This window comes from Lygodium microphyllum, chromosome 20, assembly GCF_053477565.2.
Source record: "Lygodium microphyllum isolate KBCC chromosome 20, Lygodium_microphyllum_v1.1.10, whole genome shotgun sequence".
NCBI classification, from domain to species: domain Eukaryota; kingdom Viridiplantae; phylum Streptophyta; class Polypodiopsida; order Schizaeales; family Lygodiaceae; genus Lygodium; species Lygodium microphyllum.
This window is the reverse complement of record NC_141154.1, coordinates 77,516,261-77,588,349: the sequence shown is the minus strand read 5'-3', so window position 1 is coordinate 77,588,349 and position 72,089 is coordinate 77,516,261. Positions and strand designations below refer to the sequence as shown.

The window sequence follows — 72,089 nt, the reverse complement described above, 5'->3', positions numbered from 1 at the left end:
AATTTAAGGAACCTAAGGTGTTGGTTAATTTGGGTTAATAGGGTATAAACACTAACCCAAGGATAAAAGGGTAAACAAATAACAAAACCTTTGGGGATCTTGTCAAGTCACAATCAATCCCAGATCGAATGCTGGATGCATTCGGAGAGAAGGATCCACACCTTAGCAGTTGGCCAATTAAACGACCATTGGATTGATCGTGTTTGTACAGTTAGGAGCACTCTTTGTACTTCTTTGCTCAAGGAACTAAAGCTGGAAGAATAATTAATGCTTCAGGTTGAAGGCCTGGAGGGAGAGGCAGCGTTAGTTACCCCCGACTGTCTGCCTGACCCTATCTAAGGGGGTTGTTAGCTGCGCCGTGTACGTAAACCGAACCCACCACGAGAGGTCTCTCCATGGGTGGTACTTGGAGCAGGAGGATGCTTGGGCGCTAGGAGGGGCTCTGGTTGTAAATCCCTTGCCTTTGGGTCCTGCACAAGAGGCCGACGTGACTCGGGATTGGATCTCGAGGTCCGCACACTAGGAACTTTTCTCAAAGGAAATTGATAGCAAGGAACGATGACCTAGAATCTAGAGTGCTAGAGTCCCAGATTTATGCTGTTTTAGGGGAATAGAATGGGACTATGCCTTACAGACAGAGAGGTCGAGCTTTGCATCCCTCTAGTTTCCCATTCTCCTTGAACCAAGTGCAGCATGAATCCGCTTCGACCCTGACGCTTCTACATAAAGTAGCTCTTGATGCTAGTTACTATCTAGGAACTTGACCATTAGGGAAACCTTGATTCACGTCAATCCTAAGTGGGAACGGTCGGAATGCTTCTGCTTCTTCGTGGTAGACTCGGGAAGACCTAGATTGCAAACCTCGTGTCATTCTGTGGGACTGCCGGGTAGCGCTTTCTGGACTCTCTTCCCGATGGGCTACTAAGACGTGTCCTACGAGTGAATAGGTGGACACGTTACAGTTGGTATCAGAGCCAACTAATGAGGATCTAATAATTTCATGGAAAATTAATGAGGTGAAGTAGAGAAAATGTTGCTATTAAGAACATTTTCTTATTTACTTATCGACGCTGGTCTGCAGAACGCGAAGCATGGAACAGATTCTTGGTGTTCCAGGTTACGTTTATGACTGCGATGCGTGCCTCGGATTATTGATGGAGGCTAGATATGATGAATATCCTAGACCGCATCTACAATCCTTCACCTATGTACGTGGAACGGAGATGGACAGGTGATTCAGGAATTTATTACATAGCTGTCCATTGACTTGCGTACCTTCGGACCAACTTGAAGAGAATCAAGTGGATGGAAGACCTAAAGATCTTGAAGCTGTTCATCTTTGTTGAGGCTCACGCAAACGCAACCCTACATGTCGGTGGTCAAAAGGTCAAGAAGAACACATATGTGTACAAGGAAGTGACTCGAATAATCCCTGCCGACAGAATCAAGGTGTTGGGACGTTATGAAAAGAACGGGTACCAAAGGAAAGGATACCCTAGTCTTCCTATGACCTATCAATTCCTGAAAATCCATGACCCCAATCCATACTATTACTCAGTTCCTGTAGCTGAATGTAACACAATCTTATTCTCCCCGAATTAATGTATCAACTTGCTCTACCATCCCAAGAATAATTGTACTCGAAAGGGCTATGCCTATATGAATGAAATAGATTTTTTATCAATGATTGTCTTGACTGTGAGTATTGATAAAGAAGTTAAGTGATTAGCTCACTTGGATGAAATCTGAATTGGGCATGTAAAGTAGTGTGAGAAACGTTAGCAAGTTTTTTTAACGTAAAGAATTTCAATGCCCAGGCACAACCTCAAGTGCAGATCCCTAGTCCGACCCCTACACCAAGTACAGCCGTGATTCAGGAGAAGAAGTTTCTTCTCAAGCAAATCAAGCCACCACAATTTGATGGCAAGGGTAGGACCGTCCAAACTGATGCCGAGATCTGGATCGAATCCATGGAGGATTATTTTGAAGCAGCCAGTACTGCACCTGCTAACCAAGCGATGCTCGCCAAATTGAAGCTTACATGTGAAGCAAGACTTTGGTGGAAGCAATGGTGCAGAGACTAAGGGATCTCGGGAAGGGTTAGTTACTTGGGAGAATCTTAAAAGAGCTGTGCGAGGAAGATATCTACCACCTGCCTACCACACGCAGAAGATGAATGAGTTCTATGAACTGAAGCAGCTTGGTCTATCTCTTGATGCGTATTATTCAAAGTTCGTCTCTCTTTTGAAGTATGCACCACAAATGGATATGACACAACAGGTGTCAAAGTTTTGTGCCGGATTAAACCCGCCTATAAACACCCACCTCGAATCAATGCGCCCGATAGATCTTCAGGACGCACTCATTCGAGCTGCACCCATAATACAGGAAGTGCAGACCAGGCCAAGAAATAACAAGACTTGGTCATATAAGGATCAAAACAAAGGAGTGTATAAATCTCAAACTAAGAGAGCGCAAGGCCAAAATCAAGGACAAAGAAAGAAAGCTAGGGCAAACACTGCCAACAACTTCGTTTCTACCCAAGGTAATGGCCGCAATCTCCGTTGCTTCCATTGCAATGAGTCTGGTCATTTTAAAAGGCAGTGTTCCAAGCTTAATGGAGGACAACATCAAGGACCATTCCAAGGAACCGTCCATGGCCAAGGAGTCGCCATCAGGGCCAGAGGAAGAACCACCAGTGTTGTCGACAAGGAGTTCGGTGGTGAAGAAGACCCGACCATGGAAGCGGACTTTGAGAGGAAAATAGTGCATGCCGCTCTTCACAAGAAAGGCCCAAATCGCCAATTTTCGGTGATTTAGACTCCATCCGATTATCAAGGTAAAAGCTTCAAAACCTTGATTGATTGTGGCAGTATGCATTTCTTCATTTCACTAGTCTGTGCAAGAAGATTAGGAATAGCCACAATAGATGCACCTACCTTACTTGTAAAATTAGCAAATGGTCGTGAGGTCACTTGTACCAGGCAAATTGCTAAGGTGGAATTCCTACTGGGTGGAAAGTCGACTTCGATCAGATTTAGGGTTATGAACCTAGGTATCCATGAGTGTTTGCTCGGAATGGATTGACTTAAACCTAATGATGCCCACATTCACTGTGGAAAGGGCCAAGTTTCCTTTCGAAATTCTGAAGGGGAATTGGACACAACTCAAGGAGAGACTGGGAAGCCAAAAATTCAACTGGCCAAAGCATCTCGGATAATAAAAGGAGTTAGAAAGGGGCTACTTGTCTATTTGATTAAGCTAAATAAGCTAGATCAGAATCAGGAGTCTAGGGAAGAACCTTCATGGCTAAAGGAGTACGCAGACGTATTTCCTGAAGAGCTGACAGAACTTCCTCTTCAAAGGAAAGTCAATCACGAAATCAAACTAGCGCCAGGAGCTGCACCAATTGCAAAGAGACCATATAGAATGTCCATCCCGGAAGCGATTGAGCTGAAGGAGCAACTCAAGCAACTGTTAGACCAAGGCTACATCCGCCCTAGCAGTTCACCATGGGGAGCTCTAGTGTTGTTCCAGAAGAAGAAAGATGGAACGCTTCGGCTATGCATTGATTATAGAGGGTTGAATCAATCAACCATTAAGAACAAATACCCCATTCCAAGAATAGATGAACTTCTTGACCGTCTACAAGGTGCGAAGATCTTCTCCAAAATTGATCTTAGGTCCGGATATTATCAGATAAGGATCAAGGAGGAAGATATCCCAAATACGGCATTCAGCACAAGATATGGACACTTTGAGTTCCTAGTCATGTCATTCGGACTGACAAATGCTCCTGCTACCTTCAACATGTTAATATAGGATATCTTTAGGCCATATCTTGATGAATTCATACTCGTCTTCTTCGACGATACCCCAGTCTACTCCAAACAGAAATAAGATCATGAACCCCAGCTTCACATCCTCCTTGAAACAATGAGGAAACACAAGCTTTATGCCAAAAAGAAGAAGTGTGCATTTTTCAAGCGACAGATTGAATATTTGGGATTCATTGTATTAGCAGAAGGAATCTCAGTGGATTCGGCTAAGGTCAGAGACGTTCTAGAGTGGCCAACACCTACAACTGTCAAAGAAATACGTAGTTTTCTTGGGTTGACAGGATGGTACAGGGTCTTTATCAAAACTATGCTTTGATTACAACACCTCTGACCGATCTACTGAAGAAGCAGACATCAATCGTATGGTCAAATGTTGAACAATCCAGCTTTGACAAACTAAAGCAAAGCTTGGTATTAGCACCCATCCTGAAACTTTCGGACCTTAGTAAGGAGTTTGAAGTAATAACTGATGCTAGCACACTTGCCCTAGGATGTGTGCTTATGCAAGAAGGTCATCCTGTAGCATACTCTTCAAGGAAACTGAAAAGCCATGAAAGGAACTATGCTACCCATGATCTAGAGTTGTTAGTTATCATCCATGCTCTCAAGCTTTGGAGACACTACTTGCTCGGTAACAAGTTTACTCTAGTAACGAATCATAAAAGTCTTAAGTGGATCTCTACCTAGAATGAGCTCAACATGAGGCAACGTTGATGGATTGAAGTGTTGGAGGAATATGATTTCGAAATCAAATACCGGCCTGGAAAGGAGAATGTAGTTACCGATGCACTCAGTCGCAAGGCATTTCTAAATTCTCTGATTTTACAAGATCCATCAATAGTTAGATCTTTAGCCACAAAGGTATCCATGCCAAACAACCCAATTCTTGAGCTAGCTAGAGAAGAGGCATGCCATGATCCAACCTATCAGAAATTGCTCATGGAGATTCCCATCAAGGATCAAGACTCGAAGCTACATGCAAAGTATCAGGAATTCTCTATCAATAGTGGATTTGTCTACTATAGAACGAGATTATGTATACCGGCAAGCCAGTCACTCAAGCAGAAGATACTTTGGGAAGCTCATGACTCCCCTTTTTCAGGGCATCCTGGCTATGCCAAGACCCTCAATGCAGTTAGAAAGAGCTATTATTGGGAGAGGCTTAAAGGTGACGTTCTCAAATATGTCACTGAATGTTTGTCTTGTCAACGCATTAAGGCCGAACATGTCAAAATGCTAGAGAAATTGCAACCACTTGACATTCCCCAAATGAAATGGGAATTCATTAGTATGGATTTTGTTGTTGGCCTGCCCCAAGTTCAGGGAGGTTACAACTCCATTATGGTTGTGGTAGATATACTTACCAAGGTTGCATATCTTATCCCTGTTAAGACAAACTATAAAGCCTCGAACATTGCAAGGTTGTTCATCAAGGAGATATTCAAATTGCATGGGTTACCCAGAAGAATCATTAGTGATTGTGACTCTCTCTTCACGTCTCACTTCTAGAGAGCCATCTTCGAGGACATTGGGACTCAACTCTGTTTTAGTAGAGCTTACCATCCCCAAACCGATGGTCAAACGGAGCGAGTCAACCAAGTCATTGAGGATATGCTAAGGGCACATTGTTGCCGCGAGCCCAAAAAGTGGATTCAATATTTGCCACTAGTGGAGTTTGCCTACAATGCTTCTTACCAACAAAGTATTCAGATGACCCCTTTCCAAGCATTGTATGGGCACGATTGTCAAAGTCCTTTAAAATTCTCGAATCCAACCTTGAGGGTCGAAGCCTCAAAGCAGATACTGGAAGATATGGATGACCAAATCAAGTCAATAAGATAGGACATCCAAGCTGCCAAGGACAGAAGAAGGCTTACGCAGACCTGAATCGTCAAGACAGATCCTTCACTGAAGGAGATATGGTCTTCATTTGCGTACGTCCAAAGAAGAGTTCCCTATCCATGCAAAAAGCTAAGTCCAAGGTATTGTGGACCCTACAAGATCCTCAAGTGCCTAGGGCCTAATGCTTATAGACTTCAACTCCCTGAGAACCTAAAGGTTCATAATGTATTTCATATCAGTCTACTGAAAAAGTATGTACCTAACCCTAGTCACGTGCCTGACGATCAACAAGTTGTAATGCCTAGCCAAGGAGTCCTTGAGCTACGGCCCGATAGGATCTTAGATGTTAGGGAGAGGCATTTGAGATCCAGAACCTTGAGAGAATACCTCGTCCAGTGGAAAGATTATCCTGAGGAGGGTATCCACCCATTCGAATTAGACCGGGAAGCTCAGCTAGAGTACAACCCCAACTTCTATGCGTGGCTCCTGCACAAATAGACCGACGCCCTTTATGCTGAACACCCTTGTCCTCTCAACCTCCAATCCTAGGATGGATTCTTGTCATTCCAAACGGGGAGGGGGTAAGGTGGAATCATAAGGTGGAATTTAAAAAGTAAACCAAGTATGAAATGTCAATAAAATTTGAAATGCAATGGTAAGATGTAATGGTAAAAGTCTGAAAAGAAAAGTTAAGGCTATACTCAATAAAATCTGCTACGCTTTTCTTCTTTCAGCAAGTTATTTGTCAAAAAGCACTAATAGTGGAAATGGATGAACTTGCAGGCATCGATCATGGCAAGCTAGGACAAAGCAGGCAAGCTCCCCTTCTCGGAGGAGGAGCAAGCAAAGTACAGCCTCACGGTGGAGACGAGAGCCTTCAACCAATTGAAGTTCCGTCACATATTCAACCTTGAAGACATGGCCATCGAAGAGCCGACAGTGCGTCAGATCATAGACCAGTGCCATCTGAAGAAATACCTAGATGCAGTGGGTCAGAGGGTGGACTATACCCAGTGCACCGACTTTTTGCGCACCTTCAACATAAACAAAGGCACCATCACGGTGCACGAGAATGAAGCCACCAGGCAACTGCAGATCGAGCTGACCCCGGAGTTGGTGGAAAGGGCATTGGGGCTGTCGAATAAGGTGGAAAGGAAGCCGAAGAGGGACGTCTATACCATGTTGGGAATGGACAAGGTGAAGGTCCATAACAACGATGGGATTAGCTTGGCAGACATCCCAAACCCAGAAATCCAGCTGCAAGCAAAAAAGGTGCACGCCTTGTTCTCGAGCCAGAGGTACAATAACATAATGAGCCGGATCAACGTGCCTCTGCTCGACAGCATTGCGGCACAATCGCTGGACGATGTAAACCTGAATGGATTTCTGAGGAGAACCATAGAGGCTTTGGCTAAGGCCCTAGCAATTGGAGGAAGAGCCGCTGGAGGAGAATTCCCATCGTCCGATCAACCCACAAGGCATCATCCTCCAAAGCTGCAACCATAGGATTTGGAGGCGTCCTTATGGCCATAATCCAAGAAGCACTAGGGCAAGGACGGGAAGAAGAAGATAAGAAGGGAGGCAAAGAAGGAAGTGACGAGTCACTGTCACAATCCCCACCTCACACAGAAGAGCAGCGTAGGTCTTCAGATGAAACAGAGACTGATGAAGACGAAGAGGGAGAGTCCCAGGGCAGCCCACAGAGGCACGCAGAGTAAAGGATGAAAGCCCTACATGGAAAGAGGAAAGAGGAGCACAAGAAGAAAGAAAAGGAAGATCTGGAGATCGAAGGGAGTCGGTCAGGGATGAGGAGGAGAGAAAAAAGAAGACTGAAGAGGAGCTGAGAAGGAAGGAAGAGGAAGAAATAGCGCTGGCCACCCATCGCTCCATTGAGGAGCAGCACAAAAGAGATGAGGAAGGCGCAGAGAGCCCACACCGAACAGAGGCACCTAGTTCCAGTACCAGTGTGCCGGAAATCACACCCCCGCCCCCAACAGAAGGAAAAGGCAAAGAACCGATGATGCCAACTCCCCCCTCTTCGTACCTTCCATGCCAGCCACTCTCATCATGACAACGCCCACTGCCACCGCCACCCAAGGCTCCACTCCAAAAGTTGATGAGACCAATATGGTCACTTGGCTGCAATTCCTGGTGGAAAGGGAGTTGGCAAGAGAAGCGGGCATGGCCACCCCAGCGTTAGGAGTCAAGAGGGCAGCCACGGCTGATATGGAGCCAAGGCCGGAGCTAAATAAGCAGAAAACAGAAGCCGCTGTCACCACTGCCACCATGTCCCATCCCCCACCTCCAGCAGGCCAATACGATGATTATGTTAAGGAGCTGCTCTCGTAGCTAGAAAGGGCCAAGGAAGAAAGGAGAACAGCCATGGAGGAGCTGGCAAAAGAACGAGAATCACGAGCCGCTCTCCAGTTGGAGAAAACAAAGCAAATAGTAGAATGCCAAAGGGAGATTGCTGTGCTAAAGGAAGGAGCCAGCAATAAGGATGCAGAAGAATCAAAATCCCTGAAGGAACGTGACACTACTTGGAAAGAAAGAAGAAAAATCTTAATGGAATGCCTCAATGGAGAGAGGGAGACCAATGCTCACCTGCGGCGCAAGAATGACCAGCTCTCGGCAGTCAACCTAGAAGCACAAAACCAGCTGGAGAAAATCAGAGAGGAGGTTGCAAAGCTAGACCAGTTAAGAGGAGAGCAGGTGCGAAGAATGCAGGTGAAGCTGGACCAGCTCAATGCACAGATTGCCGATGAATGCCAGGAGCAATCCCGCCTACGCCATGAGCTTGAGGACCAGCAGCAACAACTCATGGCTATGACCCTCCATTAGGGGGAGAGCCTGGAAGATACGGAAAAAAGAGCAAAAGAATGGGCTGACCACAATGAGGGGTCTGTTGAGAGGAAAGCAGCCCAGGCTAACCGCAGGAGAGAAATGGTAGAGAAGGCAAGGAAAAATTTGAACGTTAGACCTGTTCCAAGACAACCTGCCCCTCTCCTACCGCGCCCTGAGAATCTCCCCGTTGAATTAAATGCAAAGCTGATTATCTGGGAACAGCAGGAATGTGCCCGCAATCCCTTCGACTTGAGCTTTGAGTTCCCCACTACATTAAATAGAGTAATGCCCATTCAACTTGTAAATGACGTAATCGCTATGGGTGCAAGGCTCAAGGCCAAGTGGCTAGCAGAGCGAGAGGCCAACCCAACTGCTTGGGGAGCGGAGGACCGCGAATTTTGGCAAGATAAAGTCCTCCAGGTGCCTAGATCAGTGGAAGGCTATAATTGCCAACCCACCTGGAGAAGATGCATTTTTGACGTCAACCTTGACGCTTGGAAGGCGTTTTGTAACACCCTCCCTTCTGAGAGAAACGACCCCACTTTCATGCCATATCCTCAAAGGGTAGGTGTCGACTATAATCCGTCTATCCACGGCAGGTTCGACTTTCACATTATCTATAACGCCAATAGCACCTCCCATAAGGACGCCCTTCTCTTTACCCTCCCTGATTTATACAGCTCTATAGATAGATTTCTTAGCGAATTCACCTCCTGTCCTGACCGTGCCTTCATAACAACTTGTAATTATCTTAGACTAATTAGGGTCCTAGTCCACCAAGAGCCTGCACCTCAAGAACGCCACCTCCCACTCCTCTATTTTGACCCCAACGCCATAGATAGCAGCACCATGACTCGCCTCATGATGCGCGCTACTCTTTTGCCATCCTTCTGTGTTGCACTGCTCAAAGATATGAGTGATAGCAAATTCACCCAGTGCAACCACCCCTTCCTTTCCACCACCACTCTCAAAAACCGCCTCAATCTCAAGGGCTACTTGTTGAGTCGCAGATTCCTTAACAAGGCCCCCCGCCCTCCACCATCCCCTACCCACCAGTCGGATGACGAGGAGTAAACTCCCATCATGCCCTTGTATCACATGTATCCATGTATAAGCCTCTTTATTTAAAAAAAAAAGAAAAGAAAAAAAAAGAAAAAGAAGAAAAAGAAGAAGAAGAAGAAGCAAGCCACAAGGCAACAAAAGAACATGGTGAACTGGAAAGAAGAGACAATAGCAAAGCATAGCAAAGCCAAGGGATGCATCTACTATTAAGCCAAGATAAGTGAGAGAGGCCTTTGCAAGATCCGCTTGCAACTCCCCTTCGCCGCATCGTGCACCATCGTCATTGCACCTAGGGTTCTCCCTAGCCCCTTCCCCACTTCATGCTTAGGGCACATCAAGGGCAGGACTTTCAGACCTGTCACCCTAAGACTTGCACCGCACCTCCAACGACACACGAACTGGGTCCTCAAGTGTGGCACATTACCAAGGGCTTGCCCAAGGTTAGCCCCATCTCCCAGTTCCACTGCCACGGGCACCACTCACTACACGGAGAGGTAGACACACCTCTTAGGGAGTGCACAACTTTTCTTGCAGGTTATGTTCAAGTTTCAAGAAATGGCTACTCCACTGAAGAGGATCCCCACGGCATCCTTTAATGACCAAAACTTTTTCCATGTGCCAGTGTCCAACCATCTGCCTGTTGATGGCTATCATGATTGAACCAAGTCAAGATAGATCTGCCATTGGCATAGATCTTGGAACCTCATCTTCCAAAGATGCATGCCCAACGCCTCAAGATCTACGGATCGCTTATTGATTTCACAAGCCTGAAGAATTTCAAGGCAGAGTTGAAGATCTTCAAGGCAGTACTGATGAAGACCTTCAACTCAAAGACAAAGATCTTCAAATCAAAGACATAGATTTTCAATGCAACGACAAACCATATCCTTGTCAAGACAGAGCTTGGGGGGACTTCTCTAGAATAAATCCCTCCAATACCATCCTCCTAAGGGATTGCTTATTGCTTCAAGCATTTCTGGTGCTCAAGAGACGACCGGCTACATCATGGACGCGACAACTGTGTGAAAGATGCCGAGCATCTTCATGAAGCCTAAAGCACGCCGGAATCTCTCCTGGTCATCGTGATTGAACCCCATCACCTCTCATTCACACAACCACATTGGAAGCATTGTCATCCACCTACCAGTTCCGACTAGCAGCCGACTTAACTAGCCACTCCTTCCCATCGCAGTGCCATGGGACTGGCACTTGGCTAGGAGGGGTGTAATGTTACCATGTTTCCCGCAGCACAGAGGAGCGGAAAATAGAAAAAAGGAAACAACAAAAAAGGCACCTTAACCGGTAACCAGACCCTGAATAATTTAAATGTTCGGGCACAACCCTCAGAAAGTCTCAGTGTCGCCCCAAGACAACAAAAGAGTAAAAGGCGCACCATTAAAATGTGTAAGTGCTCTCGAATCCTTGTAAAAGAACGCCAGGCTCGCTCCTGTGCAAAGTGTATGCATTAGTTGGGAATAGGATAAATTAGAATTGTGGAAAATGGGAAAAAGGGCCTAGGCTACGGCCGGCCATGTAAAAAAGGGAAAAGGGGATGACCGCCCAAAAAGGATTTAGAGCTTTGTATATAAAGTTGAAAAGAGAATGAGAAGCTCATTCTTTTGGTGTGTGGCAAAAAGAGTCTTCTTCTTCCTCTCTTCTTCTCTCCTTCTTGCTTGTGTGTGCTCTTGAGAGAGGGAGTGTGAGAGTGTGAGGGAGTGTGTATGTGTGGGAGTGAGGGATCAAGAGGGTGAAGCTCTTCACCATCTCCTCTTCTCTTCTTCTCTTCTCTTCTCTTCTCTTCTCTTGCGCGCACGGCTATGGAGGATGGAGCTTGGAGATGGAGGAGGCTTGAGGATGCTTGAGCTAGCATCAAGAATCGTGGAGCTACCGGAGTGCAAGAGAGAGGAGGGTACTCGGTCAAGCATCAAGGTAAGCTCACTACACTCGTAGGATCGAGGGCGCGTCGACTAGGTGAGAGATAGCCATTAGAGCTCGCTTGAAACGCTTGAAACAATAAGTGTATGTTTTCCCTCCTTGAGCAAGCTCTAGCAAGGAGCTTGCTCATACATGCTATTCCCCTCTTCCTCCAGCACTATAGTCAGCTGGAGGAGAGGGGGATAATAAAAAAATTTACCCTTATCTAATTTTTTTTTAAAAATTTATCATATGACTTATAAAGATAGTTCACGCGTGAAAGATCAGAACGTTATACTTAGAGTCTAGGATACTAGGGGAAACAATTGTGTTTAATGATAGTTTAAATGCCTAGGAGCCCAAATCATGGATCAAAGGTTATGAATGTATAGATCATGAGATGGCCTACAAGTAAACAAAGACATATTAGAGGGTGCCATAAGTTTGATAAAACTTCTTCATGATCTAGCAAACATGGACATGGGAGAGAAGATAAAAGCAAAGCCAATCAAATAGGAAGTTATTAGAGATAAGCATCATGTTATAGTAGCAAGAATGGTGTCAAAAGAGCAAATTTCCATCCAAAAAGGCTTAGAGGAAATATATAGCAAGAAAAAAGATGAGAAAAACTTGCTAGCTCATCACAAATGCTCACATAGCTAGCATGTCAATAAGCATAATCACCATATGAAGATAATTCGTGAACAATCAATCCATCATAGATGTTGGTTCTAGATTATCTTAAAATTATCTTTGTAAGAAGCTAGGAATAAGGATTTAGTATAAAATAATATTGATGTTATGCCATGTCACACTGACATTGGTATAAAAGGAGAGGACGTATAAATTTTCATTATCTTTTGACACATTAATACAATTACTATTCTTCTCTCCCATCTTGCTCACAGCTTCTATGGCTTCTTTCTCTTTTCTGTCTTTCTCTCTCCAATTCTAGTCTCTCTCTCTCTCTCTCTTCGTTACTCTCTTTCTCTCTCTTCCTGCAATCTTTCTCTCTCTTCTACAGTATTCTCTCTCCTCTTTCTCTCTCTCTAGTTCTGTCTCTTACAAGTGGTATCAAAGCATTGGTCTTTGATCAATTTTTCCTTCTATTTTCAGTCCTATTTTCATCCATCAAAATCAATTTCAGACAAGTATTGTATAAGACATTGACTAATGGAGTGTTGCAAACCATCTAGTACAGTTAGTAAGAGACTATAACTAGAGATCTCCAAGGTCAGATATGGCGGAGGATGGCTAAAGTGGTAGCTTGTTATCAAATTTCATGCAAAACTAGAGGTAACTAGGGTAAAGGAGAGTTAACCATGCTTAGTTTGGAAACAAACTGTGGTTACTTTGAAAATGAGTCCTCTTTCCCCTTTCTTGGAGTTTCCTATGTTGAGATGACAAGCTCAACACATGCGGACATTGATGATGGACCGCCTGGTTAGATGGGTCCACATGTCTACACTTAGCACGTTGGTAATCATTATGACTCTCACATGGCCACTGACTCATTACTTATTATATTCAGGTTGTTACACCTATTTATAGCTGGCATAGTTATAGCGCCAGTCGACTAGTGTATTCGGTTATGTATTGTTTGACTTAGTAGGCCACTTTCCTTTTATGTTGTATCTTATCTATACTTTGTGTACATTGTAAAGTGTGTGGAAGAAGAAGAAGAAATCAGCAAGAAAACGTTTTGGCCTCCATCTCTCTTCTTGTCTCTTGAGTGAGCTTCTCCTTGTGCATTCTGTGTGTGTTCGGCGCATCATCTCGAGCAAGTCCCCCCACCACGTGATTCTTGACATGGTATCAGAGCCGCGCCACTGAGAGAGGCTGATTTTGAAGGCTGAAGCGAAGGAGAAGAAGCAAGGTTCGAGCAAGCAAGCCACGGGTAAGAAGCTCTCCCATTCTTCCACTCTCTCTCTTGGATAGTGCCTGTGGAGGCACCGGAAGCAGGGCAGAGCAAAAATCTCAGATTGCAGTGAGATTTGGTGTGCGTGAAGAGCATTGTGTATTCTACAAATAAGCCCTTTAGATCTTACCCGCAATTATTTTGGGCATCTGAGGCCGTTTCAAGGCCCGTTTTAGAGCCGCAAGGTTGTGGAGAGCAGTTTCAGGGTACCTGTGACTTCGACTGTATTGACCGAACGTGGGTGCGCAGGTTACAGATTTCAGATCTGTAAGTTCAAAGGTGTTTACCAGTGAGTAAACACAAGGTTTATCCGCAAACAGGTTGCAGATTGCATGTATTGTTGAGCAGACAGTGAAAAAGGTTGTCTGGTGTATTATTGTGCACTACAGGTCGAGGGTTGCAGAAGATTTGCTTGCTGTTAGTATTAATTTTGTGATAATGGCAGAGAACAGTGGAAGCCCCATCATTGAGAAGCTCGACAAGAACAACTACCCATCATGGAAGTTTCGTGTCACGAACTTTCTTATTGGAAAAGGCCTGTACGAGTTTGTTTCAGGTGAAGAAAAGGAGCCAGAGGTGAGTGATCCTCCAACTGCAGAAGAGACAAAGGCACGAAAGGAATGTAATGCAAAAGACAAGAAGGTCATGTATTGGTTGTCTGCAATAATTGACAATAATATATTGGGACACATTAGAAATGCAGAGAATGCATATACAGCTTGGACCATACTTGAAAGTATGTTTTCTGTAAATACAAAGGCACGAAAGATTCAACTCAAGCAAGAGTTGAATACATTGAAGAAAGGGAAGATGTCTATCAATGAGTATGCATTGAAGGTAAGGAGCATTGCAGATGCATTGGCAGCGATTGATGCAATGCCCGATGATGATGATTTGGTGTCGTCAACCTTGGGTGGACTTTACAATGAAAAGGCTTGGAAGTCTTTTGTAACTTCCATATATGTTAGAAAGCCACTCCCAGATTTCGATGAGTTGGTCTCTCTAATGATCACTGAAGAAATCAACATGCAGAGTGAGACATCTGAAAGAAGTGGTGAACAGGTCCAAGCTTTCTACTCCAGTTCAGGAAGGGGATGTGGCAAGTTCTCTTCAAGAGGCCGTGGTACAGGACCTGGTAATGACAACCAGAAAAACAGATTGAATCAGCAATTTAGCGATATGCAGGTTTCAGGAGGTCGTAGTAACTTTAGAGGCAAGGGGAGCTTTAGAGGAAGAGGTGGATGGCAAAATAGAGGCTCTAACAATTCTGGTATTGTGTGTCACTACTGTGGCAAAACAGGTCATATTGCAGCCCAATGTTATGCTAAGAAAGATGATATTCACAGTGGTAAGTTGCAGCAAGGAAACTATGCATCGTCTTCACGGCAGAATGAAGACAAAAATGAACGTTTGTTCATTATGCAGCATATGCTGAATGCTGTTATAGGAAAGGGAACACATGAAGATGTTTGGTATGTTGATTTGCGTGCATCCAATCATATGACCAGCCATGTAGAATGGTTTGGAGAGATGCAGGATTTGCAGAATGCAGGTTATGTGCAGACGCGTGATGACTCATGCCACCCAATTTCACACATTGGAAAAGTTCCCTTGTCCTTGCATGATGGTAAGACAAAGAGTCTTTCAGATGTATTACATGTGCCATCTATTACAAAGAACTTGGTGTCAGTCGGTCAAATGGTAGAGCAAGGGCTGCAAGTCAGATTTAATGCAAAGGGCTGCTTTGTAGAAGACTTCAATGACAAGTGCAGGTTGGTAGCAAAGGGAAGTAGAGTTGGACGTATGTTTACTCTGGATGCTGGAATTCCTACTATGAATGCTGCTATGTATGCTAAAGGAAAAGGTGTTGTAGCAGATATTGAAATTTGACACAAACGCATTGGACATGCAAATGTACAAAGGCTAAAATTAATGCAGTCCAAAGGGTTGGTTACAGGTTTGCCTACATTTAGAGTTGCAAAATTTCATAAGGTATGTGAAGCATGTCAGTTTGGTAAGCAGGCAAGACAACCCTTTTCACATGACAGAGATGTAAGTAGAAATATCCTTGATGTTGTGCATACAGACATTTGGGGGCCTACACAAAATGTATCTCTTGGAGGCAGTTCATACTTTGTCACATTTATTGATGATTGTTCTAGGAAGCTGTGGGTATATTTTATGAAGGAAAAGAGTGAAGCGTTTGAGCACTTTAGAACTTTCAAGGCTGCAGTTGAAAGAGAAACATGCTTGAAAGTAAAGTGCTTGAGGTTAGATGGAGGGGGAGCATACCTCTCCAATGAGTTCAGTGATTTTCTGAGGTCTCATGGGATAAAGAGACAGTTCACATGCAGATATACCCCATAGCAAAATGGGGTTGCAGAAAGGAAAAACATGCATATTGCAGAAGTTGCACGCGCCTTGATGGCTGAAAAGAATATGCCTAAGTATTTTTGGTTTGAGACTGTTCATACTGCTGTTTATATTATGAACAGAACTCCCACAGCTGCAGTTCATGGTATGACCCCTGAAGAATGTTTTATAGGTAAGAAGCCTGATGTTTCACACTTGAAAGTGTTTGGCTGCATTGCGTATGTTCATGTGCCAGATGAGTTGCGAAAGAAACTGGATCCAAAGGCTGAAAAGTGTGTCTTTATTGGATACTCTTTAGAGCAGAAAGGGTATCGCTATTATAACCCTGTCACATGTAAGTTAAGAGTGAGCAGGGATGTCATCTTTGATGAAATGAGCAGTTGGTATGCATCTAGTGGTGATGCATTGGATGATGATGATGATCATGACACTCATGTGCAGGCTGAAAAGCAAGAATCAAGAACTCTTAGTGGACCAGAGACATTATCTGGTAGTCCTTGGTCTGGGAGACTAAGGAGTACCTCTACATCTTCGGGTGCATCTAGTAGCACTACAGGTAAAGATAAAGGAAAGAATAAAGTGTCAGAAGGCATTGATGCAGTTCTTGATGGAGACTCTAGTGGCTCAGAGAGCTTGGATGATGAGCTTGGCATTCCTTCAGTGAGGACTCCAGGTGTGCAGAGAGCATGCGTTAATGCAAAGACTCCATTGAGTGATCCAGTGGTACGCAGGTCTAGCAGGGTGAGATACCCTGTTAAAAGATTTGGTTTTGAAGGTTATGCAGCTCACCATTATGCTTATATGGTGAAACTAGTTGAGGATGTTGAGCCCACATGTTTTGAGGAGGCTGTTGGTCATACTAATTGGGATGCAGCAATGGATGAGGAGATGGCTGCATTAAAGGCCAATAAGACTTGGGATCTAATATCATTGCCAAAGGGAAATAAAGCTATTGGATGTAAGTGGGCTTATAAGATTAAGCACAATGCAGATGGTTCTATTAGTAGGTACAAAGCTAGGCTGGTTGCAAAAGGCTATGCCCAGACATATGGCATAGATTATGATGAAACCTTTAGTCCAGTTGCTAGGATGGCAACTGTCAGATGTGTGATTGCTTTGGCAATAGCCAAAGGTTGGAGGTTGCAGCAAATGGATGTGAAGAATGCCTTCTTGCAGGAAGAAGTGTATATGGATCAGCCAGCAGGTTATGAAGATTTAGAGCATCTCACGTATATGTGCAGGTTGAAGAAGGCGCTCTATGGGCTCAAGCAAGCACCTAGAGCATGGTCTGACAAGATCAGAGAGTATCTTGTCAATATTGGCTTTTATGTTTCTAATGCTGATCACTCACTTTATGTGAAAAAGGGAGATGCAGGTTTGGTCATCATAGTCATCTATGTGGATGACTTGATTATTACAGGTGATAGTGATAGTGGGATTGCTGAAGTCAAGGATTCTTTGAATAAGAAGTTTGAGATGAAGGATTTGGATGAGCTAAGATACTTCCTTGGCATTGAGGTGATCAAATGTGATGATGGTATATGGCTGTCCCAAAGACAGTATGGCTTGGATATGTTGTCCAAGTATGGTATGACAGCATGCAAACCACTTTCAGTTCCGTTGGAGCAAAATGTAAAGTTGAGTGCTGATGTTGGGGATGAGATAGAAGACCCTACTATGTTCAGGAGGATAGTGGGGAGTTTGATCTACATGACCATTACAAGGCCAGACTTGAGCTACACTGTTGGTCTTGCGAGTCAGTTTATGCAAGTACCTAGAAAGCCACACTTGGATGCAGTCAGACGCATATTAAGATATGTGAAGTCCACATTACATTATGGACTTTTCTATGAGGCAAGTACAGATGTACAGGTGTTTGGATACACAGATGCAGATTGGGCTGGTAGTATGTCTGATAGAAGATCTACCAGTGGATACATGTTCTCTCTTGGTAGTGCAGCAGTTGCTTGGAGTAGCAAAAAGCAATCTACAGTTGCTTTGTCGAGTACAGAGGCTGAGTATAGAGGTGCTGCTGTTGCAGCATGTGAGGTAGTATGGCTAGAAAAGTTATTGGCTGATTTGGATGTGCAGGTGGAAGGTCCAGTTGTCATTTATTGTGACAACATGAGCAGTATACAGTTGGCTAGGAACCTTGTGTTCCATGCCAGGACAAAACATATTGAGGTACACTACCACTTTGTGAGAGAGAAGGTACTAGCAGGTGAGATTGACTTGGTGTATATCAACACACAGAATCAGATAGCTGACATCTTCATGAAGGCATTGGGTACAGAAAAACTTCAAAAGTTTCGAAGCTTACTTGGAGTTGCAGAGATGCAGTTGAGCTTGAGGGGGAGTGTTGAGATGACAAGCTCAACACATGTGGATATTGATGATGGACCGCCTGGTTAGATGGGTCCACATGTCTACACTTAGCACGTCGGTGGTCATTATGACTCTCACATGGCCACTGACTCATTACTTATTATATTCAAGTTGTTACACCTATTTACAGCTGGCATAGTTATAGCGCCAGTTGACTAGTGTAGTCGGTTATGCATTGTTTGACTTAGTAGGCTACTTTCCTTTTATGTTGTATCTTATCTATACTTTGTGTACATTGTAAAGTGTGTGGAAGAAGAAGAAGAAATCAGCAAGAAAACGTTTTGGCCTTCATCTCTCTTCTTGTCTCTTGAGTGAGCTTCTCCTTGTGCATTCTGGTGTGTTCGGCGCATCATCTCGAGCAAGTCCCCCCACTACGTGATTCTTGACATCCTACAGGTTTCATGGAAGTTCATCAGCAAGATGTGCTCATATCTCTCAAGTCCCTCATCTTCTTGGCCAAGCACCATCTAGAATAGCTTCCTTGCTTCAATATCTACAGGATGATTACTTATTTGCTCAAGATTGGCTCAATAATGGAGCCAAGAACAACCCCAAAAATTGCGGTGCAATTTTTGAGCTGATTCTAGCCTATTTCCTACATCAGATGCTTCATCTCTAGCCCTTGGCACTCTCTCTAATCATTGGCAAGTGTAAATCATCAGTGATCCTTGAAGATTGAACTCTATTCATGAACTTTTAGCCCTCCTGTAAACCCTAGATGAACAGTCTATGGCAGACATGAAAGCTTCAGTCCAAGCTTCCATTTCTCATGAATTTCTTGAAGATTCTTCATCGATCCAGCCCATGGGATCAAGGCAGTAATGATCCTTCAAAAAATTGCAAAGATTTCAGCCTGTGGAGGACATTGGAGCTCATATTGAAGGTTTATTTTGGGGCTTTTCTTCAAGAGGCTTGAATCTTTGATATTCAAGTGTTCAAGTAAGCTTGGAGCATTGATTCTTCATGGATTTGAGCATATTCGAGCTCATATGGACTGATTTAGTGGATATTTCAAACTTCATGATGGATTTATGGTGGATTTATGATGGATTTTGAAGAATTCTTCCATCAATGGGATTGGAGTTGACATCTGTCATCATCTTCAAGCTTAATCAAGGTATTTCTCTTGCTTAATCTCTGAAATCTCTCAATAATCCACTTGCTAATGCTTTTTCGCTTGTTGATGAGAGATTATTGATAAATTAATTCTCTGAATTGATCAATAGATCAGACATTAGTGTTATTTCCCATTAATCTCAGCCTATTCCATTGAATTTCAGTACTGATTCAATTATTACCTCATCATAGATATCATTTGCCAAGTTTGATGCATAACCTTGACTTGTTTTGGTTGAATTCTTTTGCCCAAGTTGAAATATTGTAAAAGGGTAAGTAGTACTAAAGCAATCAGTGAGTCACTGAATTGCATTGGTAAGTCCCTTTCCTTATCCAAATTTTCAAGATTTCATTCAATTGCATCTCATGAAAAGGGCTGAATGATATTTCAGCAATGCATTTCATACTGGTTGATTAGAATAGAATGCCATTTCCATGATGATATACTCACCTAGGAAAAATCTAGATGATGGAGGAGATAGTGGGACAAAAGAGAGGTAACCCTCCCTCACTATCAAAGATCCCGAAGGGGTGCAACCAACCAACCCAGGGGGAACTTTGCCCACCTCCCAGTGATTCGGAGCCCGTGTAGGGAGCCTGTCATGCCCTTTTATCCCTCACACAGGTACAACGAGTGGAGAATTGAGAATTGAAGAGTTTCCAAAGGCTCAAGTATCTTTAGGATCAAAACAGGGTAAAACAGGGATTTTATAGGGCACTACAGGGCATTTACATGTTGTTACAGGTACACCCTTCATTATTTAAGTACAAGTGTAGGTACTACAGGGTACCCATAGGTCCTAATCAGCCTTCTACAGGGTTTGATAACCATTTGGGGTTAATATTGTCCCTTACAGGGTCAAAACATGACATTTATAGGTCAAAACAAGGTGCAGGCCTAGACAATTCATACTCAGAGATTGAGTTGCAAAATTTTTTGTCCTAAATTTCTTATAGCGTGCTATAGCTCATCTTGAAGAGGGCATTCTTGGCTTTGATTTAAACTAAAAGCTTTTGAAATCAGAGTTCCCTAGCAAAAGTTATAGCGATTTTTCTGACAGGGGGTACTGCAGGACTGCACTATTATGGCAGGGCATAAGGATAAAAATAAGGTCCAGGATTATTATTCTCAGCAAATCGGAGATTCCATGTTGGATAATGTACCTCAAGAGAGCCTTGAAGAGCCTCAACAACAAGGGGACATCAATATACTCAATGATATCTTGTGTGTACATGAACAAAGGCATAGAGAATGTCATGAAGCCCTACTATCAAGAATGGAGCAAATGGTTTTGTCTATTGATCAAACAAAGTCTTCAATTGAGAAGTTAGTAGATTCAACAACTCAAACAAAGGCTTTTATTGACAAGTTGGTGGAGTCTAATTCTCAAATTATGGCTCAATTCTCCCAATGGATGCAGATGCAAATGGGATCTAAAGAACCGAAGGAGAAAGCCTATTCAAACAGTGAGCCTTCAGTCCCACTTCAGCCATCTAACCAAAATGGTCATGGTCATGGAATTATTGGACAAAGAGGCATTCCAAATAGCCAATATGAAGTAGGTGAGACTTCACAAAGGCATGATGACTACTTGGACAGTTTGAATGGAGCCAACTCTCAAGCTTTTGGGCCGAATACTCAACTTCCTAAGGGTCCTCTACCAATAGGAAGATTGCATAGTAGTTCTCAGCCACCTATTGGGAGATTTTCATCTCAATTTGGGGGTTCAATGCATGGTACTCATGATCAGTCTATTTTGGGACAACAACCATTCCATGAAAGAGTGTTGAAGGAGAAGATCGTTTTAGCCAAGTTTAATGGTCAGTCATCTTCACCATCTGATTTAGAGGAGTGGACCTCTAAGATGGAATCTTACTTTGACATATTTCCCAAAACTGATGACATGAAGATTCATTTTTCTTCTTTGCATTTAGAGGGATTTTCCCATACTTGGTGGAGGTATATAAAAATGAAAAACATACTTGTAGAGAATTGGGAAGCTTTCAAGGCACTTATGGTTGAAGTATTTGTCTCCCCTCTTGAAAAAGAGAAATTGGCAGGGAGATGGTATGGTTTGGAACAAAGAGGCCTAAGTGTAAGAGAGTATACTAACCAATTGATGTAGAAAGCATCAGTGATGAGGCTAAGCTCCACAAGTACTTGTATGGTTTTGAGCCATATTTATCAGCTGATATCATGGCACAAAACCCTACTTCTCTCTTTAAGGCTATTGAGCTTGCAGAGCGCTATGAAAGAAAATATAGAAGAGAATCTTCATTTCAACCTAGTTTTGGACAGCCAAGGACTATTTTTAAACATGGGTAAGTTGGTAACGCTTATGACAGCAATCATGTGCCAAATGGAAGCTTAAGGGTGCCAACTTATCCACCATTCAATGCTTCTAGACCTCAAAGTAAACAAGGGGACAACAAGCCTAAATCCATTTTAGCCAACATGAATCCTAAGTCTATTCCTGTGGATCTTTATAAAGAAAGAAAGGAGAAAGACTTATGTTTCAAGTGTGGGAAAAAGTATACACCTGATCATGCCTCAAAGTGTGTATATAAAAATATCAAACCCAAGCTTCAAAGTATGTTAGTCTTTAAGGATCTTGAAGATGAGATGGATGAAGCTAATGCAATTGCACTTAATGTTGAAAATGAAGATCTTGAGGAAGAAGTTGGGCAAGAGTATTTCTATGATCCATCCGACTCTTTTCCTTTTGATCCAGGTGGAAGTGTTTCTTTTGATCCAGGTGGGACTTGTAATGAGCCACTTGCTGCCACTAGTTGTTCTATTTCCATGGATGCTTGGACAGGATCTTTATAAAGAAAGAAAGGAGAAATACTTATGTTTCAAAGTGTGGGGAAAAGTATACACCTGATCATGCCTCAAAGTGTGTATATAAAAATATCAAAACCAAGCTTCAAAGTATGTTAGTCTTTAAGGATCTTGAAGATGAGATGGATGAAGCTAATGCAATTGCACTTAATGTTGAAAATGAAGATCTTGAGGAAGAAGTTGGGCAAGAGTATTTCTATGATCCAGCCGACTCTTTTTCTTTTGATCCAGGTGGAAGTGTTTCTTTTGATCCAGATGGGACTTGTAACGAGCCACTTGCTGCCACTAGTTGTTCTATTTCCATGGATGCTTGGACAGGATCTAAGAGCCCTAATACACTCCGTATGAAGGGTAATATTCATGGAAAGGTAGTGTTCATTTTGATAGATAGTGGTAGTACCCATAGTTTTGTGAATAAATCCATCATGGACAAGCTGAATAGTATTCCCACAGATTTACATCAGCCCATTAGAGTTCAAGTGGCCAATGGTGAAGAAGAAATCAGCACATAGATATGCCCATAGATTTCTTTAGAGTTGGCTGAAAATTTTGAAGCAAAAGTAAACTTGATTACTTTGGAAATGGGACCTATAGACATCGTACTCGGTTGTGATTGGTTGATGACATTAGGCAGGATCACTATGGATTTCTCACAATTGTATATGGAGTTTATCTTCAATGGACAGCTCATTCGTTTACAAGGAATTTCTAGTAGATCAGATTTTTAGCTTATTACCATTCAACAACTCAAAAGGGAGTACAAGAGGCACTCACATATATTTGTTTTGCATTTGAATAAAGAGATGCAAGATCAACCCAATAATTTAGCAAACCATCTAGTCTTGATAGCTCTTCTTGAGGAGTATAGGGATTTGTTTGAGGTGCCTACTTCATTGCCTCCCAAGAGAGCAGTAGATCACCCTATTAATTTGGAGCCCAACTCAAAGACAATCAATAAGCTACCTTACAGATGATCTAAGTGTGAACAAGAGAAAGTAGCCAAGAAAATCAAGTAACTTCTTGAGATGGGATTCATTGAACCAAGTTCTTCACCTTATGCATCTCCAGTTCTGTTAGTCAAAAAGAAAGATGGATCTTACAGAATGTGCATTGAATACATGGATCTTAATAAGATCACAGTGAAGAATATGTATCTGATACCCAGGATTGATGATTTGCTTGATGAGCTCAAGGGGGCTCTATTCTTTACGAAGATCGATTTGAGGTCAGGGTATCATCAGATTCGCATGCGAGAGGGTGATGAAGTCAAGACTGGTTTCAGGACCGATCGAGGGCTCTAACATTTCTTAGTGATGCCATTTGGGCTTACAAATGCTCTAGCTACCTTCCAGAGCCTGATGAATAAGCTTTTGCAGCCCTTCCTCTTTCAGTTTGTCTTGGTGTTCTTTCATGGCATTTTGATCTACAATAAGACTTTACAAGATCACTCATCACATATGAGGAGGGTTTTTGATGTATTGAGACATCATAGGATTTTTGCTAAGGAGAAGAAATGTTCTTTCATGCAGACTGAAGTGGAATACTTGGGACATATTGTTAGTGAAAAAGGAATACAGGCTAATCCCAAGAAGGTGCAGTGTATAAAAGATTGGCCAACACCCACTACTACTACCTCTCTTAGAGGATCCCTTGGTTTATCTTTATTCTATCGCTTATTCATCAAGCATTATGCGGCTATTGCAGCTCCTTTAATTGACAGGTTGAAGAAGGAGGCTTTCTTTTGGGATTCTCTTGCAGATAGTAGCTTCAACCAGTTAAAGGGATTCCTTACCTCTGCTCCTATTTTAGTATGCCTGGACTTCTCCAAAGAATTTACCATACAGTATAACGCTAGTGTCCGTGGTATTGGGGTTGTTTTGTTATAGGAGCATGGAGTGATTGCCTTTGAAAGTCGTAAGCTTACTGATAAAGTAATGGCCATGAATGTTTATGACTAGGAGATGTTGGCTATCTTACATGCAGTTAAGAAATGGCACCATTACTTGTATGGCAGCTAATTCAGAGTCCAGAGTGATCACAGGGTTCTTAAGTATTTCCTTACTTAGTCCAATCTTACTCCTAAGCAGCATCGGTGGGTAGCTACGCTATAGAATTATGATTTTGACATCACTCATACAAGGGGAAAAGACAATATAGTGGCTGATTCTCTTTCTCTTATGTGGGCTTGCAAATTTTTAATAATGACTGAATTGCATAATGATTGGATTGAAGAACTAGAGGAAGCTTATATTTTGGATGAAGAATTCAGCCATATTTTTTAGAAATTACAGTAAGGTTTTCTGGAAGAAAACTCGCATTATCAGTTCAAAAATGGCCTTATTTGATTGAAAGGCAAGATTGTCATTCCTTCTACCTCTTCTTTTATACGGAAAATTATGGAGGAACTACATTCTTCGCCTTTAGCTAGACATCTAGGAGTTTTCAAGACCTATGACAGGATCAGTAAAAGTTTCTATTAGAAAGGACAGTGGAAAGATGTGAAGGACTTTGTCATGAAGTGTATGCCTTGTTAGTAGAATAAGGACAGCACCCATAAGCCAGGAGGTTTGTTACATCCATTACCTATTCCTAGAGGTAAATGGACTCACATTACTATGGATTTCATTACTGGCTTGCCTACTACCAAGAAGAGATGGAATAGTATATATGTGATGATAGATAGACTCACCAAGGCATCCCATTTTATTTCAACCAAGATCCAGTTTATTGCCTCTCAAGTGGCCAGTCAGTTTATGGAGCAGATTTTTAGACTACATGGATTACCCAGGTGATTGTTCACAATAGAGACTCAAAGTTTATGAGCAACTTTTGGCAGACGGTATTTACATCTATAGGCACTAAATTGGTTCCATCTATGGCCTATCATCCACAAACTGATAGATAGATAGAAAGAGTTAATAAGTGGTTGGAGACTTATTTTTGCCATTTTTGCTATGATGTCCAAACTTCATGGGATTCTTGATTACACTTGGTTGAGTTTTCTTACAACAACTCTATCCACACTAGTATTGGAGTTTCGCCCTTTGAGGCTCTGTATGGCTACAAGGTGCCCTTACCCACATTCATCTTTAATGAAAAGATCAACCCTCATGGGAAGGAAGAGTTTGAAAGAATGCAAACCCTTATTTAGCAATGTAAGCTGAATCTTTGGAAAGATCAAGACCAAATGAAGATGTATGCTGATGAAAAGAGGTGGCCTTTGGAGTTCCAAGAAGGAGCGCTTGTCATACTAAAGGTGCCCAAGTCTAGATACTCTACATTAAAAGATGGATCGAGTAATAAGCTTGCTCACAGATTTTATGGCCCCTACCGGATCCTAAAGCACATTTGAGACTTGGCATACATATTAGAGCTTCCTTCTTCCACAAAGATTCACAATGTCTTTCATGTTAGTCAGCGCAAGCCTTTCTATGGTGATCCAGTGGATATAATTGATGAGCTGCCACCTATTGATGAAGAAGGTCTTTTTCAGTACATGCTAGAGACTGTTATAGGTCAGCGTGAGAAGAAGCTTTGATCTCGTTCTATCATGGAATATTTGATCAAATGGAGAGGTTTACCACTTGAGGAATCTTCTTGGAGGCCTGATTCTATATTGGATGAGTTTCCTTTCGTAAGGGATACATTAGTGGTTGAAGTCTATTGATTATGGACCTAGTTTTGGTGCAGAAAGAATCAGGACAGTTTTAGAACAGTTTTTATTGTGCCTAATTTTTAGAATTAAGCTATCTACATGGGCTTAAAGTACTCTTCAAGAGCTACATTTTGATATATGGCATGCCTCATTTGGACACTTCTACTAGAAATGGCAGATTTGGTCCAGCAGGGTCTGTTTACATAGCAAGCTGTCTACTTCATTTTGAGATTATCTGTTGAAGATTTTACGGCTCCATATACTTTTGAAGTATTCTGGATCATGTATATAGCTGAGATCTACTCTTGTTCTTCAATTTTAGTCCATAAGTTGGTCATTTTTTATTTATTTTCCCATTTGTAAAGCTGTAAAAACAGAGTAGTCCTCTGTTCTATCCATCCTTTTCTAGTCTTTCAAGTTTGTTTTTTAGGGCAAAAAACTTTTGGGAAGGGATGAATTGTAAGAAGCTAGGAATAAGGATTTAGTGTAAAATAATATTGATGCTATGCCATGTCACACTGACATTGGTATAAAAGGAGAGGACATGTAATTTTTCATTATCTTTCGACACATTAATACAATTACTAACCTTCTCTCCCATCTTGCTCACAGCTTCTATGGCTTCTTTCTCCTTTCTGTCTTTCTCTCTCTTCTGCAGTCTTCTCTCTCCTCTTTCTCTCTCTCTAGTTCTCTCTCTGACAATCTTAGTGATCTAGGAATAGGTGCTTCATCCCCTAGTTGTAAAGCAATATGACAAGATCAATTTCAAGTCAATGCTTGTAGTTAAATTGAATTGTTTAAGTAGTTCTGGGAAGTCAACATAGAGAGAAAGGATAAAGTCTCTTACCAATTTGGACCTTACTAAAAGGAGGACTTCTTCACACTTAAGCTTCTATTCTCATTAAGTTATTCTCTAAAGTAGGCTAAGCAGATAAACTCATATTTTGGCTCATGAATTCCAAGAAGGGAATGAAGAGTCGACCCACAAGTCCCCATGAATGAATAACTTCAAATAAAGCTATATGAGGTCCTAGCCATAACTCTAGCCTATGCGAAGCAATTTAATAAAGAAGTGTTTGATACGTGAGGTAGTAAACACAAGTACCATTACAAAAGCCTTAACTTTAGTGAAAAGAAAGATGGGAGTGTTAATTTAGGGAAATCAAGCCATTTAGAAGACCTTTAAAATTGACATTCGAGGTGAAAATTAAGGTGAACGAAGCTTGGGTACACTAATTAAGGGAAATCTAGCCATCTAGAAGACCTTTAAATGCATGGATTGAGGGTGATGGCAAGGATGATTTTCGTCTAATATTTGATTAGTTATGTATACATAAGAAGAAATATTATAAAAATAAGAGAAGATCACATCAAATGCTAATATAAATGTAGCTCATACTGTAGTGTTCAGGTAGTGAGCACTATTAGACTAAGAATTCAAGTTGGGGCAACAATAAATGGTTTGATAGATAATGTAAGACAATCTTGCACTCTAGTTGATCAATATGTTATGCTGGATCTTTCTTTATAAATAAGTTGAGATTTTATGATTATGTATTTTATGATTTATTTTACTTGAATCATAATATTTTATTTCCACTATTATGGTTAAATTATATTTCATTGTACATTTTTACTACTTTATCAACGAGAAAACATTACCACTATGAGTACAAAGATAATGAATTTCAAGGTTCTATATTTTTATATGTCTCATGAAAAGTATTCGTCCAACTAACTATCATGTTTATTTGGTTTAGAGAATAGTTCGCCATGCTTTCTAAAGTCTAAATTGAAATTTTTGCCACATATTCAATCACATAAAATCATACATAGGTTCGTAAAGTTATCCTTAGTGATATGGAGAACATAACACATACAAAAGGAGAGAATCAACCCAACCTAACAATGAATAGCTTCACAGTACACTCTAGGGTCTTTAGGAGTTAGCACCTTTTAGGGAGGGGCAAAGCACCATTCAATGTTGCTAGTGTTACCCGCTAGTGTGTTTCACAAGATAAAGAATCATATATATAAGAGTAGGGGTGGGCATGGTCGACTCCTAGGTGCTACAAGAATTGGATAAGACCCTAGTTGATAATATGTACCTCAACCTAACCATTGCTAACACCTTGGCTTGTTATCAAATTTTTTGTCATGAAATAGGTTGGCTCTTGGGGCCTTAGATGCAAAATGATAAACTAATAGAGGATTGGATGATATTGGGATAATGTCCTAGTCTTTTTAAAGAACAATAAGGAAGCAATGAGAGTTGTAACAAAAACATAGAAAATTTTCATGTAGACTTAGGGTGCAATCTCTTAGATTTTACAAGACATGAGATCCCTTAGGAGTCAAAGGATAGCAATAAACAAAGTCACAAAAGCAAAGATGCAAATACTAAAACTAAGATAGAGAACATTCACATACTAACATTGAGTTCCATGCACGATTTAGACAAGTAATTCCCTATCAAATCCCCATGAATATGGATGAGCTAAGTAGAGCACTAGACATGCTTAGGGCAAGACTGAAGAATAACGTTCTAGGCTACCTACATATGCTAAAAAAACTAGTTGGAGCCTACCAAGGAGGGGACTAGGATCCATGAACTCAACCCTATTTTATAACTGTGCCCTTTGATAGGAATGGATACAAAGGGAACAAAGATCTATGCATGGAGTGTTATTGGTTCATGTGAGGCAAGTGACTTTGAGATAAAGAAAACCCATTTTGACAATCATCTGTATGAGATTTGCTTGAAGGGTCAACCTACAATCCATGTCCCCCTCCCTAAAGTGATGGTAGCGCCCCTTGATTCTTTCCACGTTTATGGCTTTATAGAGTATTTGATGCAACAAAACCCTTCCATGTATTATATCATAGTTTTTGTCCTTGGCCTAGCATGTTACTAATATGCTATTGGAGTGCAACTCTATTGGATCATAACTAATCCTAGCAAAACCCTACTTTCCCTTTCACACTCTCAAAGTAGTCTAGTGGGCATCTTGGCTCCTATCGGTGTAGCTAACACTTACCTAGGATATCCTTCAAATGTCATGTCTGCTGCCACACATAGTTTTCAACAACTATATGTCTTGGTAGTATTAATTCCTTGTGACATGTGTAGGCCTTTGCTAGCATCTCTTTCTCTTCTACCCAATAGACATGTCTCCAACCATGTTGGGAGAGAACTTGAGAGAGACCTCGCGCAAGAGAGAGAGAGAGAGAGAGAGAGAGAGAGAGAGAGAGAGAGAGAGAGAGAGAGAGAGAGAGAGAGAGAGAGAGAGAGAGAGAGAGAGAGAGAGAGAGAGAGAGAGAGAGAATACCTTAAATAGAGAGATGGAAATGCTAAACTGAAGTGATGAGAGAGAGAGAGAAGTATAATATTTAAAAATCCTTCCACATGACAAGTGGAGAGGGTATCATCACCCTATAAAAAATTCTGTTAACATTCAATCTATAGAATTTTCGAGACTATTTTTAAGACGAAAATATGTTGCACTCAATGAAAGTTGTAGAACCCCAAGAATGAAGCCTTAGCTTTCGACGTCAAGACAGTGTACAACCCATCGAACTTGACTTCATTTGGAACCCTCACCAAGTAATGCAAATACAAACTGGCTGTGGAAAAGGAAGCATATCTTTGTTTAATGTGGGGTAGAGGAAGAATGAATATTGTACTTTGAAGATTCTAGGATCTCCTTTAGGCAACACTCCTCTCCTCTTTTGTATGATGGCTTTGCCACATCTTCATGCATCACTCTTTCCATTTCCTTGCACATCCATTGGAGGAATTTTGAGTGTAGAGTCATTGTCCAATCCCATGCCTTGACTATTGGGTGTGTGATGTTTAGCTACATTCTTGATGGCTACAACATCAGGTCGATGCTTCATTGGTGAACCCACCCTACATTTGTTTTAACCATGTGACTAACTCTTTCCTCATGCAACCTTCTTACCTAGATTGCTCCACTCATAAAATTTTATTATGGGTACTGCATCCCAGATTCCAAGCTTTGCAAGCTTCAAAAGGATGATAGAGATACAACATATTTGCAAACTGGAAATTTTAACATTAATGGACGAGAGAGAGAGAGAGAGAGAGAGAGAGAGAACCTTAAACTCAATGATCTCAAATATTACGAAGAAAGAAAGCAAAAGCATAAGTATTGTGAGAGTATTCCAGAGGAAGAAGCTTAACTCTCATTCATACCTAGCAATGCTGGGTAGCATTGACTAGAAGTACATAATACACGGGGGTTTAACAGCGAGGGACCTCCAACTTCCAAGTCTTGTTTTTTGGGGAAAAGCAAGTTTCTATCGAACTGGTCCATGTTCCTCCGAAATCACAACACTTTGTCTGTAAGCTGAGTGTGGATTACTAGGAACAGTATTGAAGAAATCTCGACACTGAGTGTGGATTGGGTATTGGGACTCTAGTTCTTTCTAGCTCTAATGGAGGAAGAGAGAGTCTGAGATATACTGATAATATAAAAACCTGAAGTCGTGAAGCTGTGAAAAGGACAGAAGTGGTGCTGGCATCCGAGAGTGACGGTACTGCCATTCAAGTTCAAAAAGGATTGCTGGCACTATTTATAGATGAACCTGTAACAGGAAACCACACAAATGTGCCAGCAGATGATCTATGTCATATCAACAGAAGATGGTTGCTTGTTTTTCCATGCAATTCATGAGACCTTTCATGAATTCTCAATGCATCGATCAGGCTACCTTCTTCTTCTGCACATCTTGCTCCTGAGAACCAAGTAGCCAAGCAACCTGTAAGAGCATATGAAGGTGAGCATGATTGCAAGATTCAGCCACTTGGAGCTGTTTTCGAGGCCAAGCTCCTGCAGAACCACATCGCCCGTCAGGCCACACTCGCCGCCGCCCAGCTCGAATCCCAAGCATGTGTTGCCCAAGCTTCTGTACTCGTTGATGAGCAGGGCATCCAACGGGTACTTGAAGAGGGAGATGTAGTGCATGAACCTCCAGTAATGGGGCATGTCTTGCTTTGTTATGAAGTAGCCAGAGAACAGGAAGAAGGCCCCCATGCATCCTGATATCACAGAGTTCCCCATGATGTAGTCAGGTACCAACGCCCCCAAAAATGCCACAAAGGAATTGGCTGTCAGTAACACCATCCACACCACAAGCACAAAGAAAAGAAAAGCAGCTCGATCTTTGCTCAATCCTATGAGATAATACACAGGTATGGCATATAGCACAGCCAGGAAGAGAAGAAATATCAGGAAGATCAGGAAGTTGGCAATGAGGTAAGAGGACATCCGGTAAGCTCCTCTTGATGTTTCCCGCAGCAGTACATGGCGCTCTTGCAAGAAGATGGGCAGTGCTTCTACTGTTGAGGAGAAGAGAAATGTGAGAGTAAATGCAAAAAAACCCAGCCTATCAGCTATTCCTCTTGGGTTGTTGCCCACATGCATATACACACTCCCAAGGGCAAGCCCGGCCACAATTGCTTGGGCTGTGCGCGCTGTGAAAAGCTCGTGTGTCCTGAAAATGTTTCTGGCAAATCTTTGGGATAAGATAATCACCTCATGACCACTGTGATTAGCAAATCCAGGCTTGTCAATCCTACAATCCCCTCCAACATTGCCAGCTGAAGTAGCAGCAGATGATTTGTTAGCAACTTGCATCATTAACACATTGCCAATCTCTTGAATTTGCATCTCCACTGCAATAGTACATGGAGATCCAGCCACTTGATCCACGTTCCCCTTGACATTATTCTCATTCTCATATAATGGGGACCCAATCACTTTATCAATATTGCACATTTCACGGAGGCTTAGTCCATCCTTTGCTAACATGGGTCCACTATCATCTTCTCCTTTCAGTAAATGAAAATCTGTGCCATATGATATCTCATCAATGGCATACTCCAACACATTCACATGAGCTGGGATCTTATGCCCAGCTTCAATCAACCGCATCTCCAGCATTTTCAATGACCCGTGGTGAATCACACAACCCTTGGCTAACAACAGAAAGGAATTTATTTGCTGCATGATCCTATACCCTGGCTGGTGGATAGTTAAAATGATTGTCCTTGATCGTGTTTTAGCCATGGAATGTAGCATCTCCACCACATTGAGAGCTGATGCACTATCTAATCCAGATGTGGGTTCATCCAACAAAAGCACACAGGGGTCGTGTATTACATCCACACCTATAGAGACCCTTCTTCTCTCTCCTCCAGACAAGCCTCTTATGGTCTCATTCCCAACTCTTGTATCGGCCACATGCTGCAGTCCGAGCTCTGCCATGAGTGAAGAGACCCTCTGTTTTTTGTCTTGTGTAGACATGGTGGGAGGCAACCTCAGGTTGGCACTGAAGAGAAGGGTTTCTTTGACAGTGAGAAGTGGGAAGAGGGCATCATGCTGGGGAATGTAGCCGGAGATGCGGCGGAAGGAGGATCCAATCATGGGTTGTCGGTTCACCAGGATGCTCTCAGGGGGGCTGGTGGGCTTGATCATGCCAGCCAGAAGCTCAAGTAAGGTGGACTTGCCAGCTCCACTAGGGCCTGCTATGGCAAGCACCTCTCCGGCCTTGGCTTTGCAGGTCACATTCTTGAGAATCAGGCTGGCACTTGGATTGCTGGAGCAATCAGCTTGTGCAAGGGGAGTGACATTGGAAGCTCCTCCTTTGCACATTAATGCACCTACATTAATTGGGACAGTCAAGTGTTGAGGGGGTGCTCTGTAGCAAAGACTGACTGTCTCTATTTCAAATGTCTTTGGGCCAACATTAACTGTGCAGGTAGGAGGAGGTTGGATGACTATGGACACTTGGGAAGCAGCTTTGCCACTAGCAGCTGCATCAGCTGCTGCTAAGACATGAATGGGCAAACTAGCTCTCACAGTATTCAGATTACTGCAGGTGGCAGTAGTCTGCCGAGGTGGCTTTGTGGCAAGCCCCAGCTCCAAATTATGAGTGTGCTTGTGATCATGGCATTGCAAGCCCTCTGCCGCGATACTCTTCTTAGGCTCTAATTGCTGCAATTGCAATGTAGCATCCACAGTACTGCAATGGATGTATTGATGAGATTTCTCTCCATCTAAGGCAGGATCGTGAGTGTGAGATGATGGCATATTGTGATCAGAGTTGAGATACTAATTCGAAGGAGTTGAGCGGAGAGAGAGAGAGAGAGAGAGAGAGAGAGAGAGAGAGAGAGCGCCCGGAGTATTGTGTGTGGCTGGGCTGTAGATTTATACTCGCTGAGTCGCTACGAGACTGCGCACTCACGAGCATGCACATTGCACTCATACGATCTGTCGATTATTGTTCGAATCGCAAAAAAGAAGATAAACAAAATTAAAAGAAAAGAAAACCATTAAGTGAAAACTTTGTGGTTTTTTCAAACGCTATGGCATGAAGTAAAACCAAGCTTATGCTTATGAAACCTTTTCTATTCCACTCTCCTAATGTTTGCACTTCACTCTTAAGGGCGGTTATGCACTGCAAGATAGGGTGCAATCTACCTTCAAAAGGCTTTACACACATATTTGCACCTAAGTATCTATACTAATACTCGTACTAATATTTGGTTGTGTAACATTGAAGCTTGTTGATTAACATACAGTTAACACCCCTCATTGCCTTTAAGCTACTTCACAATCATTAAGTGGTCTTTATTACCATTATTCCCCCTCACACTATAGAGTACAATAGGATGAGGAATATAGGTCATCTCATCCAACACCCATCAACTTCCTAACGAATACAAAATGCTCTGTTGAGAGACTTTATGTGAGTAGATCTACAAGATTTTGGTCAGTTGGGATCTTGAGAAGGTTAACAAACTTGTCCTCAATGACCTCTCTCATAAAGTGGTATTGCACCACCTCAATATGCTTTGTCTTCTCATGGAAGGCCAGATTCTTGGCTAGTTGGATAGCACTCATAGAATTCAAATGCAATGTAGGAACCACCTCAATCATAAAAAGGTTTGGCCTAACTAGAGAGCCTCCTTATAAGCCTCAATGACTACAACGTAATGGCCTTTGTAGTAAAGACTGGCATGCATTTCTGCACCTTGGACATCTAAGAAACACCACCCCCAACAAAGGTAAACACATAGCCAGAGGTGGATTTTCTATTGTGTGCATGTCCTACATAATCAGAGTTAGTGTACCCCATGACTCATGTATTCTAGCCACCATAACATACGTACATATTTGTTGTGCCCTTTAGGTATCTTATGATACCCTTGACGACATCCTAATGCCGCCTGCCAAGTGTAGCCATATAGCATGCCACAACTCCCATTGCAAAAGCTATGTCAAGACGAGTGGCTATCATGGTATATATCAAGCTACCCACTATGGATGTATAACGGAGCCTCTCGGCCTTTTGCTCATCAGACTGTGGACAATTGGCTTGGCTCACCTTCACATGAGAAGGCAAAGGAGATCCAATAGGCTTAAAATCCTACATATGAATCCGCTCAAGGACCTTTTAGAGGTACTCCTTTTATGACAAGTAAAGAAGCCCTTGAGAGCGAACACGCATAATGCGTATCCCAACAATATGTGAGGCATGTCCAATGTCTTTCATCACAAAGCTCTTATTTGAGCTGACTTTTTAGAGCATCTAACTCATGAAGAGTTCTCCTAGCAATCAATATGTCATCCATATAGAGTGCCACAATCAAAAGGCTACCATCACAAACTTTCTTCTTGTATAAACATAGATCCATATCACTGCATGTGTAGCCCTGTGAATGCATAAAAGCATCAAACTTGTGGTACCATTCCCTAGGTGCCTGGTTAAGGCCATAAATGCTCTTTCTCAATCCGCACACTAGGTGTGCCCTGTCTTTTTTCTCAAAGCCCTTAGAGTGCTCCATATAAATCTCCTCATGCAAGTGTCCATGTTAGAAAGTTTTCTTAATATCCATTTGATAAAGGGCCAGATCTAACTGAGCAATTAATACTAGTACCAGGCGTAGTGTAGTCATCTTGACTACAGTAGAAAAAACTTCCTCGAAGTCAACACCATGCTCCTATTTAAAATCTTTAGCAACCAATCTAGCCTTATAGATAGGCTTGGGACCTCTAGAGGTGCTCTTCAACTTATACACCCACTTGCATAGCAATGCACGCTTTCCACCAAGCAAAGGAACCAACTCCCATGTATGATTTTTCTATAAAGAGTCAAACTCTGACTGCATGGCCCTCCCCTAATAGTAACTATCACCACGGTGCATGGCCTGATCATAAGTGAGAGGCTCACCTACATCTATCACCATCACATAATCAATGGAGGGCTCAAAGTGCCTAGGAGGACATCTGGCTCTAGTAGAGCAACTGAGGAGCATGCACATTGGTCTAACATCATGGCCATGTACTGCTAGAGCATCAACTGCTACTACAGGCTATCTAGCTGATTGTACGGGATCAGGAGGCTCCTCGTGAAAGATAATCCTATGTATCTTGACTATCTACTCAGGTTGCTTATGCATCTTTTCCTCATGGAAAACTACATCATGGCTACAGATGGATTTTCGAGCCAGTAGATCCCATAGGTGAAGCCCATCTCACCTACATCCCCACAACCAAGAAAGATGTATTTTATATACTTAGGATCTAGCTTTGTGCACTTGTCCTTGGGTACATGGTAGAAAGCCTCACAACCAAAGACACACAAATGATCATATGAGGGAGGTATTCCAAACCACACCTCCTCTATAACCTAAAAGTTAATAGAATTGCAAGGAGATCAATTAATCAAGTGTATGGTAGTAGTCATTACCTCATCCCAAAACTATTGTGATAAGCCTGCATGGCTAAGCATATACTATGGACCCTTTCTTGTATTGCCCTGTGCATGTGCTCAGCCATACCATTCTAAGGTGGGATGTATGGGGAAGTCAATTGATGCTTAATACCCCTTTCATCAAAGGCTTTAGAGACTTGCTGACCCCCATTATCTGACCATAGGCATTTTAGCCTATACCTAGATTCGTTGTCAACCAATGCAAGCCAACGCTAAAAGGTAGCGAAAACATTAGATTTCAAATTTATGGGATATGCCCAGACCTTATGTGAGTAATCATCAATAAATGTGATAAATTACTTTGCACCTCCTAATGACTAATAGGGCAAAGGTCCACAGACATCAAATGAACAAGAGCCAGAGGCTCACCCAGATGTGCAGAGTTCTAGACTTCTTATACGTACTACGTGTCTACCTACCATACAAACAATGATCACATGACTCAGAATACTTATAATTAAGGGGCAAAATATACTGCAAACAAGTAAGCATTTTCATTCCCTTTAAGGACATGTGCCCGAGGCGACAATGCCAAAGAGATACATGTGGAACTGTAGCCACCGACAAAACATGATCTATGGATCCAGATACAACCAAGGGATATAAAGTGCTAGGCTTGGCACCATGTGCCAGAATAAGGTTCCCATGGGGATCTTCCAATAAGAATCCCCAAAGGAAACAAAGTAACCCTCATCATCTAGTATGCCAGTAGAGATAAAACTCATGTTGAGAGCTGGTACATGTCAAACATTATGCAAAGTAAACATACTACTTGAACCAAACAGCAATCGAATATCACCAATACCAACTATCTACAATGCCAAGTCATTTCCCAAATAGTCATTTCCCAAATGAACATATCCAGTCATACTACAATAGGAGTGGAACCACTCTTTATGAGGGGTCATATGAAAGGAAGCTCCTGAAGCCATCAACCAACACTTAGTAAAACTAGGCAAGGCAGCTATGACTCATCCAAAGAAGAAATTGCAAGTATGTAATCATCATAAGAGTAAGGTTGCTACACTATATTGATCTATTTGATCTTAACACTATTGGACTTAGCAGGGACAATGTTGTGATCATTCGACTTGTCCTATGCTTTCCCTTTGTCTTTTTCCTTATGCTTGTCATTGCACATTTTATGGCACTACGTCTTGATATGTCCTACTTTCCCACAATAATGGCATGTCAAATCAGACTTACATCCATGGGACTTACTACGAGACTATCCAGGGACTTATCTAAGAAGCAAGGATCTGCTTATCATAGAGATTACAGACTTTCTTCCAAAGATCCCATGCAAACTGCCATTTGTGACAACATTATAATAAACTTGCTTGTTGAGGGATAGGATAATTGTGGACTTGCAAAGCTCATCTAAGTCATCCCATACATCTTGATCGTGACCTTCATGCTTAATGCTTTTTACATTTGATCAGCCTAATCTAAGATTTTTGCACCAAAACTTGCCAAATTTGGGTCATCCAGTAGCCATAATTATTGCCATCCAACTTTTCAATGTTGAAGATGATACTGTCATTTGAATGGCCAGCCATACTATAAGAAAAAGAGGAACAGTACACACCAAACAAGTTATAATACCCGTAAATACCCCAAAATCACTACCAAAATAAGCAAAAAACAAGAGGTACAAACTCAATAGTAAGCTTTCCACAAACTATGATCAAAATAGCATCAAATGGAGGAGTCTTCTCTCATAAATAATATAACAGTTTGCAATTATAGCATGCTAAAAATAAGGTACAACACCATACTCAAGCTCACTACAAATAAAATCCAAAGCTCAAAATAACATCCAAGTGTCAAGTAAGAAGCTCCCATTAGAAAAAAAGTCAAATGCCAAATGAGCAAAAATCCTCATGTGAGTAGCATCCAAGCATCCAAGATACATCAAGTACATAGTCAGGAGCATAAGACCCAATAAAAGCTTTAAGATCGTAAGGTCATAGACCTTTGAAGCATCTAATGAAGTAGCTGACTATCGTTTTCAAATGTTTTAAGCTCAAATCAAATCTCAAATGCATTCAATAGCATAACCAAGCATAGAGCTTCAATGTCATGCACCAGTACATTTGATAGAATGCCTAAATAGCATGAAAGAGCATTAGGCATAGACTATCTTTGTTAAAAACTTGTTATCCATTGTATGTACAGTAGTAAAATGATAGTCAAGATTGAGAAAAAGTGAGCTCAATTGAAGCCCAAAAGCATTCTAGGAGCATGGCCAAGCATGTGGCATCAACCATAAACATCAATGTATCATCGCAAGGAGCTGGGAAGCATCAACAAGCAATATGCATATGCTTTCACTGATAAAGTAACCTTTGGCCCTACTTATTATAGCAATAAAAATGATAGTAAAACTAAGCCAAACATGGGTTCAAATCAGTTCGAAAGCATTCCAATACATTGGCCAAGTGTCCAGTATCAAATGAGCATCCCGAGAGCATCACATAAGCTAAGAGCATGATATTTTCCAGACAAATAGCATGCATCCCTATTATGACGATAGTGATATTTATGAAAAAATTGAGCTAAAAGAGTTCTCAAATCAGTCCAATAGCATCTCAAACCAATGGCATATGATCTCCCAAGTATCCTACAACAAAACATATGTATGCATGCATCCCTAGAAGCATATATGAGCCCCAAACATTGAAGATATGGTTGTCCCTATTTTATGACAGCATGCTGCCTTGTTTGCACACTTAATAGTTGAAGCTCAATGACTCAAAACCAATGCTCAATGTTAATGGTCGATGTTGGGAGGAGTGGTAAACAATGCCAAAGCCTTTGTCCAATGGCGAAGAGTGGTTGAGCTAGCAAAAATGCTTGAAAGTGGCCATAGCTGAAAAAACGTATTTGCATTTCTAGCCCTGAATATTGAGTTGAATACTCCCTGAAATAAGCTCAATGTAGGCTCAAGTTTTCCATGAGATATCCCCAATAGGTCTTGAGAAGTTCTAGAGCAATGAGGGCTCAATATGAACCTCAAGAGGTTGAGCTATGGCTGCCAATGGTGAAACCCTGGTGTAGGTAACTCGAATGAGAGCTGAAGCAATGCCTGATTGAGCTCAAGCTCATGGAGAATGTGGCTTTGATACCAATTGAAGGGAGAATTCCAAGTGGAAGCACGAGAAAGTGGAAGTAAGGGAGGTGTGAGCTATGGCGGATGGAGCAAGAGAGCAAGAGAGAGAGACTCAAGATGTGGGAACTCCAAACAATCACAATGTGTGATTGGCCTTCCCTTTACTCAAATGTCACTAAAGGAATAAAGAATGAAGTGACAGTGTTGGGCACCCGCCGATGCCACTTGCAGCGTGCAGGTGTGGGTATTATCAGTGTAGTTATACATGGGTGGCTAGGCACATGTGCCTTTACCTCCAACATATGGTGCTAGCTCTATATGTATATTCTTGGTAAGCATCCCATGGAGGATGAACTTTCGTGGTAGTTTTAGGCTACATTTGGAGTAAAAACATCACTTTCATAGTACCACTTTGTCAATAGGGGTTTCTTCTTGGTTTTGTGGCATGTAAAGCTGAGAGTGATCTCATTTTAGGATCTATCATTTGCTATAGGGATAAGCTTGTGTATACTGTGACACGGCATGAGGACTGCAACCTAGAAGATGTGTTGCAAATCAAATGCCTTGTATAGGTCACAACTTCTTGAGCCTCCCATCATGGATGAATAGCAAGCTTGCTACCTTGCGTAAATATTTTGAAAGACTAGTCTATGTGCCAACCACAGCTACCCCTAACGGCCTACTCAAAGTAAAAAAAAGGCATGTGACAAGAAGAAGCCTATCATAGAAATGCTTGAGTTGTTTGATGTTAATGTCATTGAACTCTAAGTTGGTGTTAAGTTCTCTACATTTTTGGACACTTTCTTTGTTTGTGTTATACTATATGAGCTCAAGATTACGGACTATTGGACACACTCCTATTTTCTTAGGATCTTCAACATACAAAGTCCTTGGGTTAGCTCTTACCTAGCCACTCACATGAGTGAGATGAACTCAACGATTAGCTTGTAGGGAGCTTGCTATTGCATAATGGCAACAAACTCCAAGATCCAAGTGCACACCTGTTCACTTCTTGTCTCTTCTTTCTCCACATGTGCAAGAGAAGGTATAGGAGAAGATTAGAGAGTTCTAAGAGAAATGGAAGAAGCTTCACTTGCCATGGTCCCTTACTCCCTTCCTCTCTCTCTCTCTCTCTCTCTCTCTCTCTCTCTATATATATATATATATATATATATATATATATATATATACAAAAGCAAGAGCAAGGAAGCAAGAATATAAAGTTTGCACACACATGAATAGCTTGTTTTATTCTTTCTCGTTCTTAAAATACATAAAATTTAAGAATAGGGTTTTTCCATACCCTTTGGGCATCTTGCCCCTTTTTTGGTCCTTCTAGCTGGTCATGGCTCTTTTTACATGTTTATAGACCTCATTATATGATTGAAAATTGACCAATACACTTGAAAACTTAAAAATATCAATTAGGGTTATTACAAATCACATGGGTAGGGAGTGGGATCTCATCCAAATAATAGCATAAAATGTAACAAAAAACTGTTACTTTGTTAAAAATTTACGAGCCTCTTTTCTTTCTCTCTTCCTTGCAAATTAACATAGAGACAATTCGAAATACTCCTATTGTTTTAAAAGCTTAAATCTATACAAAGTCCTTGGGGTAGGTCTCACCTAGCTATTCACATGATTGATAAACTCAATGATTCACTTCAAGTGAGCTTGCTACCACATAATGACTACAAACTCCATGATTGCACACACCCCTTTGCTTCTTGTCTCTTCTTGCTCCCCATGTGTGAGAGAAGGAATATGAGAAAGAATAGAGAGCTCCAAGAGAAATGGAATGAGCCTCACTTGCCGTGGTCCTTTACTCTCCCTCCCTCCCTCCCTCCCTCCCGCCCTCCCTCTCTCTCTCTCTCTCTCTTTCTCTCTCTCTCTCTCTCTCTCTCTCTCTCTCTCTTCTCTCTCTCTCTCTCTCTCTCTCTCTCTCTCTCTCTCTCTCTCTCTCTCTCTCTCTCTCTCTCTCTCTCTCTCTCTCTCTCTCTCTCTCTCTCTCTCTCTCTCTCTCTCTCTCTCTCTCTCTTTGAGGATCTAGTTGGTGAGAGACTGTAGTGATATGTTATTCTCAAGGTGATAGGTCTCCGAGCAAGACCAAGAGGGTTTGCCCATCATGTGCCTTGAGGTTATGACGTGGAAAAAGGGGATAGTGTGTTGCCTAGGTGTAGTAAATGTGCATATGCTTTTCTTTTTTTCATTTTTCTTATTTTTTCTCAAATAAATACAATAAATGACAATGTTCAAGTGATGAAATAGAGAAATAATTCACTTAGGAAGTGACCTAAGTATGTAATGAAGACAACCTTTATTGAAAACATATTTTCTGATGTGCTCATGCAACTATAGTGATGCCTCTAGGTAAAAAGGATATGTACACATAGTGAAGCTAATCTGCGTCTTCCAATAAATTGGGTACCAAAAGTTGACAATAGTACGATGCAGAGGTGAAGGTGAACCATCACCACTCAATTGATTCTAGAATTGATATAAAAAAAGAATGGAGAAAACCTATCTTCATAAGATGCTAATGGTTGTTGAAGGATCTTGATGAGGAGTCGGAGACAATTATAGGTGGTGATGAAGGATGGATAAGGGTAGTCAGTGTATTGTTTTAAAAAATACGCAAAGGAAGATACTAGGATAATGGGCTGAATAAACATGTCTTGTCAGTGCTTGGGGATGCATGGATTAAATAAACATGTCTTGTCAGTGCTTGGGGATGCATGGGTTAAATAAACATGTCTTGTCAGTGCTTGGGGATGCATCTTATAGAGCATCTAAGATACTGCATGGGTTCAAAGAAGAGAGGTTTTTATTTAGCAAAATTTTTAGGATTATATACACAAAAGGGATCTTTAAAGTACAATTTTTAAAAATATTGTAAGTTTAGTAAAGTAAAAGGGGTCATTTTATGGGCTTATAACATGTAAATCCTTTGTATCACGTGCATGCAAGGCCTATTTATAAACACTCTTATCTATAAATTTAGGCATAGTAAAACATACTCTTTTTCTATTCAATTTGTAACTAACCCCTTTATATGGTACCCTTTTGCATTGTAAAAATGTATAAAAATTGTTTTCTAAAAATCCATTCTTTTGAACCCATATGATACATTTACATATTTGTAACAGACCTTCCCAAGCTACCAAAATGAAACTACCCCATTTTGGAATTAACAAGTGGGTTTGGGAAGCCTTCATCTATTCCTAAAAGGAAGAGTGAGAGGATTCACTCTTCTATCCCTATGCAAGAGGCATGGCTAGGAATATTAGAAAAAAGAGCATGGTAGGTACAACTTTCCAAAGATCCCTAACATTAGAGTGACTTACATGGACACTCAAGGGGTGTGTCTATAAGAAATCATATATATAACATGTGTTTAAAAGGTATCAACAAATATGTAAATGTATCACATGGGTTCAAAAGAATGATTTTTAGAAAACCATTTTTATACATTTTTACAATAAAAAAGGGTGCCATATAAAGGGGTTAGATACAAATTGAATAGAAAAAGATTATATTTTACTATGCCTAAATTCATAGATAAGAGTGTTTTTAAATAAGCCTTGCAGCAGGTGATACAAAGGATTTACGTATAGTGAATCCCACAACTTTAGTAGACCCAGCCACACTAGACTTCAATTTCATGTATCTTCCCCTACTTCCTTGGACTCTATATGCTTCTTTACATTCTTCAATATCTATTGTGATGTAGATACTTCATTACAATGTTATCAAATGTTCATATGAGTAGCCATACTATGCATAATGGAAGTAGCCTTTTGAACCTCCTCTTCTCATTAATCTTGAAATCAAACTTCACTGAAGGATTGATCTCTTGCTCTTCCAAGTTATTTTGCACAATTTCCTGTAGATTATCTTCCTCTACCTATGATAAGAGCTTAGGGAGAATTAGATGCTCTATTACCTTTTGTGTGATGAGAATGAGATTTTAAGGTCTAGATCATGGCTATCTACTAAGCCTCTTTTTGCTATCTTTTGAATCCCCTATATCAAATTTTGATAGTTATGGCATATCCATAGAGGATGTCATGATCACAGGTAGCTCCAAGATGATAGGAGAGTTGATTTGGGTATGTCGGGTTGCATGAGACTCATTGCTTTTAATTCATAACCCTCATAGTTTTTCTTCCTTCGCTATCAGATTAGGTCTTCTTTGGGTGGCCCCTTCATCATTAGGTTTATCTCTTGAATATTTTCCATGCACTCTTGAGTGTTAGAGATCAATCCTGAAGTTAGTCCAAATCTTCAATTTGAGGCATGTGGATTGACATTGTAGATTTCTTGAACAACTCTTGTTGCTTAACTATGAAAAATTTACAAACCTCCAATTGGACTTTGTGGTAACATTCACTTTATAAGACTACTCCCATGTCATTGAAGAGCTTTATCAAGGTTGTCTCATATATTCTCTACATTTCATTCTATATCATGCTTACAATCCCTATCCAATTAGTAGATATGGTTTCCTGTAAACTTGTATATGAGGTATTTCATTAGCCTTGTATTTGCCAATGTTCTAGATTATGTCTTTCATTTAGATTGTTTTTTTTTTGCCTTCTCGTGGGCCACTTTGAGTGTAGCAAGTGTGAGCTAGTGGCTAGTTTTGTTAGGTACATTCTTAATTCGATTGCTTCCACCTTATGGTTTTTGAGAGATGAGTCTTGCTCTTTGAGTTTACCTTAAAGCTCATTCATTGTGGTTTGTTGCTTCTTAATCTAACCTTGGAGCTTCTTAAGTATTGAGTCACACTCCTTTAATTGAGTGTGGAGCTCTTGGATCTACTTTTCTTAAAGAACTTTGAGCATCCTATCATGATCCCTTAATTGGCTTGGAGTTCCTTAAGTGCCAGGTCATGCTCTTTTAATTGATTTGGAGCTCCTACACATGCTTCTCTTGAAGTTTCTTAAGTGCCTTGTTGTGCTCCTTTAGTTGATCTGGGAGCTCCTTGACCTAGGTTTTAGACACCAGCACAAGAGGTTTTTGTATTTTTCTTGCATTTCTTCTAATGTTCCTTGGAGTTGTTGATTGGGCTTGAGTGCATTTATGTTATTCTTTTTGAGCTCTTCACATAGCTACTCTAGGGCTTCTACTCTTGCTATTATGCTTTGACCCTTGGAAGGTTCTTGTACATTTTTTGAGTTATCCACCAGGCAAGGGCTCTCTCTAGATCATTGATGGTCACTTTGGGTGTGGGCATGTAGCTCATTGATGTATGCCTGCATTGTTTGTATTTGATCCATTAGCTCATGGAGGGTTTTTGAATTATAAGTGGTTGGTTCCTCTATCACATTCTACTTCCCATTACTAGAGCGGATCTCTCCTTTTTGGGCTATGAGGTTTGCTACTTGTTGGGTGATGGGTTGGTCCTTGTTGCATATGGATTCCTCTATAGATGCCCAAATGACCTTCTTGTATTCTTCCTAGGTCTACTTCATTCTAGCCTCTAGTTTCCTCCACTCCTTGTTGACATCTTTTCAGTGGTGCAAAATTTCAACTACTCTTTTTCAGTATCTCCCTCTCATTGGAGTCCTTCAAGGGGGTGGACTCTCTTCTTCCTCTTCTCTCTCTACTATTTCTTCTATTTTTTTGGGTCATCCCTTTGGTTGGGGCGTCTTGTCTCTTCTCATCACCTCTTTTCTCTTTCTATAGTATTCTCAAATGAATCCTTGGATAGTATAGGTGGCTCTATGTGTTGTGGTGGTAGGATATTATGGATGGGCACCTCTATAGTGATAACAATGGTTTGATGAGTGTGCTGCAAGCCTCTATGTGATTGAGCTTTGCTTTAGGGTCTATAGGAGTGACCCTTTGCACCTTGCTGAGGGATTTAGTGACATGCTCCATTCATAGGGCATTCAAGTTTCCTACCAATATATTCTTTAGGAGCCATCTGGTGGACTTGGCTAGTCAATGTTTTATTATACGCAAAGAGATTATGAAATAGCTACACCTCCATGCTCAACTGTTTTTTTAGAATAGCTAAGGAGAAATCCTTCATTGGCCACCACCTTCATTGAGCCTCCATCAATTCTCACCACTGAAGACTCATCCCAACTTGGGGAGACTTGGGGGATTTTCTGTGCTTTAATGTACTTTCCTATTCCAACCCTAATCTTTGAGGTCTCTTTTATTAATTTTGGGGTGAACTCAATGCTTGTCTCCTATTCATTATAGTTAGTAGAATTTAGGTTGTATATGAATTTTATTGTCTTAGTGGTTGGGCCATAGTTTTTTATTACTCTTGTGCAAGTTATTAAGTGGATGTGGATTGATGTGGTTGTAATATACTCACCAAGGCCACAATTGACTATGAGTTTCCTAGTAGTTTGGTATTTCTCAACTAGGTTTTTGAGGTTCAAAACTGTAGGTGGCCCACTCCCCACACATGTTCTGTTCTTGTCTTTGTTGGGCAAAGAACACAACATATCCTAGTTTAGTGGATCTCTAATAAGTACGAGTTGCAATCTTGATGAGAGGAATGGGTCATGTGTGGTTTCCATTTGCAAAAAGGAGAAAATATCCATTAGATTATTTTTTCAAGAAAATAAAACCTTTAATTTACTTACATCTTCCTTTGGTTGATGGCCAAGGTCTACATGATAGCCAAGGTGTGCATGATGATCAAGGTCTACATAATGGTCACTTTTCTTGTATAGAGGAGTTGAAAGAATTTGAGTTGGAAGAGTTTGAGAATGCTTGAAGCTCTCCTCCCCCTATACAAAAGAATGCAAGCTTGTAGCCTTGGAAACTTATTTACAAAGTGTGCAAGATTTTGAGGTTTTAGGTCATCAATAATGACAATTTTATTGATATGTATAACAAAATTGCTTTATTTATGTACAATGGGTGGTAGGAACCCTCCAATCGTAGAAATCTAGATTGTATTCAAGCTTGATGAGGGAGTTCGAGTCCGTAAGTTAAACCATTAGGACACACAAATATGAAGTAATGTCTCTAATAAATGAGGTCCATTGAAGTGACTCACAATGTGGAGTTCCTCTTCAGTCAGTTTATTGTCTAGTAGTAGATGATGTAGCAACTCTTTTAGTGCATTGAGATTGCACAATTTAAGGATAGAGAATAAGGATGTAGAGTTGTAGTATGTGGGGTCACTTTTTAGCAAACTTATTGCACGATGTTGTTTGGTCAAAAGGTGATTGCCCTGAATAGTCATGTCATGGTTCACATGCCATGGTTCACATGTCATGGTTCAATGGATACCAACTCCATGTGAAAAATTTGGAAGAGGTTCAAAATCATTTGAGTGTGTCCATCTAGAATAGATCTTTAAGTTGTGTCACTATTTGCATATGTTGGATGGATTCTCAACAATTTTCCAGCTATGTCTCTAAGAGTTCTTGTGAGAATTACTCTTGAAGAGGGATGCTTTTATGATATAAATGCTCTTGCTCTTCCCATGTGGGATGATGCCACTAAGGCATAACCATGTCAGCATCGTCTAGACCTAGATCAATCATGGTGTGGAGTTTCATGAAGGTATGGAGTCTAGCTAAGAAAATCAATTTTGGTCATAGATCACATACTTTAATATGCTAATTCTTCTATCATTTCATAAATTGAATGGAAACATTGATTTTTTAAAAAATGGGTTAGTGAAAGGGGCTTGCCTCCACAAATCTTGAAGGGAGCCTTGTTGAGGTCATGCTCATGAGGCGAATCAACCAAAGTTAATGGCACTAGTTGGATTAGAGGATGTGATGACAAAGGTGTTTGCAGCTAATGTTGGTTTTTCTTTTGGGAGAACATTTTTTGGTAAGGTAGACTCTTGAGGGGGAATCAAAGGTCTCATTATGGGGTGTTTAAGTTGATAAAGTAGGTTGCACCTAGGGTTATCCTATGACATAGTGTTTGTGAATGTTTCGAGGAGCATCTGGGTTGGTGGTCTATGGTGGGGATGGCCTTGCTTGATTGGCTTGTGATGTTGCATTAGGGGAAGAAATAGTGTAAAGCTAATACTACTATGTTTCCTATTTTTTGAGTATTCATGCTAGTCAGTGTAGGATATGACAAAGGTTCTTGGTGGTACAATCACAAGGACAAGGTTTTCTTGGGGAGAGAGAGGTATCTACAAGCTTGATAGTGTCCTTGGTGTGTAGAAGAGCCTTGGGGACCCATTGAGGTGTGGTACACCACTTGCAATGATCTTTTCCAATCAAGAGGAGAGAATTTTTCACTTAGACCTGGATCCTATGTGGGAAAAGTTGGACTTTGGCCATAATCAGTGGAGTTGATATGGTGAGGTATTGGTGCTCAAAGATATTTTTAGCATGCCTGATTATCACCTCTAGTAGTAGAGTCATTTGAATAGTGGAGTATTTTGTTGAGGCTATGGTGTTAGAGTCCTATATGGGGTGGGTTGTAAAGCTAGACCCCCAGGACTAAAGGCTAAAATGACCCTAGAACCTAGAAATTTCAAATGTATGTCCTTGTAAATGTAGTTGATTTGGGAATTTCAGATGAATTTAAATGAGCATCTTAATAAGATGTCACTTATTTCTCCTTGCATGCTCATGAAAACATAAAAGAAGACAAGAACGGTCTCTATTCCTACTATAAATCACATTTTACACTTCTCCAATAGTAAGTTTGTTTTCTATATGGTTGTAGCTTTGTGTCACTAGGCTATAATGCCAATTGGCCTAGTCTCACTAGTAACAATATAGAAGGGTGTTATAATTAGAACCTTCATCAATGATTACATTAGATATGAGCTTTTGGGTGGCAGCCAACTTGATCCATAGGTAGGTGGGTAGAATCATAAGGTCATCCTTTTTCCCCAAGTTACTAGAAGTGGCAATTCTAACATTGAAGGTCCAATGCAGGTGACTAGTTGTGGGATCATGGTGGGTTATTTGTGTATGTTTCTCCATTTGTTTATATCACATTTTCCCAATCTTATCATAGCACATATGGGAATAACAATCTCTTTCATGTGGGTGGCTTGTGCAAATCATGGCCTAAAGGGGAATATCATTTGATACAACTACCATTTTGAAATGGCCAATGTTCTATCCATCCAAGATATTTTTACTCCATGTTATCAATTTTGTTGATGGCACAAATGCAGTAGGGGTCGTGACTTCAAAGGTTAAGTTTTTATTTATGGCATTTGATCAAATATAGCAACATGAGGTCCCCTTTCTCAAAGGTTTGTTGCTTAACATGCTTATCAAACCATGCCTTTCCTCTAGCATTTCAATGGGGAGGGAATGTTGTAAGGAGGCACATTTTTGTAAGGCATTCAAGTTCAATGAGATGTTCAACCCAAGCTCTAGTGCCTTCCCAATACTTTTAAATTGTGATGCAAAGACTCAAAATAAGGAACTTGAATGGCAAAATCATGTTAGTTCCATAGGCCAGTTTGAAGGGAGTTTGCCCCATGGCTATCTTATATTCTCTACAATAAGCCCATAGTGGTACCATGGGATTATGATAGTTTGATTGTGAGGATGATATTGTCATGGTTAAGATGCTAACAAGGACTTTGTTAGGTGCCTTAGTTTGGTTGTTCACTTGAGGGTAGTAAGGGCTAGTAGACTTCTGATGTATAATGACAAATGTGGATAGGGGATGTTCAATAATCTCATTTAGGAAATGGATTCGTTGGTTACTAACAATCTCAGTGGGGCAACCAAAGTGTGAGATGACTTGCTCCCATAAGAACTTTGCCATGGTTCTTGCATCATTCTTTCTAGTGGCCCTAGCATCTACCCACTTAGTCATGTAGTATGTGGCTACAATAATCTAGTGTGCTTAAAACTATTAGGCAATAGGGCCAATTGTTCCCATAATGTCTATTCTCCACTTCTCAAAGGGTTGGTGAAAAATGATAGGTGAGAGTTCCATTTTTTCCTTTGTGATGGAGAGTTTGGTACATTATACTCATCACAATGTTTGATGAAGTGGGCCAAATATTTGGAGAGAGTTAGCCACTATAACTGGGATTGTAGAATCCTCCTCACTATTCTATTTGCATCAAAATGTCCCTACAATCCCTTTATGTGCTTCTTGTAGCGCACACTCAATCTCATGCTCACATACACATCTCTAAAGAAGACCACGTTGAGCTTAAAAAATGCACTACATGATTAGCTTCTTAAATAGCCCAAGCCATGCTTAATTAATGAAAAGCCCTATAAAAAGGAGTGATTTGAGAGATTTTCTATGTGAATTCCAATTTAAGAGGGTCTATCCACATTTACAATTAGAAAATCCACCCACCATTCATCCCATCCTTTATGTAAGTTTTCTCACCCTTCAATGTAGATTTCAACCATCAACCTTCCTTCACGTGGTGATCTAGCCTTTACACTATGGGCAACTACTTTGTTTGCTATTTGATCTCTTAGTGGTGCTTGCCCTTCCAACTACTACTTGCTACCTAGCATTCCTTCTATTGCTACATAGATAGCCCATTACAAGCTCTTAGTGGCGCTTGCCCTTCCAACTACTAGTTGCTACCTAGCATTCCTTCTATTGTTGCATTTGGCCCTAGACAGCCCATTACGAGCTCCAGTTGACACTCATACTACTACATTTAGTAGATTGATTGAGCCCAAAAGCATTCCGAGACCATGACAAGCATGTGGCATGAACCATAAACATCAATCTATCATCCAAAGTAGTCAGGAAGCATAAACAAGCAATAGGCACATGCTTTCATTGATAAAATAGCCTTCAAACTTGCTTATTATAGCAATAAAAATGACAATAAGACTGAGCCAAATATGGAATCAAATCAGTCCAAAGGCATTCCAATACATTGGCCCCAAGTGTGCAACAAAAAATGAGCATCCAGAGAGCATCACATAAGCCAAGAGCATGACATTTTCCACACAAATAACATTCAGCCTTGTTATGACATTAGTGATATCTATGAGTAGATTGAGCTAAAAGAGTGCTCAAATCAATCCAATAGCATCTCAAACCAATGACATATAATCCCCCAAGTATCTAGCAATAAAGCATAAGTATGCATCCCGGGAAGCATATATGAGCTCCAAACATTAACAATATGGCTATCCTTGTTTTGTGATAGCATGTTATCCTATTTACACAATTAGTAGCTCAAGCTCAATGTTAATGGTCAATATCGGGAGGAGTGATAAACAATGCCAAAGCCTTTGTCCAATGCTGCGAGGAGCGGTTGAGCAAGGACAAGTACTTGAAAATGGCCATAGCTGGAAAAACGTTTTTGTATTTCTAGCCTTGAATACTAAACTAAATAATCCATAAAATAAGCTCAACGTAGATTTAAGAATTCCTTGAGATAGCCCTAATATGTCCTGAGAAACCCTAGAGCAATGAGAGCTCAATATGAACCTCAAGAGGTGGAGCTATGGCTACAATGGTAAAACCCTCCTATAGATAGCTCAAATGAGAGCTAAAGCAATGCCGAATTGAGCTAGAGCTCTATGTGGTACTCTATGTGGATGACATGTTGATTGCTAGGAGAGCTCCTGATGAGCTAGATGCTTTGAGTTTCCTTATGGCCATCTCTTATCTTGCCTGTAATAGCTCAAGAAGAGGTTTGAGAGGAAAGACATGGGACATGTCTCACATTTTCTTGGGATGCGCATTACACATGAACGCTCTCAGGGGCTCCTTTACTTGTCTTAGAAGGATTATGTCAAGAAGGTCATTGAGTGGTTTCATATGCAGGATGTTAAGCCTATTGGTTGTCCTTTTCCTTCTCATGTGAAGGTGAGCTAGGCTAATTGTTTGCAGTCTAATGTGTAGAAGGCCAAGATGGCCAAGATCCCTTATGCATATGCATTGGGTAGTTTGATGTATGCCATTATAGCCACTCATCCTAATATAGCTTTTGTAGTAGGAGTTATGGCCCACTATATGGCTACACCTAGGAGGGGATATTGGGATGCCATCAAGGGTATCATGAGGTACCTGAAGTGCACAACAAATATGTGTATATGTTATGGTGGCCAAGATACAGGAGTCATGGGGTACACTGACTTTGATTATACAAGTTATGTTGATAGTAGGAAATCCACCTATGGCTATGTGTTTACCTTTGTTGGGGGTGCACTGACTTTGATATAGGAGTCATGGGGCACACTGATTTTGATTATTATACAAGACATGTTGATAGTAGGAAATCCACCTATGGCTATGTGTTTACCTTTGTTGGGGGTGCTTTTTCTTGGATTTCCAAGGTGTAGAAATGCGCAACTCTCTCTACTATAGAGGCCGAGTATGTTGTAGCCACACTCAATCTTGCAAGGAGGCTCTCTAGTTAGGTCGTCTGACCTTGGTATGACTGACATGGTCCCTACATTGCATTTGAATTCTATGAGCCCTATCCACTTAGCCAAGAATATGATCTTCTATGCAAAGATGAAGCACATTGAGGTGTGGTACCACTTTATCAGAGAGGTCATTGTTGAGGACAAATTTATTGACCTTTTCAAGATCTCAACTCACAAAACTCCTCCAGATCTGCTCACATAAAGTCTCTGAATAGAGCATTTTTCCTTCCTTAGGAAGTTGATGGGCATTGGATGAGATGACATCTGCTCTTCATCTTATTGTATTGTATGTGCACATTGTACTTTGTAACTTTTTTATTGTTCCCTATTCACTCAATTCACATTCACCTTTAAATGGGAGATTATTGGGGATAAAGGTGCATGTGCCTAGCCACTCATGTATTACTACATTGACAATACCAGCACCTACACACTACAGGTGGCGAGCACCCATCATTGTCACTTTATTCTTTATTTTTTTAATGACATTTGAATAAAGGAAAGGTCGATCTCACATTGTGATTGTTGGAGTTTCCACATCTTGAGTCTCTCTCTTTTACACTCTTGCTCCATTTGTAATAGCTCACACCTTTCTTGCTTCCGCTTGCTTATGCTTCTACTTGGGCTTCTCCCCTAAGTTATTTAGTGGGACTGATTAGTCATTTTATGCAGAAGCCATGCAAAACTCACATGGATGCAATTAGGAGAATTATGTTGTATGTAAAGGGTACTTCTTACTATGGGATGTTTTATGGGTTTGTTGTGCTTATGACAGAAGATCAACTAGTGGTTATGCTTTCAATATTTAAAGCAGTATGGTCAGCTAGAGTAGTAAAAAGTAGCCTACATTTTTCATTCATAAACCAAATAACATTTTTTCTCAATATCCATGTACAACATGATGGGAGGGGTCTTAAGATGCTAAGCTTGCAAGATGTGATAGTCTTAGAGAAAGGGGGTAGTCACCATTCATAGATGGACTCTGTCTTAGAGTGAGAGGGGTGACCCCGAAACTAGGGCTACCATAGTTAGGCTAAGTAGAGATAGGGATGTAATAAGGGGTTTGGCCTAGGTTCTAATTAGGGATGGAAAGAGGAGAGCTTGGATTGGTGTAGTAGGTGCCAAACCTTGGAACTGACTCAATATTACAAAAATCCATACATCCATGGTCATGGAGATTTGGTTTTTACTCTCTCTAGCACAAAGCTAGAGTATATAGGTGTAGCCATACTTACATGTGAAGAAAAATGGCTCTTGAAATTGTTACATGACTTGGGTATACAAATGGATAGAAAGGTCACATAGCAATGTGACAACATGAGTAGCATGTTGTTGGCTAAAAAACTAGTTTACTATGCTAGATCAAAGCACATAGAAGTTCACTATCACTTCAGAGAAATGATACTTGTAGGAAAGATAGATCTACTTTTGTTAACCCTCAGACAAATAAGGTGGAAAATCCATAAAATCTAAAGGAGAAGACAAGTCAAGGCAAAAGTAAAACGAAAGACAAAGGCGCACCAAGAAAAATATGGAAACACAAGAAGTGTAGAAAAGTCCTAAATTAAGGAGAAAGGTGCACAAGAAAAAGTGTAATTCAATACTTTTGTAAAATAGCACAAAGCGCACCATGATTTATTTAAAGGTAGATGAGTAGATAGGAGGACAATGGGAAAAAGGGCCTTGGCTGCCATGATCGGCCTTGTAAAAAAGGGGATATAAGGGGATGACTGCTCAAAAGGGATTTAGGGTTTTGTATATAAAGTTGAAAGGTGAATGAGAAGCTCATTCTTATGTGTGGTCAAAATTGTCTCTCCTCTTCTTCTTCTTTTTCTTATTGCTTGCTTGCTTGAGCTTGTTCTTGAGAGAGGGAGTATGAGAGTGTGAGGGTGAGGGACTGTGGTGGAGAAGCTCTCCATCTTCCTCTCTTCTTCTCTTCTCTTCTCTTCTCTTCTCTTCTCTTGCTTGCAGCAATGGAGCTTGAGGATCGAGCTTGCTTGAATCTTGCTCTTGGATCGTGGAGCTACCAGAGTGCTTTTTGGAGAGGAGGCAACTCGATGAGGCATGGAGGTAAGCTCATTACACTCATAGAGATAGATAGCGCATCGGCTGCTATGTGAGATGTAGTCATTAGTGCTTGAATTGAAACACTTGAAACAATAAGCAGTTTGTGGGTCTTGGTGATTGAGCTTACCTCTACATCCACTTCTAGTTGTGCAGTTGGGGACTTAGAGGCATGCATCAGAAGTCTTGAACTTATAAGCCAAGACCCGAAAGACGAAGACATAGTACCACCTGCTTATCTTAGGGTCAAACTCACCACAAAAAGAGAGCACTGTGTTGATGCTCTCATCGATGAAGGAGTTGATTTTAATATCTTGACCTATGAAGCATGGACCTTACTAGACCAATCAGAGCTCACACCGACTAATGCAACTCTTAGTCCTTACGAGGGATACCCATAAGCACTTATAGGAAAGTGCAAAATCCTTGTAACTAATGAAACTGAAAGCTTGCCTATCCTATTCCATGTTCCTCCAAATAGTGCTAATTGTGGAAAGGAAACCCTCCTAGGAAGACCCTTCAAAAGGGCGAGATGAAGTGTGAGGGAAATTATGTAGCACAGAGGATACACTTGACACTACCAAGTGTGAGAATAATCACAACCTTTAGTAAGGGTAACCTTATCAAACCTCGAGGGAAAGACAAGGAACTTTCTGACATACTAGGCAAGCCTAGTAACTAGAGCAAGGACTTGTTGAAAGATTGATACAAGCACATGTTGAATAGAGACAACCAATGAGCAAGGACATGCTTGAAACAAGAAGGTCAAGAGACAATGCCAAGGAAAGACTTTGGACTTACAAATATCGTAGAAGACCACAAAAGAATCCCAAGCCTTATAGACAAAGGTATCGATGGAGAGCCAGCACAATGCCACAATGGATATCCAAAGCGTTGCTACATGCTCAAGGGTATTACGTAGGTAACCGAGGGATTTGGGTACTAAAACCCCCTGCTAAACTACCTCTATTAGCTGAAGGCTAGATTCTATCAAAAGAAAAGAAGCGCAACAGGAAATCTAAACAAAAATCCAAGACTCAAGTCAACCATGTTGGAGTGACTGAGCCCCTCATGATTGAAATCAAGAAACCAAACATGATTGTTCGAAAGGTAGATCCTCAGCCTAGCGTGCTTAACAAGAAGATGTCAAATGTAACTGTTCATGAGTGTGTATAAACACCACTAGTACCCAGGGAGCCTTTGACTTCTCAAGAGGATAATGAGCACCATAAGTGCAATGTTGCTCATGATAAGGCTAAATGCTCAACAAAGTAAATGGAAAAATTGTCTAATAGCCACAAGCAAATCATCTATCCAATGCCAAATCCACCTAGGAGTTCCAAATCTCCTACACCTCTTTCCTAAATGGACATAGGAAGAACAATAGTAGTTGTCAAGTGCAAGTGCTCAATCCCAATCTCCATCTCCATTTGAGCTTCCGAATTTCCAAGATGTGGGACATGACACCACCCCTAACTCTCAACCTAAGGATATGCTTGTGCAATCCATTGTGACTAGCTCGATCTCCACAAGTGAATGTGCCAAGGGCAACAAAATGCATGACCACTTCTGATTTGCTTAAGGACTTGACACCGTAGTCTACCAATAGTAGCCAGTCCATTGAACTAGCCGCTACTACTTCCAATCTTAGGAATCACAGCTATCACAGCCTTTGGCCAAGACGGTACCCCTTGTGGAACGTGTCCTTAACAATTCACCTATGGAAGTTGTGTCATAACCAACATCCTTGACACCTCCAGCACTTCTGAAGTAGGCTTGAGGAGAAATATCTCATTGCCACCAATATTTTTCTTTGACTTTAATAAAGGTTCCCCATATGCCTTTAAGTCCTGTCCACAAGCTTTCATGAAATTCTTTCATTATCTATTGTTGCAACCTTTTGTTACCTACAACTGGACATGCACTTCTTTCTTCTTCTTTTTACGTGCCTCCATAGATGGCATTCTTTAAGAAAAAACACATAATCTTTCCTCTTGATATGCTTGAACTCCTCATCAGTCCAAGTCTCCTTCTTCTTCATTGTGCTCAAATATTGGCCGATCTTCAGCCAATCTTCTTCATAATCTTCTTCAAGGAAATGAAGTAGAACTTGAGCAATGCAATGAGAATGCTGGCTTCTAGTTGACCACCTTGTTGTTTTCACCTTTGGACAAGTATATGCTATAATTGAAAAGGTATTTTCAATAGCCATGGAATGAAATTCAACAAGTATAGATTATTTTGCTTCATCTTCTTCCATCAACTCTTCTTCATTGTCATATCTTGCACGTGATAGCATGTTAGCAACTCGATTTTCCTTTCTTGCAATATGCTTTAATTCGGGGTTGAGAGATTTAATATATGCAATCCATCTTAGCATAGCAATGTCGGGTGTAGAGCAGTTAGAAATCATGCCTAAGAGTGGAAGAAAATCAGTTTCTACCACTATGGAAGCACCTATAAAGTATTCACGATTACACTTTAATGCTATTATAACTCCCCACAATTCCATTTTTACTTGTGTATACATTCTTTGATGTTCATTGAGAGCTTTTACTCCAAAACGAATTGCATACCTGTTACCTTCAAGATCCTCTTGGCCAACAGCCCATCCTATCCCAATGGGACTTGTATCCATAGTAAGGATGATGGTTTGGCCAAGGAGATGGCGCACCTAACCAATGAACCAAAGATGAAGTTCTTGATGAATCTTGATCACAAGCTGATAGCCATTACATGTGCATACGTCCATGTGGATATTGGAAGGCCAACACTAGAGTACACAAAGCTCATAGCCAAAACCCCTAACGTGGGACGAGCAACAACATGTTTGCTCTTGCTATGTAGCTATCACTAAAGAAGTCATAAAGGACATCCCAAAAGCCACAACTAGAGAATTGCGCTTGATACCCTCACTCTATACTGCTCAATGTGAGACAAACAAGGAAAATCTTGAAGCAATCAAAGAAAAAGGGAAAGGAAAGGAAACTTTGTGCAGAAATGGTACTCCAATCAAAGTTTGGCAGCCAAAATTGGCCACTAACTAATGACGCTTCTTGAGCAAAGGAATGCCCTTAGGACATCAATATATGATCCCACATACATTACCCCAAACCTCATTAAGAGTGTTAGAAATAGTCCATGAGGTCCAGCTTTCTGCCATTGTCCAAAAATATCCCTTGTATTATAAAGTGCTTCTAGAAGAAGATCTACACATGCTAGCAGGCTAGGAGTAGGGAGCATGGTACTTGATGTTAGTGCATATGTCTTCTGCCTCACTCAAGTCCCCGCAATCCTAGATCTCTATGCTTCCCATCAATACAACCATGACTTCTTTAGTTGGTTTCATCCAAGCCTATATGACAGGAACCATAAACCATCTCTTGGTTCTACACTAGAGTCACACGAACCTCCTAAGCAAGAGAAAAAGAGCTTTAAACACAACACGAGTTCTGATAAGAGGCAATGGAGGCATGTTCCAATGGGTAAGAACAAGAGTCTATAGCAAACTCCCCCGATTAGGAGCAACTTCCAATGCAATTTTATGAGGGGCTAGATGGAGGGGAATTAGCTGAAGAGCTAGACTCTTCAAAAAGACAAGCAGTTGTACCCTCACAACCTAGTGAGGTTGTTCAGTAGGCTGCAGCTACGTCCCATGAGAACACATTAGTGAAAGAGAATGCTAAGGCCCAACCAAGAATATCAATGACTGACCTAGTTTAGGGTTGTGAGTCTTTAAAGGATACACCTCCATTGCCAAAGAAAAGGAGAAAATAGCAAAAACAATGGCAATTGCAAGTGATTGTAAATGCTAAGAAGATTGAGACCAAGAGTGCTGAAGAGTTGAGGAATAAAGCATCGAGTCCACCCACAAATGAACTCATTGCCATCTCTCCTAACAACGGTGAAACCTCAGACACATCCGTGTGTTCTGATAAGTCAAAGCAACCATTACCATCAATAGTTTCTTGCAATACTTAATCCACCAATAACATACTTGCATTGACCAATCAAGAGTGGATACAACAATGTCACAATAGGTTGAAAAAACTATACCAGTCACATTCGAGGAGAACCATGAAACAATAGCAACAAAGCCTCAGGAGAAATATGAAAACCACGAGGACATCAGCAATATTAGCATTGAAAACCCCAAGGACATAAGCAATCCTAACATGAAAACCTCGAGGACATAATAAATCTTACTCATCTAGGCCTGAGCCCCCAGCTATGCTAAAGCCTAGGGAAACTCCCAAAACCTTGCACGAGATAGCAACCGAGCAAGCCCTCATAAAACATAGAAGTGTCACAGAGTGCTTGACTGAGTTGGAAGCTAAACTCAAATTATTCTCATGTGATTATGTCCTTGCAAACATGGGCACATTCCCTAGGGAGCAGCTTGAGGTTTATTTTTCATATTCGCTATCCTGAGAAGAGGAAGAATATCTTAACGAGCACTATGACAAGCTTCTACATGAACGCATGCAACTCATCTCTAACAAGGAGACCGACAAACTACGCTTAATTGCGACATTCAATGAAGCACTTTTCCAACTAAATCTCTTAGAGATAGAGTAGCTAAAATGACAATTAGAGAGTTGAAGTCAATTGGAAAAATGTTGGTTTGAAAATTGCACTATAATGGCTGAAAACTTGGAGCCCAGATCTCAGAGGAGCGATTGGCCAAGTGGTGGTCTCAAAGAGACCCAATCTATGTGGTGCCAACTTCATTTCGAGTACTGACTGTCGTTTAGGGTATGGACTTAGCCAAAACTAGCTAAGAGAACTCTCTGATTGATAAAATTCTCACTGAGGAGGAGCTATATATTGCAAATAGACTCAGATAAGGTAGCATGCTGCTCAATGTTGCAAAATATCTATTGTTATTGAGTAGGCTACTACGATTACTAGATGCGTGTGCCACACTCTAGTACAATCCTGAGTTCTAAAATTGGTTTTATCTTCACGAAGTGACATGGATTCATGAACGTGTACATAAATAAACAATGAATTTTGTGACTATGTATAGATAATACCAAAAAAGCAAAGCCAGCACATACACAAGCAATGATAATCAAGCGTAGGTGATATACGTTGACATCAACACCATGGGGTTCAAATAAGTGTTGTCTCTTTGAGTTGCACATGTTCATTATGGTTGAAGCATATGACTTGTGTGCTCTCACGAGTTGCCAAGTGAATGCAGGATGACATAGGTCTCTGTACAAAAGCGTTCAATATCCAAGTCACCACAAGAGCACCAACCCACAAAGAATCATTATGTAGAAAGTGAAAAAATAACCTAGAATAGAGAGCCATGGTGGAATCCCCACAGGAAGAGAAAATCACCCCTGCAGAAAGCACACATTGCACTTCAACATGGCCCAAAGCATAGTCATCAGCTACTCTCTCTTTCTTGGCCAAACTCTACATTCGAGTAAGAGCCACGCTCTCAGCAATGACAAACGTTTCTTCATCAACCAAAATTCAATTTTCCAAATTCTTTGTTCCTTGTCCATGCATAGCTCACTCCAATTGCTACCTCAATTGTATCGATGTCTCACATGTTACAAAGAGGTTTGCAAAATCTCAAGTGTATCGCTCCATCTCAACAATTGTTCCTCTAGCATCAAGGCTAGTAACACAATCATCTTTGTAATATCCATTTTTCACAATCTTTGGATCTCAACATTTCTCAATCCAAATGAAAGACTGATAGCCTCAATATATTGCATTGGTTGTATTCATTTTATCTTAAAAAATAAAAAATAAATAAAAATAAAAAAGAAAAAGAAAAAAAAGCAATCACAATCAGAGCATAGCACCTAGGGGTCCTCAAATTAGATACGTCTAGTGACCTTGGTCGAATTGGCGTCTCTAGTCCCCTAGCCCTTTACACATCCCCCATAATGGTTTAGGGTGGCACATCAAGGGTAGGACATACCTAGGGAGCTTGTTCTATCACCTTGACCTATTTGCACGATTCGTTTTCACACTCCATCTTAGTACCATTGCAATCAATAGTGGTGAGCAAGGCACAAAAGACCATGGAAAGTACACCGTACTCTTCAAACAATACACGTAGCCACTAGCTACCAAAAGCTCAGGCATCAATGAGCTCAATTATGCTACATTGTGTTGTCATAATCACAAATGATGTCTCAAGAAGCCTTTGAGTGTACTTCTCCTCAACATCGACAATTTTTTCCACCCCATTGAAACCTTACTTCATCCACACATTACTACAAGGAACTAGACCAACACTCTTCTAACTACGTAATATCTAAGTATGCATGTGCACTCACATAATATGTGCACCACAATCTATACACAGTTTAGGTCCTTAAGTGTAGAGCATTACTCTCGGCTTGTCTAGAGTTCCAACCAGCCTCCCAAACTAATCAAACTACGTCTTGTGCATGATAAGAAAACTAGCACTACTCTGAGGAGAGACCATATGAGAGGTTTTCAATTGCATGTATTGAAGGCTCTAATGAAAGTACTATCAGCTCTTCATCAATACTCAACTATGAATTATTATCATTTATCATCATGCAATACTACCAAAGAATCGTCGCACATAGAATCCCCAAAACATCAACACCTGTGCCAGTCATGAGTGCAACTCCCAACAAAAAATATCCCTATCATCAACTCCAACAACCCTATCACCAACCAATCAAGCCAAAAACATGCCCCCAACAATCTTCATCCGCACCACCACCAAAACTCCTCCACAACAAACCACAGTAGACCCTTCCACCCATGTCTTCGGTGTATGCCAAAGCCTGCTACCTACGATAGTGAGTGCCATGGGATTGGCACTCGTCTAGGAGGGGGTAATATTAACCCTTAGATGAATAATGTGGAAAATCCAAAAAATCAAAAGCATAAGACAAGGTCAAGGAAAAAGTGAAACGAAAGACGAAGGAGTGCCAAGGAAAATATGGAAACACAAGAAGTGTAGAAAAGTCCTAAATCAAGGAGAAAGGTGTATAAGAAAAAGGGCAAGTCAATACTTTTGTAAAAGAGTGCAAGGCGCACCATGATTTATTTTAAGAGCACCCAGGTCTCTCACCCGCACAAATTGTAAAGGTGGATGGGCGGTAGGAAGGAAGCTAGGAAGATAGGAGGACAATGGGAAAAAGGGCCTATGTAAAAAAGGGGATGACCACCTAAAAGGGATTTAGGGTTTTGTATATAAAGTTGAAAAGTGAATGAGAAGCTCGTTCTTATGTGCGGCCAAAAGTGTCTCTCCTCTTCTTCTTCTTTTGCTTCTTCTTGCTTGCTTCAGCTTGTGCTTGAGAGAGGGAGTGTGAGAGTGTGAGGGAGTGAGTGTGTGATGGTGAGGGACCATGGTGGAGAAGCCCTCCATCTTCTCCTCTCTTCTTCTCTTCTCTTCTCTTCTCTTCTCTTCTCTTCTCTTGCTTGTGGCAATGGAGCTTGGATCATGGAGCTTGAGGATTGTTCTTGCATGAATCTTGCACTTGGATCATGGAGCTACCGGAGCGCTCAGGAGAGGAGGCAACTCAATCGGGCATGAAGGTAAGCTCATTACACTTGTAGAGATAGATAACACATTGGCAATGTGAGAGGTAGCCATTAGTGCTTGGCTCGAAACACTTGAAACAATAAGCGGTCCATGGGTCTTGGCGGTTGTCACCTCTACAACTTCTTGTGAAGACTAAAGAGTAGGTACTTGACATCTTTACCAAATCACTTGGTAGAGATAAGTTTGTTCATTTCAAAGAGCTACTTGGAGTAGAGTAGTTGACTTGAGCTTGAGAGAAAGTGTTGAGATTCAAGCTCAATATCTACACTAACTTAATTGTATAGCTTTAGCTAGCTATCACTATCTTTTATGCCATAATAATGAGTCAATCAGACTTAACTCAAGTTAGAGGTGTCTACTCAGTTAACCTATTTTCATACACTATATATGTGACTTAGACTTAATATCTTTGTGTATTAATCAATGATAGAATAATGGAAGAAGAGAGAGCATATTGCTTTCTATTCATGGCTCCCATTTTTGTTTTGTCTCTTCCCCTCTCTTTGAACATATGATAGTGTTGAGAAGATAGGTAAGGTGATCCTTTTAAGTCCTGATCAAGGGTAGGTAAGGGGAGCCTTTTAAGTATTTAATAGGTCTCTCTAGAAAGTCCATTTTGAGGATGTAGATGACGTCCCAATGAGGTGTAAGGTCTACTTTAAAGAGTTGAGCCTCTTATTGAATGCAAAACACATGGGCATTGGGAAGATTCCCATCAACCCTAATATCTTCTCTGCTCTGGTGATGCAGACATGTGACTTGCAATAAAATTTTTCTTTCCCTTTTATAGGACCATGATAAAATCAAAATTTAGCGATAGTAAAATCCATCTAGCAAGTTACCTATAGCACATGTCTTGTTGACAAAGTAAACTAGCACATGATGGTCTGAAGAATCTAAATGGGCTAGCCAACAAGTAGTGTCCAAACTTCTCAACAGTGTACACCATTGATAATCCTTCCCCATCTATCATGGAGTAATTCCTTTCAACTTTTATGAGGTGTCTAGTAGCTAAACTCATTGAAAAGTCTATATTATCCTTATCAGATTGCCTCAAAACAACTCCAATTGTGAATTCAGATGCATTGATATGCACATGGAAAGTGGTAGTCCAATCTAAGGCTCATAAAATAGGTGCAATCATAAGAGCCTTCTTCAGTGCTTCATATGAAGCCTAGTATTTCTCTATCCATTTTGAGACAATTAGCAACCTATATAAAAGCCGTGCTATGGAATCGTAGTTTAGTACAAAGTGGCAATAATAGCTACTATATCCAATGAAACATTGGATACCTTTGTAATTCATGGGTACTACAAGATCCATTATTACCTTGATCTTTGTTGTATCTATTGCAATGTTGATTCTAGATACAACATGGCCCGAAATGATACTATGTTTAACTTAGAATGGCACTTCAAAGAATTTAGGGATAGGTGGTATTGCTGACTAAATCAAAAAATTCATATAGTTCAATATTTATCTATTTTGTCGCCCAAGAGTTAGGAAATCCATTTCTAAGTAATCATCTATATTTTGTATGTCATCTAGGATAGTTTATGATTATGAAAGTCTTTTCATGTCTAAATGGATAGACACTATTCTTATTTAAAGGAGTCTTCAATTCTATTAACAATTATCATTATCATACAAATAAGTCCTATATGTTTAAACGTTCATAGAGACTGTTAATTTTTAGTCAAGAGAATAATTTAAATTTTAATTATATATCTAAATAATAATTATTATAACTATACTTTACTTTTAGAGATGGACTTAACTAATTTGTTCTTAGTTAATATTTAATATTTTTAAGGATTCCACTAATGCCATTCTTATAAGTGTGATACTAAAATTTATGGTTAGCTCAATTATGAAAAGAATTCTAATATTCTATATATTTTTATTTAATACTAATGCTAATATTCTAATAATGTTAGTTTTCTAATAGATTACCTTATATAAGCCTTAAACTAGATATGATGCTAAACAAGATTTTTGACTTAACATTTAATGTAAAATTTTCTAGAGTATAATAGTTAGCATAGCATTCTAAGTTAGAAAATTTTCAAGTATACTTGTTTAACTTTAGTATAACATTCTATGTTAGGATTTCTCTACAACATAACAGTCATTCTTTTTTTAAATTGACTTTATTATCCCATGTATATATACAACTAATTTTTGAATTATTTCCAATGACTAGAACCTAATCTAACTTTAACTATAATTATCACTAATTTTTTTGTTCTAAAAAGAATATCACCAAATGCTAACATTGAAAAATCAGTTTTGATAATTAATTTGTTGAGATTTTCTACTTTAAAGTAATAATCTAATTCATGCTTTCAAGAATAAACTAAATTTTATTATTTCTCTAAAATAAAATAGCATTTTCTTAATTTATTTTAGAACGTGGTTTTGGCTAGGATTGTCGGCCCCATATTAAGTGACGATGTTGGTAGTGTAGCCACATTTGGGGATGATGCCATACCTTGTCTTCTTGGCGATATGATGATGATATTTTTTTATTTTAGAGAAAGAAGAAAACTACGAGAAGATTTTGGCAGTGTAAGGAGATTGTTGTTGCTTCTTTGATCGCCCTTCCTCACAGTAGAGTTTGTTAAGCTCCACACTCATGCTCTCACAATAGAGGGAAGGGATCTTATTTATAGGAGAGGAAGGGGGGTGGGATGTTGCCTACATAAGCAGAATTTGAGGTATCACATGGTGGCACCATGAAAATGATGGGTGATGGGTTGATTAACTGGGTGTCAACTTGTTAAAATTTCCTAAATTCTTTTTAACATGAAAATGCCATGTGTGGGATAATTCTAGTGAGGCAGTAGTTTGAGATTTCTGGAAAAAACCTTGTTTTTTTATTTTAAGAGAAAATTAGAAAGAGGGTATGAGGTGTCTTGATGAGGTTGGAAGTGGCTAAAAATATTCCAACTTTTTTATGAAAATTGAGAAAATTAGAAGAGGAGTACTGATGTGGCAACTTAGGAAATTTCAATCAATAAAAAAGAATCTTTTTTTTTTAAATTTTCATGAAAAATTAGGATATGAGAAATGAGGTGCTTTGTGGAGGTTAGAAAGTACTAGGATTTTTTTAACTTTTTTTATATGATAATTGGAAAAATAGGGGAACGAGTACTTATGTGGCAAGAGATTGGAGGAAAAGTACACACTCTTTCTAATCATTGCTTATCTCTCTCTCTCGCAATGTATCATTCTCTTGTAAAATCCTACTTACAATTGAACTCTTTATCTCTTTCAGTTGTAAAAGAGGGGGATTTAATAATGGGGAAATACTAGCTACACTGGCTGGTATATAAGGTATGAGGGACTTGATTTTTTGGACGTCATATTATAATACAAGTCTCCTTTGACCTTCACCTCTCTCTCCAAGCTTTCATGGCTTCTTTCTCTCTCTTCATGCATTCTTTCTCTCTTCTGCACTCTCTCCCTTCTTCTCTCTTTCTCTCGTGTTCTCTTCTTGACAAGTGGTATCAGAGCTCTAGTTTTGATCCATTTAGTTACCTTACATGATTAGTTACCATCCTTTTCAATTAAAATCCAAAAGCCATAAGTACATAGGTACAGACATGACATGGAGCAGTAGTGGAGTTATCAAGGATTTTTGGACCACAAGGACTGCAGGTCTAGTGCATTAATGGAGTCTTGTAAAAATTGTGGTGGTATGAAGGCTAAAGTTAGCAACTCCTGGGTCATTTTTGGCCAATTTTGAAGGTATTCTTTTAAGAGACAATGGTAAATAGAGTAGAAGAGGGGAAAGTTATGGTTACTTTTTAGGAATAGTCTTTTTCTCTCTTTCTTTTAGCATTTCTCTCAAGCTTTCATAGAGGAGATCAGCCCATTCGCTCCATGTGCCACCATCTGCAACAGACAAACCTCCATTTGACAAGAAGGATCATCCTTCATCTTTGTCATCATCAACAGAATAAGAGGAAGGATAACACAAGGAGCTGCTGCCAGATTGGTCTCTCTCCCTCTTTGTGGTTCTTCTTTTGCTGCTACTGTGCCCATAGGAAGCTTTCTCATCTCCTAGAGAGGACTCAGAAGAGTAATCCTCACAGCTCTTCTTCAATCCTTGTTGACAGGCGGCTTCGAGGCCTTCGAGACCTTCACCTTATTTGGAGACTTGCTTGGAACCTTCTTTGGCTTGGGCTTTGGCTTTGGCTTTGCCGCCGCAGCCTTTGGTATGGATGCATGCCGTTCACGGGATTTATTTTTTGGGACAACCAACAGAGCTTTAACATTGTTGGGCAGCTCTGTGAAGCAAAACTCCTCCAGCGATGCTTGCTCAAATTTGCTCGAAGAAAAGCACCTATACTACTCTCAATGGAAGCTATTCGTTTTGAGTAGCCTCCATGCAAGCCTCCATTGACAACTTCTTGCAATCAAGAATATGACATATTCTTTTCCTCTCACTTTTTGAAATCTATGGATGCTCCTTCAAAAGCACATCTATGGCCTTGTATAGTCCATCATAAACTGGCCGGCTAAAGCAAGAATTGATTTGGCCAGTGCCATGAGCTTTGAGATATCAAGATGAAGATCTCAAGCTACCTTTGCAAGGTAACCATCAATAAGCTTTGCAACCCTCAGTTTTGTAGTGTGTGTTGTCGAGGTTGATCTACGACTGTTAGCGAAATGAACATGCTCAGTTGACCTTGTTCGTCGTTTCTGGGGAGGACGTTGCACACGAGTAAGGCTTATAGGAGGGCTTTGATCCTGCATCATGAAATGCTCCACTATTGACTACACCAAATCCATATCATAGTAAGTATTGCAAGGTCGAGGAACAGATGGAATGAGAAGATAATTGACAGATGCTTCCTCTAGCTACAATCGAGCACGCCTTGTAAGCTCCTTCCCGATAGAAGTGGAGGCACCTAAGAGAATTGCTGCTTTCAATAGCTTCAATAAAAAGCTGCTAGATACATAGCCTTTATCTAGAGGAAGCAAGTATCCATTTCAATGCATAGAAATGCAGAGCTGCAACTAACACCTTATGTGGTATAGATGGGCAGCAGGAGTGAAGCGCATGATAAATATTGGCTTATTCCTCAAGCTGCATGCCTGATCTTGTGCTTGAGGTCATAGAAATGACACCAACAATTGAAAATTGGAATGGGGTGGTGCTTAGTCTGTTAAAACGGACTAGTTTGTGTGTACAATTTTTCTAGAACGTGTGGCTTCCCTTGATGCACAAAACCAAAGAGAGACCTCCGTGCAGAGGAAGTCGGAAGAAACTGGATCTCTCTACCCTTTCTGCGTTGGAGAGGGAGAGTGGCTGCATGTACAAATGAGCTACTGTGCATGATTGGGGATTTGAATTTTGTGGGATTCTTCTTCTATGGCCTTCAAAGCATGTATGGAGCTACTGAAGCTCAACCCTCTCCTTCTCCCATTGAAGAATCAAGCTTGAAGACTCAATTCTTGGCTGAAGCTTTGTCATCATGAAGCTAATTAGAGCATTTGAGAGCAACCTTGGGACATTGGCCACTGATTCTCAGCCCTTCTTCACTAATCAAAGAGGTAATTGACTCTTGAACTCTCTTTTATTTCCATCCTATTGTTGAGCCAAAAAGCCTACTGTTGGGAGAGATTCAAGTAGTCAATCATGCATTTTATTGAAGGTTTCAATGCTTACATGCTGCCAATTTAATCTCAGTCCTCTCTTAGGTTTTCTTACATTGAAAATGGTACATTCTATGCTGAAAATTTTCACTACTGTTTAGTGATTGCCTCACCCTAATCTCTTAACTTGTGATGATTGTTTGAGCATAAACTAATCTTTGAAATCCATTGTAAATGAGGTGAGATAGCAATGAGTCACTGCTCAATAAGCCCTTTCCCTATTCCCAATTCAAATCCATGCACTTCATGAAAAGAATTACTTCCAAGCTCCCATGCATAACATGCTGATTGTTTAAATAATAAATGTCTTTCATGTATATTCTGGGTGAGGAAAAGCCCAATGCCAGGTGATGTGACAAGAAAAAAGAGGCGTGACCCCCCCTTGCCATCAAAGACCCTAAATGGGTGCACAACCCGGGCCCGGGGGGAACTTTTCCCATCTCCCGGTGATCTAGAGCCCGAACTTGTTTGTAGGTGTACAAAGATATTTTGGGGGGACAGTGAGAATTGGCATGTTAGATGCCATTGATGTCTATGACATTGATGTATTGGGGAGTATGCCACTGATGTATATGGAATATTGATTTACCACTAATGTACTTGAAATGATGTATGATTGAGAATCAATGCTAAAATGTATCTTTAAGTACACATGCAATCATGTATGTAGTTATGACAGTGAATGCAACAAACAGTGCATGTATGATGCTCATATGTGAGTGACACGGTCTTGGGAATGCTCATTTTTAATGCTCCGCAGTGATGTTATGGTGTAGACCATGTATATGTATGTTGAAGAAATGTATGGTGCCATGGGAGAAGTGGTTATAGACATACAATAGACGGGGGACCATATTTCAATTCTCTTGAATTCCTACAGGGTGATGTAGACATTTTTAGTCAGTTACAGGGGTAAAGAGTGAGTACTAGCACTAAAGAGAAGGCCCCAAAGAGTATTTCCAGACCTCAGTAACTTCCCCTATCAATTTGGTACTTTAGTAGGGCACAACCCATCCCTTAGAGGTCAAAACAGTCCCCTACTGCTCTCAAACAGGGTGCAGGACTGCATAAAATAGCTACAGATTTGTTGTTACAGAATTTTCTGTACTAAACCTATAGCAACGTGCTTATTCTCAATTCAAAGAGGACATCCTTGGCTTTGACTTGATCAGAAAAAGAGGTCAATTGGAGATTCCTAGCTCAAGTTACGGGCAAAATAGTGATTGGTGGTCTAACAAGACTACACCTAACCATGGCAGGGAATAAGGGAAAAACTAAGGCAAATGATGACCTCCAATATCAAATAAGGGATGCGCACGTCCCAAGGGTTGAAAATAACCCTGAGGTGGAAGATGAAGATTACTCTCATGACGTGGGGAGCCTCAACATGCTCACTAACACCCTCGGTTCACATGAGACAATGCATGCTGAGAGGCATGGAGAATTGATGGAAGGCATTGGTCAAATGAAGACCAATATGGACACCCTTGCTGCCCAGCTCACTAAGTGGATAGAATTCCAAATGAAAGGAAAGGAACATGAGAATAGATCAGATATGCATGCTGAAAGAGTGATTGGCCCATCAGTGAATGTAGCAAATATAAACTCCCAATGCATTTTGGGGAGAGTGGGCATCCCTAATAGTACTTTTGAACAGGGAGAGCCTTCACCTAGGCAAGAGGAGCCCATGAACAATGCAATGAGTGGTAATTTCCAGCCATCGCAAGGACCCATGCCATCTATGCAAGTTCAGCCATCTTTTGGTAGAAATTACTCTAACAATGGTTCATTTTTGGGCAGCCACATGGATCTGGATATATGGGACATCCACCTAATCATGAAAGAGAGCTAAGAGACACGATAATTTTCTCAAAATTCAATGGTCAATCATCATCCCTAGCTAAACTCAAAGAGTGGCTTTCCAAGTGTGAGGATTATTTTGACATCTTGCCCCGTAGTGATGACCAAAAGATCCATTTCGCAACCATATTCCACTTGGAAGGATTTGCACATATATGGTGGAGGTACATTAAAAGAGAAAATCAGCAAGTAGACTTGTGGGAAGCATTCAAGGCATTCATGGTGCAAGTATTTCTCTCGCTAGTGGAGAAAGAAAATCTTGCTTGCCAATGGTATGGCCTTGAACAACGTGGTCTTGCTATTAGAGAATACACAAATCAGTTCCTCAACCTTACCATGTATGTTGAGTTGATTAGTGATGATACCAAGTTACACAAGTATGTATATGGGATGGATCCCCAACTCTCAACTGATGTTTTAGCTCAAAATCCTTCAGATTTGTTCAAAGCTATTGAGTTGGTTGAGAGGTACTCTCGAAAGTATCACCAGGATTCTTCATTTCACCATGAACACCAAAGAGGGGCATCTCAGCCAGTGTTTGGGCAGCAAAGAGGACCTATACAACCACATTTTGGGTAGCAAAGAGGAGTTGTAAGGCCGAGATAGTGGGGGCAAGTTATGTTGGTGGTAACGTACCATTCAACACTCCTAAGATCCCCACATACCCCACTTTTAATGCATTAAGACCACAAAGTAATTTAAGGACAGAAAAAAAGCCGAGAATGGATAATAAGAAAGGGGAAAACAAGAATAAAAATGCTTCTTCAGCCTTTGCCAGTCCAAAGTCGACCATTCCCATGGATTTGTATAAAGAAAGAAAGGAAAAAGGGCTTTGTTTCAAGTGTGGCGAGAAGTATACAGCTGATCATGCCTCAAAATGTGCTTTTAGAAATGCTAAGGCATGAGTTCACAGAATGTTGGTATTTGAGGACTCAGAGGAGGACCCTGAGGATGCACATGCTTTTATGATGACTGTTGAAACGGATGATGCTGATGAAGAGTTTGGTCAATAAGAGTTATTTGACCCTGCTGACTCTTTTCCTTTTGACCCCAGTGGTCATATATCATGGGATATGGGTGGAAAGAATGAACCACATGCTGAAATACATGTTGCCAATGTTTATACCATATCTATGGATTCTTGGACATGATGAAGAAGTCCTAATACATTGCCTATTAATGGAAAAATTCATGGGAATGATGTGTTTATACTTGTAGATAGTGGTAGCACTCATAGTTTCATTAATGGAGCAATCATGGACAGACTGAAGTGTTTTCCCATTGATTTACAGTAGCCATTGAAGGTATAAGTTGCCAATGGGGATGAAGAAATTAGCATGCAAGTATACCTTGATGTTCATATTCAGCTTGCTGAAAATTTTGGACAGCAAATGGATTTAATTGCATTGGAAATGGGGCCTATAGATATTGTCTTGGGTTGTGATTGGCAGAAAACTTTGGGCACTATAACCATGGATTTTTCCTTGCTGTATATGGAGTTTGTTAGTGCAAAACAGCTCATTCACTTGCAGGGAATTCAAAATAACAGTGAATTTCAGCTCATTACCAGCAAACAACTCAATAAAGAGTTCAAGAAGTGGTCCCAAATCTTTGTATCGTAGCTAAATAAAGAAAATTCAAATCAGTCCACTAAAGCAGTAAAGAATTCAACATTGAGAGCTTTTTTACAAGAGTACAAGGACCTCTTCCAAGTACCGACAACACTACCCCCTAATAGGGTAGTTGATCACTCCATAGATGTGGAGCCTTAGTCAAAGCCTCTGAACAAGCCACCTTATAGATTATCTATGTGTGAAAGAGAAGAAGTTGCCAAACAATTCAAGGACATGGGATTTATTGAGCCTAGTTCTTCACCATATGCTTCCCCTTTGTTATTGGTCAAAAAGAAGGATGGATCTTTCAGGATGTGCATAGACGATAGGGATCTTAATAAGATCATCGTGAAGAGCAGGTACCCCATTCCACGCATAGATGACTTGCTAGATGAGCTCAAGGGGGCTAAGTACTTTAAAAACATAGATTTGAGGTTAAGCTATCCTAGATCCGCATGAGGGCAAGGGATGAGGTCAAAACAGCATTTTAGATTGATTGAGGGCTTTATCATTTCTTGGTCATGCCTTTAGGGTTAACTAATGCACCGGCCACCTTTCAGATCTTAATGAAAAAAATACTTCAGCCCTTCTTTTCAGATTTGTGTTGGTTTTCTTTGATGACGTCCTCATCTATAGTAGATCACTGAAGGATCACCTTTGGCATATAAGGCAGGTCTTTGATGTATTGAGGTAATATAGACTCTTTGCCAAGGAGACAAAATGTTCTTTCATCTAGACAGAAGTGGAATACTTGGGTCACATTGTTAGTGATGATGGAATTAGGGCTGATCCTAAGAAAGTGCAGTGTATAAAAGACTGGCCCACACCTAAAAATACCACTTCACTTAGAGGATTTCTTAGTTTCTCATCATTCTATCGCAGATTCATTAGGCATTATGCCACTATTGCAGCTCCCTTGATGGATAGGCTTAAGAAAGAGGACTTTTTATGGGATGCCATAGCTGATAAGAGCTTTAATCAGCTCAAGGAATTGCTTACCTTAGCTCCCATCTTGGTTTGCCCATATTTTTTGAAAGAATTCACCATTCAGTGTGATGTTAGTGGCAAAGGCATAGGGGCTGTATTGCTCTAGGAGCATGGGGTTATAGCATTTGAGAGCCGCAGACTTGCTGAAAATTAGATGACCATGAATGTATATGACCAAGAGATGCTGGCCATCCTTCATGCCATTAAGAAATGACACCACTATTTTTGTGGTAGCAAATTTAGGTTCAAGAGCGACCATAGGGTCCTCAAGTATTTCCTTCCTCAATCTAATCTTACCCCCCAAATAACGCAGATGGGTAGCTACATTGCAGAACTATGACGTTGACATTACACATATGTGGGGAAAAGACAATGTAGTTGCTAATTCATTATTTAGAATGTGGGCTTGTAAAGTTTTAGCCATCATGGAACTTCATAATGATTGGATAGAAGAGCTTCAGGTGGCCTATTTGTTAGATGTTGATTTCAACCACATTTTCGAGAAATTACAGCAAGGGCATGTGGAAGAAAACTCTCCATATCAACTTAGAAATGGTCTCTTATGGTTTCAGGGCAGGATTGCTATCCCATACACTTCTCCATTCAAGCAAAAAAACATGCAAGAGATGCATTCCTCACCTAAAGCTGGTCATTTGGGAATATTTAAAACCTATGACAAGATTGCTAAAAGCTTTCATTGGCCCATGGAAGGATGTAAAAGATTTTGTATCGAGCTACGTGCCATGTCAGCAAAACAAGGACATCACCTTAAAACCAACTGGTTTACTGCAGCCATTGCCTATGCACGAAGGCAAATGGACACATTACTATGGACTTCATTACCGGCCTACCGGTGACCAAAAAGGGATGGAACAACATCTATGTAGTTGTGGATAGACTCACCAAGGCAGTCCATTTCATTCCTAGGATATGAGAAATGAGGTGTCTTGTGGAGGCTAAAAAGTACTAGAATTTTTCTAAATTTTTTTATATGATAGTTGAAAAAATAGGGCAATGAGTACTTATGTGGCAAGAGATGGAAGGAAAAGTACACACTCTTTCTAATCATTTTTTATCTCTCTCTCTCTCACCATGTGTCATTCTCTTGTAAAGTCCTACTTACAATTGAACTCTTTCTCTCTTTTAGTTAACTACTCTTTGATAGTTAGAATTAGACTAACGGGATGATTTTTCTTTTCTTCCCATTTTTCCTTTCATGCATGCATAATTTCTTACATGTTTTTTTGATGACTAAGGTGGAGTTTTCATGATAAGGAATAACACACATACACTATTGAAAATAATTAGCCCATGTT

The 72,089-nt window shown here is 40.6% G+C and overlaps 1 protein-coding gene across 1 annotated transcript; it reads right to left on the bottom strand.

Annotated features, from left to right (window-relative positions):
- Positions 1-29,891: 29,891 nt before the first annotated feature.
- On the bottom strand, positions 29,892-32,979 carry LOC148019056 (ABC transporter G family member 10-like). Its single transcript, XM_087701640.1, has one exon. It carries the CDS (start codon positions 32,903-32,905, stop codon positions 30,521-30,523), a length of 2,385 nt encoding a protein of 794 aa, XP_087557766.1. The 5' UTR covers positions 32,906-32,979; the 3' UTR covers positions 29,892-30,520.
- Positions 32,980-72,089: the final 39,110 nt, after the last annotated feature.

Coding starts and splice junctions, on each gene's coding strand:
- LOC148019056 (XM_087701640.1), bottom strand. CDS start 32,905: ATGCCATCATCTCACACTCACGATCCTGCCTTAGATGGAGAGAAATCT.